Below are 72089 nucleotides of genomic sequence, written 5' to 3' on the forward strand. Positions count from 1 at the left end.
CTGTAATGAAGATTTGCCTTAGTAAACTTTTCTATCCATCATAATTGTTTGGAGTTTGTCACTTCTGTTTTAAAATCTCTCGTTATGTTTCAGAATTTTTCCACTTAATTTATATAAGTATGTTGGTAAACATGTGTGTGCAAACTTCTGGATTTTCTCTACCTCCGTTTCACATTAGATTGTTCCTCTTCTTGTCATCTGGCATTGCCTTTAGGATTCCCTTGTTCTTTCATTTTCTTTATGGCTTTTAAATCAGAATTCACTCTGTTGTCATCAATATCAGATACTCTGTCTTAATATCAGTCATTTCTGGAATGGATGAATGTAATATTGATTTTTTTCAGGTATTGTTTTCTGGCATCTTTTTGAGGATTCCGTATCCTTTTTGAAACTGTCATTCAAATTTGCATTATCTTGCTTAGCTAGTCCAGTTGTACTTATTCCCCCAAGTTCACTGTGGACATACTGAATATATTTGCTGTAAAATTTTGGTCCATTTCCTGTTTGAAATTGTATTTTTTTTCATGTACTTTAAGAATGTCTAATAGATTTTTGCTATATAGTAATGGTCCATTTGTTACCTCCATTTGGGGAGGCAGCATCCCTACACTGTGAGGCTGCGTCCTGGGCATTTGTGAGGTGGATTCTCACACCCCTTACCATTGAAGGTCACTCAGGACAGAGACCCAGGTTCTTCCCACAGTCTCCCACTCCAGACTTCAAACTCTGTGTCGTGGAGAAGCTGAGCTGCCAGAACTCACTGCTCAGGCCTCTTATCCCTCTCTCCTCTGTTTCTTGTTGATGTTCTCTGAGTCTTTCCAACATAGCCCTTCTACTCAGCCACACTGGATCTTTCAGAACATTCCTTCTCAGGGCATCTTTTCTCATCTTCTATGCTCTGACTCTTCTTCTAGTGAGACTTTTAGGATCTTCTAGTTCATTCCTTCTTGGTGAGTCTTTCTTAGCTTATTCATGTTACCTTTCCCTTGATCATTCATGTTAAATCTCTTATGCTAGACCTTTGCCTTTTCCAGGAACAAGTCTGTGATTTAACTCAATTTTCTCCAGTCTGATGGCAGGTAGGTGTATAAGAACCAGGCCTGAGCTGTTGATGCCTTAACCAAGGTGTGGAATCCACAGTTGTGGAGTTGGCCTGGTTCTAGTCTGGAGATCTGAGCATTCTGGTGGAGACACAGATATTAATTTTCTAAAATGAGAATAAAAAATATCTTTCTAGTGTTTTCGTAGAGAAACATTAGTTTTAATATTTTCACATTTAGTTGATTTATATGATTGGTATGATTTAACACAATAAAATATTTGACACTTTTGCAAAACATGCATTTTTGTCCCATTACTGTGGAGTTCTAAGCAAGCAGGAGAGCGCCACCCATTCCAGAAGCCTGGTGTCCTGGGGTAAGTGCCCCCTGCACTTTCCCTGAGTCCAACTTGTTTGGGACCCTCGCCCCTTCCAGGTGCACTGGAACAGCTAGGCGGGTCTGCCTGCATTTGCCTCTCCAAGTGCTTGGAGGACTATGGAGTTTTAAGCAAGCAGGTGAGTGCCACCGGTTCCAGAGGCCTGGCGACCTGGGGGAACTGGGTGCCAGAGTCCCAGGAGCTGAGAGCATAGAAGAGGATTTCCAACAGACCCTTAGGAAGCCTTAGACTAACACTTGAAACACTTGAAATGCAGAAATATAGGAAAATGACAAAAAGAAAGACCAAATTACAATCTCAAACCTCTATCCCATCCCAAGAAACCTTAGGAGCGCTATATATAGAAGAAAATATATGCCATACACCTCAAATATCCGACATAATAGCAATGGAAATAAACAAGCAACTCCATGAAGCTTTAAAGGAATTCAAACTAGAAATGATCTCCCAAGTAAAGGAAGAAATGATAAAAGAAATGAAAAAGATGCTGAATATATCTAAAGAAAACACAGTTAAAAATTGGAGGAACTAAACAGAAATCTTTTGGTTGAATTTCTGAAAACCAGAGGCTTCATTCCTGTACCAGTCAATCTTTTACAAAAGAAATAGATATTACACAAGGTATCCAGATGCATAAGAAATTAGAAGATTGGCTTCCAGTGATCAGCCACAGAGTCAGATGAAGAAGAGCGCAGGAGTGGGTCTGCATGCTGGAGACTGAAGGCTATGGTCCTGGGTCTGGAACTCACTGCAGTGTCCCCCAAAACTCTGTGTGAGGAGATCAATAGGTCTGTGAAGGAAGACAGAAGGGTGAGTCTGCTCCTGAAGGCTGAAGGCTGAAGATGGAAGCTGAAGAGTCTTCAATAGAAACATCCAGGCCTAAGGTGGAGACTGGAGCTGCTCTGAGCAGCAGAAACCTGTCCATCCTTCCTCACTGCCTGTTTATACCCTCCAAGCTACAGGCTGCTCTAACCTAGGGTCTGGGCACCCCCTAGGGTATAGAATTTTAGAAAAGATTGTTAAGTTTATGACTGCTTAAGTTGAAACAATCAATCAAATATTACAATAACTTTCTCCACAGAACTCTGCAGTCCTGGAGCAGAGGTCAGCCCTATCTGGGTTAGGAAGACCCTGTCTTCTAGCAGGTGCCCTACAGCCTTCCCTGTAGGTGCCCACCACAAGTAGAAGGGTAGCAACTGGCACATTCACTTGCCCTGGTGCTAGCAGGGTCAGGTGAGGCTGACTGTGCTCCTCCCTCACCCAGCCTCACCTTCTGGTGAAATCTTCACTCTTCTGTGAGGACATGCAGCAAGACACTGATGCATCCTTTTCTTGTCAATGATTTTTACTTTCACACTATGTGAATTTCTATTCATATATATTTTTAATTGCTATATCTTTCTATTTAAGTTTCTTTCATCAGTAAACAGTAAACTTGTCAGTTCTGGTTAGTTCTGGCTTGAAGTCCCCTTTGTCTGAAATTGACATAGTTTCTTTTGATTACTTTTAAGTTCAAAATGAAAGAGTAAGATTTTCCACCATTTTCCTTTCAGTCTTTGTGCTTCTTTATGTATCAGGTGAATATCTTGGAGACAACAGAAGATTAGATTTTGTTTTGATTGAATCTGTCAGTCCGTATCTGTTTATTGCAAAGTTCAGACCTTTTACATTGAATGTCACAATTGTAAAGTATTTATCGAAACTTTTAAGAGAATTAATGTTTCTTTGAGGATAACTTTGTCTTTCCTTTTGTTTAACTGCTTTTCTAGGCAGCTGTTTTCTTTCACTTGAGTTATTGAGTGATGTTGTCCTCTTTGTCTAAGAACACTTAGATATTACTGCAATGCTGGGTCAGTTAAAATGATTTTTTTTTCCTTTTTGTCAAAATAAGACTTTATTTCCCTGCCAACTTTGATGGATAACTTTGATGGATAACTTTGCAGAATATAGTAGTCTAGTTTGTCAATTGTTTTTCCTGGGAGCATGGTCGAAACACCTCATTTCTAGTTCTCCTGACATTTAAGGTTAAGAAGTCTGCTATTATCATGAGAGCCCTGTTTTATACTTTGTGCCATGTTTTCTTCTAATACTTTTTAGTATTCTCTTTGTGCTGCATTTCTCAGATTTTTTTTATAAATCTTACAATATTTGTGGAGAGTGTGTTGTCTTTTTGAGGCTACTAGGGTTTCCATAGACAACGCCTACCCTAATATTGAATACTTGCTCTGTATTTAGAAAATTTTCTTCTATGCTGTCAGCAAATTGTTATATATTTCATGTCATCTTCTGAACTTGCTCTAATTCCCATAGTTCTTGGTATTTTTTTTTGGGGGGGGGGATCACCCAGCAAAGTTTAGACTCGGCTTCTATTGTGTCTTACTGTCTTTATGGCATCATTAGGCACGTGATCTAAAACTTTAATCTTACTTCAAGTGCAAACACATTTCCCTTAGATTGATTCCACTTGTCTTTTATATTTTACACTAAATATTTTTATGTCCAGAGTTTCTGCTTCTGCTTCATGTGAAATTTTTCTTTGAAGACATGAAGAGTCATGATAAGAACCAGGTTTCCTGGAGAAAAGAGTAATACTCACTGACAACTTGTTCTTCCCATTTATCAGCCACCACTGCCTCTGAAATGGCACTGGGCACTTTCCCACGCAGCACACAGCATGACCTTCAGGACACCAGAGGTGCTACAGGACATGTGTAATGTTACCCTGAAGTGTGCTGCATCTTTGGTGGCTCTGAAGTCACTGCCTCACCATCAAATGTTTCCAGACTTGTTTCTCTCTCCAGTGTAAGAGAGGCCAGAAGAGAATGCAAAGCAAGAGTAAAGTTTATTGACAGATGAAAGGAACACAAGACCAAGAGTTGTGGGGGTCCCTGCTCTGGGTAACTCCTGCATATGGCCATTGTCCTGTACTGATGAGGGTGGAGGTAACTGTCCCTACCTTTTGGGGAAGTCCCACTTGACTGGTCTTTACTGTTGCAGGTGATTTGGGTTCAATATTGCAACAATTAGGGTGGAAATGTTACAAAAGCAAAATCCTTCATTGCCTGTTATTTACGTCCTCAAGATACTGCAGAGGCTGCTTTTCTCCTAGACTGTAAAGTGTCACTTTTCTGATCCAACATATGGGGGTTCATTTATTCCTAGAACGGGGTTTCTTCACATATCATAGACTCTTGTGAGCCATATGCAGCTGATCAGTATTGTGCTGCTGCTCTGAGATAATTCTTATAAAGGTGTTCCCCAGGTTTTGCTTCTCTCTAGATTCTCCCAGTGCTGTGCTTCTCCACACACACAGAGCCTTAAGGATACATGGCTACAGCAGTTTTAAGTTTACTAGAGATATATATAAAAAATGCAACAATCAGAGAAGAGGAGAGAACCAAGATTTATTACACCAGTGGTCTCAGAAGAGCTGTACCCTCCAAAGTCTGAGCCCTGAGTTATTGCAATAAGTTACGTATCTATCATTTATCGGGCAGGGCAGGGATCTATTGTGAGCCAGTGGGCTTTAGAGATATGGAACTGGAAACTATGTCAGGCCTGTCAGCTTGTACCTCTGGCACATCCTGTTTAGAGAAGCAAGAGGAACACTGCAGACTTTGACAGATTTGGGTTTTGAACACAAAGATCGTTCTACAATGTGTACCAAAACAAAACAAAGAGACAGAAATAACTTGAAAAACTATTTATCAAAATTTTCTTTATTTCCTTAGTACTTAAGAACTGAAGCTGGTGCTTTTGAAATGAGCTATGTTCCCAACTTAAAAAAATATTTTTTGAGACACTGTCTTACTAAGTTAACTGGAGAGGATCAAGTCTGTAATACTTTTATTACAGCCTTTCAGAGTTGTGGGATGCAGACATCAACAACCAAAGCTCACTTTAAAAATGTATACACATCCAGTCACACATTAGACATGAGAAACATTCTGAATGATGAACACAAGGCATGTATAATGGTGTTCACAACATTGCCCTGTTTAGTTTGACTTTGGAATAAATAATTAGACTCAGATTTTCTACTTGGAAAAATCTTCCTTCCCAAGGGGGGAAAAACACTGATTAAGTGTAAACTTACTACAAGTTGGCCTCACAACAAAAATAATCCAAATTAGCTGCGTCAATGACCTCTAATTAATCTTGGTCTGAAATTCCAAGTCAACTCATTTAAATTTCCAGTACGTTAAATCAACCCATTTCCACAGATTTAACACATAGTTGGAGGCAAGTGTTCGTAGTTTATTTATCTGATTTTCAGAAGTATGACTCAAGGGATGGTCCATGTTAAACAGGTAAAGAGGCTTAATGTTGCTTTGCTTAATGTTGATTGTGGGATTTATAGCCCCCGGGAAATGAGAATGCCAGGAGTGAATTTTCTAGGTAAAACCTACTCCTCTACAGTGGAAAGATCCAGAAATGTACCTTTAATGAACAATTAAGAATTTGTCTTGTAAGGGAAGCACTGGCTTCCTTGACGAGCCCTGCCTTTGCTGTTCTCTAGATGCTGGACCTTAACTTGGGGACCAGTGGCTCAGCTGGAGACCTGAAAGGCCATGGGTTTAATTGGATCATAGAGTGGCAGAGGTCAGGTGGCAGTTCTCAGCTGTCAAAGGCAAAGTGTGCGCACTTAGTATAAAAGGAACAGGAGTAAAGCAGTGATCACAATGGGCTGATACTGGTGCATTGATGGTGATGGCTCATTAGTCGTGGTGTTCACTAAAGTGACATACAGAGGAAGCCTGCTGAAGAGCCACTGGATTCACATAACCAGAAAATTCTAGAGTGAATGTATGAGAATCTACCTCAAATTATGGCAACATAGAACCATGTCACCACCTGAGTTCACTGAGGTTACAGAATCAGCTTCCTAGAGGAGAAATCCTGAAGCACTATCTAAAAGTTATCCTGCCAATTCTCCTCTCATCTTTCCTTTGAAGGGACCTACAGCCCCTTTCCAGGTGACTGCACTTGGGAGAAAGTCAGATTGTCACACATCTGAGGGGCTCCAGGACAGTGGTTCTGAACTAACCCTGAGATCTAAATCCTCATCGAGGCCCTGCAGTGAGAGTCAGGGCCTATGAAGATCTGGTGATCAGTGGGGATTTAGCCCCAGTCAGACTCAGTGTCTGAGTCCACTCTGTACTCATTTTCCCATGTCTTGAATGCATAATTGGCATAGGGGTGCTTCATCCTGGACATATTTTAACTGGGAAAGGCCAAGTGGAGTCCACAGAATTTCATGATACATCCACTGATCCCTGCCCAGGCTTTGCTGAGTCCAGTTCATGAGGAGTACTGTGCTTTCCCCCAAGGCAGTGTCTGAATTAAAGCAACAACAAAAAACTGCATCTTTTACTCTAAATTCTTCTCCTTCTCTCCCTGTTCCCAGTTAGCACAGATTCTGAAATTGTAACACAAAGGCTGGTCACAGAATGCAGGACCTGCCTCAAGTTTTTATTGCTGACTTCTACCTAGGACATCCTGCAGTATGAAAGGCTAGATCAGGAGTTCTTTCCTCTCTGCTGCCTCGGGTCACTGTTATCAGAAGGCCTCTAACAAGCGATCTGAAAATACAGCAGTCTTCCTCCCTTTTTGTGCCACTCTTTGACTCTGGCATAACTGACCAGTATGGCAGGACACTCTGTCCTTCCTTCTAAGATGCAAGTTGCAAAATGCTCCATTGTCCTCTCCTGGATACAACTGTGAGAGTCCCATCAGGGTCTGCTCAGGAGGCTGCGTCCTCTGCAGATCTCTGAGCATCGCTCTCTGCAGTGTTAGCTCCAACCCATCAGCTGCTGCAGTGGCCTCTTTCAGAGCAGATTCTTCGCCATGAGTGCAGTAGTGAGTTAACACTGCAATCAGGCCCTTCCATGTCAGAAGGGAAGTTGCACTCTGCTTAATAAACGTATCCCTACACTTATTAGCAGTACCAAAACAAACAAAAAACTACCTAAGCATTCTTTATCCTGAGCCATGTCTATCACTTAAAAGAAAACACATACTCTTACAATGGTAACAGATTCACCTGAATAATACAAGGCATTCATTTGTGACCTGACAGCAACCCCACTTGGAATGAGATAGAAGAGCAGCTGTAGGGGGATGAAGATCTATCCTGGACTCATCAGATCTGCAAGATCCCAAATGAGTGTACAGCACAAGATTAAAAAAAGAGACAAGTGGTGTGATTTTAAGGCTGCATGAGGATCAAAACCCTTTGGCAGAATTTGAGATTCTCTGGGCTTTAGCTTTCAAAAGGAGGGGCTAAAGTGGATAGCATGGGAACTGAGCAGGAACTTGGGAATCACTCCAAAGACTTCTCCAGTTACTAAATTATGCTAATATAGGAGAACTGTCTTATCTCCAGGTTGACATTCATTGTAGTACTAAGACAGCAGGAGTGAGACACCAGCAGCTGCAGTCTCTAGTTAGTGAATTGAGGTTGGAGTCAAGCATCCTTAGCTGAGGATTTATCTTATCCTTTGACATATCATGGCATCACAGGGCAGCACAGTCCCAGCTAGTACCAGTGACTCATAGAGGTTCACTTACTATGAATCCACTGCCCATCTCCAGACAGGGAGCTATGGCCTGGGACAGAATCACAAGCAAACATAAGAAGCCAATTAGTTAATTTTAAATACTTCTCAGAGCTGCTTTGTAGTGGTCTCCATCAAAGCAGAGCAGACTTGTGCCTTCCCAGAGGGATTAGATCCAGTGGAGAGAAAAGAGCACCACCTGCTGCTCAGGAGGCAGAGGGCTGCCTGGCATCAGGAAATGCAGGATGGGATGTGGATAGCTGCCAGTGAGCTGTTAGGAGCAGGGGCTGTGAGGAGGTCCGTGGTGGGCTCTGTGGTGCTTTGGGTTACAGCACAGACCTGATGAGGGTTCTCAAGCCCAGGGTCTCCGCAGCACTTCAGAGCACCGGGATGGAAGTGACAGTTCAGATTTCCTTTCCCTGTTACAGAGAAGACCTAGCTGCACGATGTATTACAATTCAGGGACCCATTCCTTAGCCAGGTTTGTGTTATCACCACTTGTACTGGGTCCAGCAGCTGACACAGCCACTGTGGCCACCACCATCCAAGGCCAGGTCGTGGCAGAGGCTACAGGGTCTCTGCAGGCCTCTGGTCTCTGCTGCTGATCTCTGTAGGTTGCTGGGCCCTGGTGCAGTGCAACACTAATAGCCCTCAGTGTTTATTGCTGAATCTTCTGAAATTGTCTTCTCTATCCACTCCACTCAGGGTTAAAGTCCCAAGCAGACTCTCAGGACCTTCAGAGACTCTACTGCCCAAGAAATGAATCCCTGGTTGTTACAGCACTGCGGAAGGGCGTCCTTATTTCACTAGGGCTGTGTTCAGCATGGGGGTGCGTTCCCTGGTGAGAACCCCCTAGACCCCCAGGCACTGTGTAAGAGGTGTGTGTAAGGGAGGGCAGTGGTTGAGCAGCCCTGGTGACCCTGAAGAAAGGGGTCCCGGACATGGGAGTCTTGGGGCGCAGGGAGGTGCAGGAAAGAGAGACCTCATCAGCACACTGCACCCACTCTGGCTGCTCTAAGCAGCAGAGGAGCAGGAGCTTCTGTGTCTGCACAGGGGAAGTGGGCAGAGCTCAGGCAGTGTTGGGAACGCGGCCTGGGAAATTCATTCTGTGGTCCTCCGGGCTAAGAATCGCGGGAAAGCAGCCTTGGCTCCAGGCCGGGTCCTACAGAGCCCGGGTTGCTCGGTCTGGGCCGCCCGCTCCGGATAGAAAGCAGAGAGGCCTGCGCACGCGCCCGGGCATCCCTGCCCTGGTGAGGAGAACAGCGGTGCAGAGGCGGCGGCGACCGGGATAAGGACGGAACAGCACCGCCTTCCCCGCAGCACAGCTGTGCCTGCCCACGCAGAGAGGTGACCGGCTGAGAACTGGGTCCTGGCGCCCGCTCCCCTAGTCAGCCTTCGCAGACCTGAGTTTCCCGCAGGAGCCTCAGCCCGGCGCAGGGCCCTCAGCGTCCCGAGTGTAGTCTGACGGTGGGCCTGTCTGCGCGTGCGCACTCCGCCCCTGCCCCGGAAGCTTGAGCCCTTTCCTGCGCAGGCTGCAGCTCCCGGCGCCTCCTCCTCCTCTTCTATTCCCCTCCTGCTGCAGGAAGTCGTCGGCTCCGCGCTGAGGCAGTGCTTACGCGGCTCTCCTGGCTCACCCCTCTCGGCCTTTGCTCCTCCCCGCTAGACCGTCGTTCTGGGAGGACAGCGAGGGAGGGGAGATCCCGGGTCCTGGGACCACAGTCCTATGTAAAAGGGGTGGTAATGAAGACGGAGCGGCCAAGACTCGGTTCCTGAGGCTCGGACTGGGCAGCAGGGTCCTTGGCCTCCCAGGCCCCGCCGCCTGGTCCCTGCAGCGAGTCCGACCTGCTGAGCGCGCCTAGGGCCAAGGGGGCCACGCACAGCCGCTCCAGCGCTGCTTCTCTGCTGCTGGACACAGGGCACCGCAGCCCTGAGGCTGCGGTGGGGTTCATGGGGCTCCTGGATTCGGGCTTCAGTCCAGGGTCTGCAGGCTGGGGCAGAAAAATCAGGATGGCGATGCCTGCTGGGGCAGATTCTCCAGATCCTGGAGGGAAAACGAGCACGGACGGCGCAGGACAGCAGCGATGAGAAGCCAGAATGGGCTGAGGTCCCTGCTGCAGGACCGCGGGCACCGCGCAGGTGCGCGGCTCATCCGCTAGGGGGACGCGCAGGTCATCCGCTAGGGGGACTGTGTGGGATTCTGACAGGAAGAAATTACCGTGCTTTGTTCTTTATATCATGAAAGTGGAAACTGCTGAACTGACACATAGATTTCTTAGCATTAGAGGCTGTCTCTGAACCTGTGACCCTAAGTGCTCCCCTGTCCATCATGCTTTGATTATAAAAGTGAATGTCCCCAAGCTCAGCGTGACTCCTGAGAGTTTTACTACATGGAGAGCCAGTTGTCCTTCCCTGAGGAGTTCTAGCTGGGATTGTGGCCGACCTGTCCTGTCCTAGGCTACTGGCATAGCTCCATGGTGCCGGCGCAGGTCCTGTGTCCCCGGAACCCACTGGATATCTCGAGACACTCTCACCATTAAGTGAGTGACCACCAGTGTTTTGGAGCAGTGAGCAGGACCATCGAGCACCGGAGGTGATGAAGCTGTTATCCTGCTGTCTTCATCCTTCAACCGGGACGATGTAGAACAGCACGGGACTCACGCTGCTGCCCAACTGTCCGCAGGTCAGGCAAACTTGCTTTTGCTGCACAAATGACCCATTTCCACATTTACTTCTAGGAACTGCCACAACGTTACCAATGTCCTGGCAATAAATCAGCAGGTCTCACCATGCAGACGCTTAGGACATAGACTGCAATCCCCACCTCTGCTGGAGATGGAAACAGTGTGTGCTCTGTCAGGACCCTGTCCCCTTCTGTCACTGACTCCAGGAATAGTGACCCATATCATCTCTCAGATACACAGTGCTGAGGCTGGAAAAGCTCTCAGTAAATTTCATTAACCTTGTTAGTCACACATATAATTGTTTAATCAGAGTCTGGAAACATTTATAATAAGTTACTATATGTACCTAAATGAGTCTCTGCCAAGACCCTGCTTTAACCATTATTGAGTCAAGGCCAAATTCTTAACTCTAACCTCATGACTACCGTAACAGTCCTCTTCATGTCTTCCTGTATGCCATGTGAAAATATGTGTTCTTTACATATGAGGTGCTTTAATACACCTTCATGTGATTTTGTACTTTGACCCTGATTTCATCCCATCACGTGGTTAAATCATGGACTCATGGACTTCTGGACTCGTAACCACAGGCTGTCCAGTAGACCAGGACCCTGCCCATCAGACATGGGGCCCACTTCAGCCTGATCTGCAGCCATACACAGAGCTTTCCTCTATATCTGGGTGAGAAATTGTGGATGACTTACTAGATGTCACCCTTTGATTCCCTCCAAAGAGTTAAGATTCTGCTACCATTTCCACTGACACTGTAAGTCAGAGACAGCAGAGAAGTAACTCTACTTTATAAATTTAAAATCACCTTTAATGGCTATCATGAAGACAATGTCATATTCCACAAGAGGAAACTTGTCAATCACCATTGATAATAATGCTGGAGAAACTTCTGCTCAGACAGCAGGAGACTGACAAGTGCAGCCTCTCGGAGTTCTGTTGCCCGTTGTTCTGATTCCTGCTGGGTGGGTACTGTGATTTGTTTGCAGTGGGGAGACCCAAACTCCAAGTGAGACATTATTTCCAACAAACATGAATGTTTCTCTGATGTCATCCTGTGGTCTAAAGAACTCACCGCTCAACTGTCAGCAGCCCCAGCTCCCAAGAGTCAAAGGCCCCCCAGGAACAACCCTTGGGAGTCACCTCAGTGGGAATAGGACCAGAGCTCAGCCTCAGCTGCAGACACTGTGTGTTCACCTTACTCAGAGCTCTGATCACTGCTCATACCCATCCCATTTAGTACCGACTTATTCAGATGGATGCCCAGCCATCCCTGATGACAATGGCCTGGTACAGGAACTGTGGAAAGGATTTAACCCCAAACAAACCTTATCAAAAGTGACCGCATGGACCAATTTTCTAATGTACTTGTAAATATGACATTTGTTTTCTTTTCTTTGTCATTAGGGAATCTTATATTTCTTGAGCTCTTCATCTGGTTAGGCATTATCCTACTATACTGAATACTGTGACCTAAAATACACTCGTCTGTACCCCCATGACCACAGTATAATCCTATGAAGGTCATTAAAATCTAGGCAAAGGTCATTGGAGAATTTTATTTTCTTTAAGCATCATACCTGTTTTTTTCTCAGTCTCCAGGGAGACAACCAGCCACCCATCTGCTCCTTGAGCTCATGTCACCCAACAACCTAAATCAAACTTACTCATTTAATTTGAGGAATACATGGAGGTATTATTATCATCAGCAAAGAATCTCACATGCTGTGAAATAATTATGATCTGCCAAAATTTCTGGCCTAATTTTTGTATAATACCATAAAAATGAAAACCATTAGGGCTGGGGATTTAGCTCAGCAGCTTAAGTGCCTGCCTGGCAAGTGTGAGGTTGTGAATTTGATCCCCGGTACCAAAAACAAACAAACAAACAAAAAACGCATTGCTGTAGCAAATCTACAAAGATCTAAAAGTTCTCTGTGCAGAGAATTTTTTCCTTCCTTTCATGATCGTGAGAAAATATTTGACCACTTTAATTTCATTGTTATTCTGTGAAATTTCTTCTACTATAATATACATATAAAATCCTCCAATTTTATATTGGTCTGTATATCACCTAAATACAGTAAAAAGTGGGCTGAAAGCAAATATTAAGACATCAAGATACTAACAATACTGTAGCTTTTTAAAAAGAAAAGGTGCTGCATTTTCTATATTTGAGGCTCAGGCAGAAGGCTGATCCTTTCCAGTTCCTGAAGAGCTGATTAAATTCATTCCCAAACACTTTCCTTAAGAGGCCAATTCAGACCTGTGCTGTGTTCTTAGCACCAGATACCACACAGCTAGGATTGACCCAGGACCTGGTTACCAGGAGCCATCCACAGGGGGAGAGGGAGCCAAGCCCCCTCTTCCAGCACCGCCTGCCCCTGAGCTCAGCCGCTTTCCCTGCCCTGGAGCGGCTCCCTGGGGCCCTGCTGCAGCTGCCCCTGTGGAATGTGACTAACTCTGCTGCTGCTTTTCTGCCCCAGTCCCTGTGTGGTGACTCCTCAGGAAGATCTTTGACCACCTACAGCATGCTGTGGTTTGTTTGGATGTCCTTACAAAGCCTCCTGCAGACAGGGAGGTGGCTGAGTCTAGCATTTGTTGTCTTGTTGTCTAGCTTTCCAGCTGGTGATGTGAGAGCTAAAAGCACCCAGGGTTGGAGCCAGAGTACAATATAAGGAAGAGAAGAGGCCTTTCCGTTTTGTGATTTGGCTCCTGGACACATGTCAGCCATGCTGCCCTGCCTTGGAGCCAGCTGAGTATGGACTCAAACCTCCGTAAAGTGTAAGCTAAACAAAACTTCCCTTCCCTATATGCGTCTCAGCAATGACAGAAAAGTAACCCAGACACAGCACTTTGTGCAGAGTCTTGAGTGTGTGGGATTACCACTTCCTCTGGGTTCCTAAGGCTGCCACTCAAGAAGATACCCATTTCCTAGCTGTGTACCTTAGTAGAATTGCTGGGAGGCCTGTGGGGTATTTATCAGCACTGCTGACCTTTTAATTTGAGTCTATTTTTATTTTGTCACCATGTTTTAATAATTATTTTATAAACTTAACCCAGAATCATGGGCTGCTCCTATCCCTGTGCTTGAGTGTGTCCATCCCTTCCCAAGTCAGATTCCCATGACCTTGACTCACAGCAGCTCAGTGTCCCTTGGTCCCAGGGCTGCCCAGCTGTCCCCACCCATTTGCCCGCTGTGCCTGGGTCTCCTCCCTGCTGCCCCTGAGTTTCCTCCACATGGGCTCAGGGGAAAGGATCCCCACTACCTGCATCTAGAGAGGGCTCTGCCCACTCCGCACAGCACCTCCTGGGCAGTCTTGACACTGGCATCCACTGCCCACGATTCTCCATCCGGAGCAGAGCGAATACCTGTGCTCACCACGGGACATTTCTAGGCTGTTTTTACGTTTCCAGAGATTGAGTAAAACTGCTGGGAGTGCTCCTGGTCATGTTTGTGCCTGAAACCTAAAATAAGCAAGTGCTGTTGAGAAATGGTGAACTTAGCTCGGGAGGCACGGGGTGCCTCTGGTTAGCCCTTCATCAGGTCAGTGTTTGCTCCAATCCCTGCCAGGCTGTGAAAGTCCTTATAGATTTCCCTTTTCTGTTTTGGCCTCATAATTGTGAAATATTTCTGGATAAGTCTGTATGTTGAAGTTTCTTAATGACTGATAATGTGGAAATATTAGGGGGACTAAATGAATAGCTTTTCATTTCAATTCAGAGAAACAGATCTGAACTAAAAAGTGTTTAGGGTCAGTTTTTTTTTTTCTATGCTGTGATGTTTTCAGTTCATCATTCTGTCAATCACTGCTACACGTTTCTTTCTCATTTGTCCTTTACTCTATAAATGACACAGTAAGAGAACACTGACCCCTGCTCCAATTCCCTGCATGTAGATACCTTTCCAGAACTCATATTTCTTCTTTTCCAGCAGGAGAGTGACCATAGTGGACTGACCTGGACCATGGCTGTGACAGAGCAAGGACAGGATCCCACCTCCCCCTGAACCCCTTCGATGCAGCTCTGGGCCCTGGGTTTCAGGCCCCGCCTGCTCTGGCTACTGCTGCCCTGGTCAGGTACAGGTGAGTGAGGAGGAGCCAGGAGGCTTGCACCCTCCTTCCCTCCCCTGCACAGAGGCCTCAGCTACGCTGCCCCTGAGGGTCTAGGCCTGGTCTGGGCTGCCCTCTCTGTCCTCTTCCCTTCCCTCTTTCCTTGTTTTTGAAGGTTAAATATTGCAATACTGCATTCATAATCTGTATAAATGCAGTGCAAGCCAAGGTGTTAAAATAACCTTTTTTCAGTAATTGTTTTTAATTGTCCTGCTTATTTTTTTGTTTTTATACTTGTTAAATTTATTTTTTTATATCACATTGTTATAGTTCACAGTAATTACAATCATTCTGGAAGATGAGTTCACATATATAAAACATCTTAACTTTTTCTCCTTCCCCTGCCCAGTTGCAAAAGGCTAATTTCCATATTCTTTCCTTCTTTCTTCTTTAACTCTTTCCTGAAAACCTTGTCCAGAGTTGACTCGGGACTCTGCGTGAATCCCCTAGGGTCACAAGCTGCCCTCCACTGGATACCCAGACTCAGATGTGTGCCCAGTGGCAAGCTCAGCCCACACTCCTGTGAGAACTTAGAGGGAGTCTTTGATTTGTTTTCAAAGATATTATTTGAAACCAAGTAATACAAGGTTAATGTATTACATAATGTTATCTTCAAAGCAGTTGCATAGATTACGAGATACAGGCATGCAACCTTGGTCAACCAATACAAGCACATACCAGTCTTATGTATTATATATATATATATATATATATATATATATATATATATGCTTTTCCCTTTTGTCATTTTTATGCTGTTTTATTTTTAAAATAAAATAATAAAAAAGCATCCTCTGGAACATCAGTTGAAAACAAAGACTGCTCTTCTAAAGGATATATATCAAATTGGGTTACTCTCATCAAATCACATTTAATAGGTGTTTATGTGCAGAAATACTCATTCAGTGAGCAGCTTAAAAAGATGCTACTTCATACTTCACTGTTTTACGTTTCACATCAGGCTGTGTAAAGAAGGAGTCACAGGGCACACAAATCTGTCTTGTCACTTCTGAGTGCATTGGGATCCACCTTTGAATTCTTTTAACAGGTCTTTCAGGATTAAGAAGACTGTAAGACAGTAAGATTAAATACCATTTCTGACATGGAAATTGGTCTGATTTAGTACAACTGCAACGCAGACAGAGATTGACTGAAATAATGTGATGCTCAATTCAAATGAAAACCACCAAATGGAAGGTAAGAGTGAAATCTCAGGCATGTGAGCAAATGGTTTCTGGTTATTTTCTTAAAATATAGGCAACAGCAATAAAATGCATAAACATACTCTGACAAAACACACAAGGCATTTGCACTATAAAACTAGCTCTGCTGTCTCCCCAGAAAACATCATTGACCAGCCACCTAAAGGAGCAATGCACACTTGAAACATGAAATTGAAAATCAGGAGAAAAAGTGCAACATTTTATATATATATATTTTTTTTGTCTTTTTCGTTTTTATCGGTACCAGGGATCGAACTCACGACCGCCTGCTTGCAAGGCAGGTGCTTATGACGCTGAGCTAAATCCCCAGCCCCCTTATATATTTTTTTAAAGCTCAGGCTTATCTAAGACCTGGAGTGCATTTTTTCCTAAAAAAAAAAGAAACTTAATACTATTAATAAGTAAATAAGATTCTCAATTTTACTACTGATTAAAAATGAAAATTCTGCAGAGATGCAGTATTGTATACTAGAAAGCATTCAGACACTAAAATGAAACAGAGAAGCAAAACACCTTTAAATATATGGAAACAGATTTTCCTACTAATTGTCTTTTAGGAGTTTTTTTCTTAGAAAATGTTCAGGAAAGAAGGATAAAATGAAATAACAATATAAAATATACAGTCAGTGTCAGATAAATCTATGGAAATGAATATTTTATTCTACAATCTAGTATTAAAAAGCAAACTCTGAAATTAATTTTGCATTGTTTTGAAATTTTAAATGATATATACTGAATTTTCACTGCACTAGGATACCTGCTCTCATTTTATAACTAAATTTTCTGAAAAATAATTAAATTGAGCACTCTGCCTATTATTCAGAGTCTTCTACATGCCGGGCAGGTTGGCCCCAATCTGCTACTCCATGCGTTTCACTTATTTGATTCCTCTAAGGACGTGGAATCAAGTTGTCTTCCTGCCTCCCTCTGTCTGTGTGGCTGGCAGAATCCTAACCATGTGGAAGACCTTTCCCTGCCAAACTCACTTGTCTTGCATCAGTATTTTAAAGGGCACATAGACTGCAGAGCATTTCTTAAATTAGTATCTCTACTCTCGGCCCTCCTAAAGTTGTCTGCTCTCCCCTCAGGCTGTTGCTTCTGGTATTTCCACATGCTTTTCCCTTTCAGCGTGGAGTTCCCACATGAGAGGTGACCTCTGCATGTCCTCCCTGCTCTTTGGTCTCCTCCTCCTTCACATGTGACTGGGCTTTAGGGCAGGTTTAGGTCCCACTCACACCGAGCTTTTCCTCAACCACACGAGGGCCTTTCAGCCTTAGAGAGGGGTGCTCAGCACAGATGCTCTGTTCTAGAGAACCTTTTGTTTTCCTTGAATGTGTCATTGGCCTTGGTTTTCTCATTTCCATGGAAACAGCAAGTTTTGTTTCTCCTGAATGTCTCAGCGGTATCCTATGTTTCTGTGATTCATCTTTTAAATTTCAAATTTCTATTTTATTCATACAGTTCTCCTTCCTCTAATTTCTTATGCTATAGACTCATCTGTAAGTATCTTTGCTGCCTTCCTGTGTTGAAATCTGTATTTATTGTATCTTTATTTTGGTTTACTGTTGTGGTTTGCTATACTTCATTTCCCTGTTAGACAAAAATGTCACTTCATTTATTTCTTATTGCTGGAAAAAATTCCTGACTCATCTTAAAAGAGGGGAGCTTTACATTTGCTCACCTTTCGGGTTACAGTCCAGTGGTCCCAATGCAGCACAGCATGGCAGAGGGGAATGGAGGAAGGGAAGTGCTCAAAGCATGGGGAACAGGAAGCAAAGAGTCAGGGAGCCATCACCTTCCTGTATCAACTTCACAATGACTGTCTCTCAGACCACCTCTGTCCACAGCAGCAAGTCAGCTGCAATGGCCCTGTAATCCTTGCACCTTTTATAAGGCCCTGCCAGTGACCACCAAGACTTTATGGAACAACCAGATATAGACTGTAATATAAGTGTAAACATGATCCAGTTCTTTTTTTGTGATAAGGTTTTGCTATTTGGTTAAGACTGGCCTTCAACTCATTTTTTAGCCCAGACTGGCCTAGAACTCATAGTGATCCTTGTGCCTCAGCCTCCTGAGTGCTGGGGTCACAGGAGTAGGACACGATGCCCAGAAGATGACCCAATTTTAAATAATGACTTTAACAATCTGTAAAATATCACGCCATGAGTTCAGATTAATGTGTGGGTAAAGGTGAAAATTTACTCCTGTATTATCACACCTACTCTAGTGTTTTACACCATAAAGTGAACGTGAGCATAGGAGAAGGCTTTAAAATATTTGTACTCCAAAGCCCTCAGAGAAAGCCGCCCCCACTGTTGAATGAGCCCACTGCCCGTCTACTGGAATCACCTGCCCTGAGCTCATGGTGCTCGCTCTTCCTCCAGTTCATGTTCTCCATTCGGACTGCATAGTGATTCTGAGCTGTTGCGTTGATTCTCATCACATTGCTCTTCTCTCCATCAAAGACTCACACAGGGCATTATTGACCTCGACATGTACTTCTTGTGGGTTTTGTTGGAGCTGTAAGTGCAGGAGAGGTTCAAAGGGGAGTAAAATGCAATGGATAAGACAATTCTCTAAAGGTTTTATTGCTTAAATATTCTCTCAAATTTCAGAACAGAAATGAGACACAGGTCTGAAACTCTCCTGTGTCTGTGATCCCTGAGAATCCTCCACCAGCATCAGCAGCTCCTGAGGCTGCTTCCCCTCTGCCATCCAGGGCCATCTCTAGTGTTCTGGGAAGGAGGCATTTTCTCTGCAGTGTTTTTTCCACATCCATCCTCACTCATTAGCTTTGAATCCAGTCTGCAGGGTGAGATGGAGCAAGGCCCTGAGAGCTGCTCATGCAGAGCTGATGAGGGCTGGGTCTGCCCTCCTCTGTCAGCACTCAGGGCCCTGGAGGAGGAAAGGACATGGGCAGGTCTTGCCCCCTGCTCTCAGCAGAGGTGGGCTCTCCTCCCTCAGCACGAGGGGAGAGGCTGCCAAGGAGCTGAGTCTGGGAAAGGCTTTGAGTGTAGGATCAGAGGTCTTTCTCTCATCTCCATCATAGGGATTCTAGTGAGCAGTATTCAAAGGTGTTAGCAATGTAATGAATCGGATAAAGAATATCTTTTACTTGTAAGAGAATGAGCATATTGTGTTACATTTTATCTGTTTTACTCTACCGCTTCAGGTTCTGATGCCCTGACCTGAATTTCATTTCATAAGAATAATTGCATACAATGTAGGATACATAAATATAATTACAAAAGCCCAAATCCAAAATGCTTGGAAACCTGAAACATTTTGAACATACTCTGCTACAGTCATCCAAATGTTTCAGATTGTGGATCACTTAAAATTTAAGTGCATTTGAGATTTGAAATTTAGTTATTGGCATTTTTAACCTATTAAAGGCAATGTGAATGTTCCAAAGCCCACAAATCTCTGAGGAGTAAAACTCTTCTGACCTTGAGCATTTTGGATTTGGGTACTTATCATGCACTCGTGCCTGTTTGGGGTTCTTTTCATGGAATATTGTTTTCTATAGTTTAATTTTTAGTCTATGAGTACATCTTTGGCTTAGATAAGATTCTTGAATGCAAGCCATTGTGGGGTTTTGTTTCTTGACCCAGTCTGCCAGTTTGTGTCTCCTGATTGGAGAGCTGGGAAAGTTACTACCGAGAAACACTCCCGAGATGTGTTTGCCATTTACTTTCATTGCTGTCCTTATCTGTGGGTGTATCATTTGCTTTTCTTGTCCTGTTGTTTTTTGATCTTGTTTATCTACTGAATTCATGAGTTTCTTCTGTACTTTTAGGGTTTCCAATTTGTTGTTTCTGCAGAGAATATCCTCGAATTTTTTCCCCAAAGCTGGGTCAGCACTCATGTGTCCTCTGAGCTGATTATTTCATCGAAATACCTTAGTTCTCATGTATTTTGAAGGATACATTTGCTTGGTAGGTTACTCTAGGTTGAAATTTATTTGTTCATAGGGCTTGAAATACTTCACTCCATGCTCTTCTGACCTTCGTGATTTCTGCTTAGAAGTCTGCTGTCATTTTAATTAGCTTAACTTTCTGTGTGATGTTTTGTTTTCTCTGGATGCCTTTAAAATTGTGGGGGTTTTGTTTTGTTTCTGGATATATGTGAATTTCATGAAGGTGTTCCTTGGTGAATTTCACCTTTCATCATGATTGTGTGGAGTTGTAGGAGGATCATATACATATGTTTTAAAATCCTTTATGTTTGGACAGCTTTCTTCCTTAATTTCTGTAGGCATGTTGGTGAACTCAAGTGTGTGATCTTCTAGATTTTTTCTAACTCTGATTGGGCTAAACTCTTCTTTTTGTAATCTTGTACTTGATGGACAGTGTTCTCTTGTTCTCTTATTTTATTTTTTGGTTTTTTGAGGTTTTTTACAAATTGTAATGCACTATTTTGTCATTAATATCAGGTACTGTGTGTTCAGGTTGGTTATTTCTGGAATAAATGAATTCTATACTGTTTTTTATTTCAGGAATTTCTGTCTGACAAACTTTGAGCATTCTATATCCTTGTTAAATCTGTCATTCAAGTTTTGGACTGTTTTGTCAACTACTCCAGTTCTTACTTACTTCCCTGAAATTCACTGTGAACATAGTGAGTATAGGGCTGTGAACTCTTGGTTGATTTCCTCTTTGAACTCAGCTACATTCTCCACCCTTCCCGGAACTTTCCACAGATGTCTGCTATGTAGTATTGTTTTCTGTTAGAGATCATTTGGTCTGCCAAGGGGGACCTGGAGGGGTTTATTTCCTAATATTCCCATTCTCTTATATATTTAGTTAGATGTATCTATATCTATATCTATATCTATATGTATATCTATATCTATATATCTATATGTATATATTTAAATTATATGGGTCTCCCTTTTTTTCTCTACCCATTTTTGGAGCAGGGTTTTCTACAGGTTAGGGACAAATAAATGAAGGATGCATGTTGTTACCTGGAGATTTTTAGTAGCATGTGGCATCCATAGGAATAATTTGCTGCTTTATATGTGTAGCTCTAGTATTCATTTTTTTCTGCCATTTACTTTGGTTTTGACTCTGTTCCTCTGTTGTGTCATAAGATTTGCTTCAATTTATAAAAACTTTCACAGATTCCATCTTACAACATTTCTACATAATAGATCTTACAGTTACTTCCCACTTCCCAGCTTGTGTGTTTTTAGAAAAGGAGCAGAACCTCACTACCAATTAAAGCAGAGCCAGTTAAAACACAAATATATATGAATGACCTTGTAATATGCACATGTGACCATAAAAGAACACAACTCCACATTACTAAATAATTGAAGTAACATAAAAATCTTAAACCAATAAGATGTCTCATGGAACAGAGATGAGCTATTGCAATGAGCCATTGCAAATGTGATTCCCAAGCAGCTCCTTTAACTAGTTCTATTGAGTGCTCACACCCAATGTCACCTATGATTGCTTTCCTGCAAAGCAGAGTTCATTCAGCCTCAGGACCTGTTTCTGCAGCTTGCATAAATTTTTACGTCTGATCTAGCCTGAGTTCTGGAGTAAGGAACTCTCTCTGCCCCAAGCCTGGCTGTGATGGCAGACTCAGCAGAGAAGTTCATTGACATCAAATTCAGCCATAGCAGTAAGAGATCAATGCATTTCTCTGTTGGTTGCCAGGGTTAGATGAGAAACAGCATACCACAGCTCCTGTTCTGTGTGTCCTGGAGTAGGGTCTTCCTTCAACAGTGAGAACACACTGCCAATGTGAGCCTCCAACTCTGGGTAACTCAGGATGAGTCTGGTGCCTGATCCACGTCCTGGATCTGTGATCTCCAGTCCCTACCTTCAGTGGGACTCACCCCAATCTGTTGTCCAACTGACAACAGTCTCCAATGATTGTTTTTTCCTCATCAACCATGGGTCTTTGTCATTCTGAAGTCACCAGGTGGCTGCTCTGAGATTGAAGTTCAGACTCCCAGGCCTTCCCACAGTGTCTTTCTGTCCCTGCCTACACTGTGCAGATATGTTCTGGGCATTTGTGAGGTGGATACTCACCCACTATCAGCACTGAAGGTCACTCAGGACAGAGCCTCAGGTTCTTCCCACTGAAGTCCCATTCCAGACTTCAGACCCCGTGTCCTGGAGAAGCTGCTGGGACCCACTACTCCTCCCGCTTGTCCTCTCTGCTCTGTGTTCTTGTGGATGTTGTCTGAGTCTCTCCGACGTGGCTCCTCTTCTGAGCCACGACGGATCTTCTAGATCTTTTTTTTTTTTTTTTTTTTTTTTTTTTTTTTTTTCTTTCAGTGGCTCGTTTCCCAGATTCTGTGATGTGACTTTTTTCTCTAGTCAGTCTTATATGGTCTTCTAGATAATTACTTTTGAGTGACTATTTCCTTGACTTCTATGCCACTAACTCTTCCTCTAGTCAGCCTTATAGCATCTCCTATTCCAGACTCTTGCCATGCACATGACCACGTCTGCTGTTTCACTGACATTTCTGCTGTTCCATGCAGAGTGGTTGAGCCAGCCCAACTTGGTAGTGGCTGAACCGAGATGTGGAATCTACAGTGGTGGACATAGCCACATAGCAACCCATGGTCCAATTATTCTTCCTGGGCCACATAAATCCATTTTCTAAAATAATAGAGAATGTCTTTTACACATTGCCTAGAAAAATATTAGTTTTACCTATGGACATACCACAGCACAAATGTCCAATCTCTTCTGATATCAGAAGCTAAGAAAGGTTAGGATTGGTTAGACTTGGGTGGGAGAAAAACATACATTTTAATACTTTACAATTAATTAGCTTATATGATTATACAGCTATGAATACTATATGCTATCAAGCAAAGAAATATTTGGCATTATTTAAAACTGTTCATTTTATGTCCCATATTAGAGCACACACTGATTGAATTCCCTCATCTTTAAAATAATAATGCCCTCCAATACCTAGGATATGATAATCTAAGTACCCTGCTTCTTGTGAATTTGACTTACAACACTAAGCAACCTGGAAAACCTTAATGTATATTAAAGTAAGCCTGTTTGTATCTGAATAGCTGCTCCAGAGACAAAACTATGCTACATATTAATTATGGAAAATGACCAATAGTTTAGAAACTCTGTTTTATTGTTTTTTTAAAGTTTTTTTTTCTTTTTAGAGTAAAAATAAATAAAAGTAAACCATCATCTCCTACTTTAGCTCTGCTCATCTCCTGTCCAAACTCATCAAGCTGGCTGACCTGGAGTCTTTTCCGTCTGGTCAGAGAGCTACCACCATGCCTGTCATGCTCTCAGCAATGACAATGTGATCTTCTTATTCACCTCCAGGGAAGATCCAAGGGAAGATATCAAGGTCAACAGTCATTGCCCAGGTGGGAGAAGGGGCTGTGCTTCCCTGTCACCTCAGCCCACCCATGGATGCTCAAAACATGGAGATCAGATGGTACTGGGTCCAGCAATCACTACTGGTGCACGAGTGCAGGAATTCTCAGGACCACATGGAGCAGCAGAGTTTCGAGTACCAAGGGAGGACAGAGCTCCTGAGAGAGAACATCAGCCAAGGCCAGGTCACCCTGAGGATACATCTCATCCTCCCTGGGGATGAAGGACAGTACAGCTGTGTCTTTGTAAGATCCAGGCAGCTCAGCCAAGCACAGTTTGAGCTGACTGTCACAGGTGATCACTGAAAATGCTGAACTTGCATTTTTTACCCAACCTGTATGTGTAGAAAATGTGGCTACTTCTGTACAAACCCCATAATGGAATGCCAGATTGTAGACTTCAAGTTCACCTAATTTGCCTTTATAGAGTGATTTTTGAAGAGTTTTTATTGCCAATATTGTTGCTGAACGGTGAGTTTGATCCTGGAACTTAGTGAGTTCTAACTCCAAGAGTCTCAGCACACAGCTCCAGCTGGTGATTTCCTTCTTCCCTACTGGACCCAGAATGAGGTGCACAGTGACAAGGAGGACCTGGGCAGCCCACTGTCAGACCCTGAGTTTCCACATCTCATTTCCTTCCATCCTGGATGAGCTCCTTCCTATCACAAGTGCTCCTGCCCCCTCTTCCTATGTCACCTGTGGATTCAGATCTCTGCAGAAGCCTGTGCTATTCCCTCCCCATCCTTCCCAGACATGGACAGCATGGAAAATCCTGTCCTGAGGAGATGTAAGGGAAAGGGAAGCTTTGTAGTTCATACATGAACTGAGCCAAGATCAGCTCACTCTACCAGTGTGACAGGGACATCTGCTGAATTCAAGAATGGTCCCTTTTTTGTCTCTCTTCAATGGGCCTCAGCTAACCATCATTAGGAACAAAATACTGACCTTTGCAATTCAAGAAGAGCTTGTTCTCCAGTTCCACAAACTTGAGTGTGTCTCTTTCGTTTCCTGACTGCAAAAATATCTGAAAGTCAGAAGCGGCTGGGAGAATAATTTATGAATCAGTGCAGTTTTGGTCAGGAGAAAGAGTTCTTTGTCTCACAGTTAATGAGTAAATGCAGTGGATCATATAATGCTTGCACATTTTAAGAATTTCCAGAAAAGAGACCTACTGGCAAGTTTTATAGAAACAAATCTTGTATTCAGCTTCTTCCATCTAGAACCTTCATTACTCTCTCCACACAATCTCCATGGTCCTAGGGCTGAGGTCAGCCCTGTCTGAGTTGGGAAGATCCCATCCTCCAGCAGGTGCCCTAGAGTCTACTTGCGGGTGCCCGCTGCATGCAGAGGAGCAGTACCTGCCAGATATGCATGCCCTGGTGCTTGCAGGGCTGGGTAAGCCTGACTGTGCTCCTCCCTACACCAGCCTCATGTTCTGGTGAGATCTTCACTCTGCTGTGGGGACATTGGGGATACCTTGGCACATTCATTCCTAGAGGCTCTGCACATATTATCTAGAATTTTTGCAACTGTTTCCAGTAAACCATTGCTTATGTTAACACACAGATAATATTCATGGCTTTGAGTCTGACATCAGCTCCTCCACTGTGTCCTGGAGCATGCCTTCATCCCTCTGCAGCAGCCTGACTTGTCCTGGCCCAAGGGTTCTGTTTTTTCACAGAGGATTCCGCACTGCATGGGAAGAAGCTTGCCCTGTGTTTCACTTAATTCCCACATACTCAGAAGCACATACTTCCCACCAAGAAGCTTCTGGCTCAATACCAGCTATGCTGCCTGCTCTGGAGTTTGTTCTGACACCAGCAGAGTTTCCCTGACCTCCTGCTAGGATCTCTGCTTTGGTGTCATGATTCCAACAGGAGAGTTTTTCAGAGGCATCGCCTCTCCAAATTATACTAAGGAGTAAGGCAGGGGTACTTGTGGCTTCAACTTTGCAGCATCAAACCAAAACACAAATTTAAACTAAGATTAAGTCAGTGCCATACTTCTTTATTTTCACTGCTTACATCCACCAGAGACCAAGAGCTTTAATCCTACTAAGTGCTTTATGAGACCAGAATAAACTCACCATGTCCAAGAGCTTTGTTTTTTATCTCATGCTCTGTGAGTATTAAGATGCAGTGAAACATTGGTTTACTTGCATAATTTGCTGCAGGAACATGCTTGTAATCCAGAGCATTTGTATGTCAAAACAAATTGCTGCTTAAAACAGCTCAGAAACTTTTATCCATAACTCAAAAATATTCAGATAAAATGATTCCAATGCTGTAATGTAATTGAAAATAATAATGAAAATACATGATACAAAGATAACTGAAGGAATAAACCCCCTTGTCCTTGAACCCCTTCATGGCTATGGGAGGAGATGAGAGAGAAGGGACACTGTGTTATCTAACTTTCACTGTGACTAAGGGAACCACTGTTACCTAAGAGTTTAGTGGACATTTTTATATTTATTCAGCATTACATAGAAGCCTGGCACTTGCTTTTGCTTCCTTTGTAGCACTCTGTGGAAATGTGACATTGAATTGTCATTAAACAGATCCTTTGCTCACTGCTAGAGCCTTATTCTGGTGCTGTTTTTCTACAGAATTTTGCATTGTTTCCCACATTTTAAACATCTGCTTAATCTTATTTGAAGTCAGGGATTCTTCTGCCTTTTTTCTTCCTCTGCAGAAAATATCTCCACAACCTCTTGCTATTGGGGGGCTGGGCAGGAGCATTGGCTTAGGTTTGGTCATGTGACTTTCAGCATCAGTGAGCTCTCTTATTGCCAGAACTCCCTTGATAATCAAGTTAAAAGGCCAGGGATTTAGTTCAGTGGCATAAGAGCCTGCCTGACAGGCATAAGTTCATGAGTTCAGTCCTCCATACAAAAAACCAAGAATCATCATGTTAAAGCTTAATAGATATGTTTGATTCTCTTGTGAACATCTGCAAAAGTTTCTTGCAATCCCAGGTTTTTCTGTACTTTGAATTTGTGCCTCTGTAGATAAATACTATAATTGCAAATGTAAATTTTTACTGTGTTCTTGATATGAAAAAATAAATAGTAAGCAATAACAAATGTTTTCTGCACAATTCAAATGCTTTTACATAGAAAGATTGGCACATAAACTCACTGGTGTCTTGTTTCTGTATTCTCCATGAAATGGTCTCTGTTTTGAATGATGTAGGAATCATTTGATTTTTATTTTTCCTAATCTCTTATGATGCATTAGAAAAATTGGGGCCTAGGCATATCCAGTCTTCCCCCAAGTGAGTACATCTCAATGGTCACCTGAACCCCGGTTCTGATGGTTCAGAGCTGAATCCCATGACCCCTCTCTGAGGAGCCTGTGCCTTCTCAGTTGCGTAGCTGCTGGCCCTGGTTCTTTAGTGTGCTCCAAATTCCTGGAGGAGTGAAGTGTGGCCCAGGTATGGAACCTGTTCCTACTGGAGACACAGTCTCTGCAGGAGCCCAGAGCCCTGTCCTTGCCCCTCTCCTCATTGTCTCCCCTTCAAGGAGATGCTGTGCTGCCCTTAGCAGGGCTGTTCTCTGGAGCTCAGCTCTGCAGCTTCAAGGGAATACATGACAAAGGGCACCTAAACCTCTGTGCTGATTGCTCAGATCTGAACCCCGTGACCCCTCTTTGAGGAGCCTGTGCCTTCTCAGCTATGTGGCTGCTGGCCCTGGTTCTTTAGTCCACCCTGTCCTCCTGGAGGAGTGAAGTGGGTCCCAGTTCAGGAACCTGTTCCCACTGGAGATGCAGTCTGTGCAGGACCCCAGAGCCCCATCCCTGCTCCTCTCTTCATTGGCTCCCCTTCAAAGAAACGTTGTGGTGCCCTTAGCAGGCCTGCTCTTCTCTGGAGCTCAGCTCTGCAGCTTCACCACTTGCTCCTGGTTCCATTTTCCTGTCCCCACCTCCTCACCCTGGACCAGTGCTGTAGACAGACACAGCCGTGGGGCCAGTGAGGAGTCCATGCTGCTGTGTACTGCCATGCTGCATGATGAGCCTCATCTTGACCCAGGGCCTCTTTGAAAAGCAAGAAGCAAAGGGCCGGGGGTGGTAGAGTGGTTGGACACTGTGGGGTCTCCACATAACTCATTCTGAAGTTCTGCTCCCATGGATGAGGCCTTCTTGTCCACTTTGAGGATGAGTCCAAGCCAGCCCTTGGGAGGTTTGCCCAGTGGATGGGGTGGGCTGTCTTCCCCCTCGCGGGGTAATTGGCTAAAGGATTCTCACAGACAGCTCCAGTGCATTGTTTCCATCACCATCTGTTATGGTCCTGTTCGGATGCCCACCTCCCCAAGCCTTCATGCGATCACGGAAGTGGCTAAATCTAGGATTTGTGATTGATTCTTTGTCTAGAGCTGGGATTGGCAATATGAGTGCTGCACCCGCTCAGGGGCAGGGAGCTGGCATACAATGTAAGGGAGGGAGGGGGTGCACATTTCCCCTCTTTTGCCCTTTCACTCTTGTTGCTTGTGGCCACCGTGAACAACTGCCCCTCACCGACTCCTAACCCTAACCCTTGGAGCCAGCGGAATATGGACCGAAACCTCCAAAACTGTGACAAACAATTCTTTCCTTCCTTCATTTTGGACATCAGATATTTTGTCTCAGCAATGACAGAAAAGTAACCAAGACAGCAACTAAACCCAGGGGTAAGTAGAAAGTGCACTGGGCCTGTGTGGTGCTTAGCTGGAAGGTGTGTGCACAGATAGGGCATGGATTTTAACAATCACCCAATTACCGTGCTCCAGTTGGGTGATCTTCTAAAAGTTTAAACTGAGTGGATACTGAATAAAATGGAACACTTTTCATCTCACCACGCACGTCACACATGCTCCAGACTCATGAATTGCCTGTGCTCGTGGACTGAACCATGGTGACAGGACCGTTTCCATGTCACTGGTTCTTGAGGAGAGTTCTGCTGCAGATCAAGAAGGGCTCAGTGAAAGTTGTGAGATCCACTGTGTTTTACACAGAAAACCATGAGATGCTGTGTGCTCTCCAGCTCTCAGACTCTAGCTGGAAAGGCATAGTACTTCACCTCCCACCTTGGGAGTCAGCAGATAGAGGGATGAATAATACCCACAATGGGGTGGAAGAAAAGGAAATGAAAGATATGGAACTTCTTAGTACTGGATATTTTGCTAAGTGCTGGTATAGTTAATTTCATTTATTTAAATCATTATATGGGGAAATATTTTATGGCCAACATTTCTGTATCTTTGTTTTCACAAACAGAGTTGAGATTCATAGAGATTAATTAGTCAGCACCAGCTGACTGGCCTATCTGACTGGCCCATATGACATGGTTGTAAACTCAAACAGAAGCATTATTGTCCCTCTCGTGATTCCTCCAACCTCAGGTGCACGTCCTCATATCCACATTCAGCCTGCGCACACTGGGAGCATCACACTGACCTGCTCATTCTCAGGGTGGTACCCAGACCCTGAGCTCCAGTGGAGGAAACCACAGGGACGGCCCCTGTCACTTGATTCTGTGATATGTCTATACTAGAAGATGGCCTGATCCACATGGAAAGCTCTGTCACAGTGCAGGAAAGCTCAAGAGCAGCTGTGTCCTGTTGGTCAGGAACCCTGTCCTCAGAGAGGAGAAGGAGGCGCGTCTTTCAGTGGCAGGTGAGTTCCCTCAGAGCCCTCACTCTGAGATGTCAGTGCTGAGGAGGGAGGGGGACCAGCAATGACCCTGATGGGAAGACTGGGAGAATGGTCCAGGTCACTCACTTGCAACTTTATTTGGAAGTTATTAAATAAACTTGTTTTGATATTTTTTATTTTCATATCTTCATGTCGTAAAATAAATTTCTCTTCATAATAAGTGATGTCATGGATAAGTATACATGTAAATGTAGCAGAGCATTTTGTGGACTGTGTTGAATTTCATTCCAAACCTGTCAAATGCCATTTCCCAAGGGATACTCTTGCATAACAATGGAGAATTTATTCTTCCTCTTGTCACACTGAGTTGAAATCCAGCATTACCTCCTGCTGCCCTTGTGACCCTGGACAAGGGTGGCAGCTGCCTGTCCTGCCCTCTGTTACACAGGAAGGACCCTGCTGTCCCTGTCACTAGACTCTCTTGAGGAGTCACTGACACCAGGCCTCTGAGGTCAGAGCAGCACTGCTCCCCACAGTCTGCGCTGGCCTGTGTCCACAGCCATACTCATAGGAATCCAGGGCGGTTCCAGAGCTTCCTGAGCCTCCTGGATTGTTTTCCTGGGACATAGAGAATCCACACAGCCCTGGCCCTCGCTGGTCCTTCCCTGTGCATCTGTTCTCTCTGCAGCCTCAGCTTTTGCCCCTGTCTCCTTTTCTCCCCACCTCTTGCCCTACCCCACCACGCGCAGCCCTGCTGACCAAGGTACTGCCTGCTGGGCTCCTTCTGTCTGCTCACAGGAGGAGTTTCCGGCTGTCCTGCTCACTGAGACCTTTCCAGGAACCTTGCCCAGCTCTGCCTGGGCTGAGCACCTCTCTGTGCTACCCTATGTTTTTCTGTGTCCTCAAGTGGAGTATAAACAGTTGTAGACATTGCTTTCTTTTTTTTTTTTTAATTTTATTTAAGAGGAAAAAGAGAAAAACACAAAACAAAACAAAGCAGTGTAAGGGAACACATAATACAGAACTACAAAGAAAAAAAACATAACAGTAAGAAATCACCTGTTAATAGATTACATATTATCATCTTGGAAATAGTTGCTCAAATCACAGCATCAAAGAATACAAAGTGGACATTCAGAGAGACTGCAAACAGCTGTGTTCAATGATCCAAAAACATTAATATAGTCAGCTATTTAACACCCCTAAACACACTTGCTGTTATATCCGTTAGAGCTCTTTTTTTTCCCCCTCTCTTTTTTACAACAAAATTTACACATTTTGGATTTTATTACTCCTTAGTTCTTATTACTTTTTTGGGGGGGGAGAGAATACAGTCAAATATGGCAAAACAAAGCTGTCAGTCAAAACCAAGGGCAGACATAGCACATGATGTAGAACAGAGTACAAGGTTATCAACAATGGTTATCAACGTTGTCTCTTGTTTCCTTAAAAAGAATTGTCTATCTCATTAGATATTATAAAGTTGGACAAAACAGTAGAGAACAAGACCAATAAAACTTAGGCATTGTAAACATTACAGGACTTACAAAGGAGACAATAGTCAAACCAGAATGGGCATCTTAGTGAATCTTATTGCCTTCAAAGTAGTTGCCTATACCCTCAAACTTGATACTATCATACAGACTGGAACAGAGTCTAATCAGTCAAAACAAGATAGTGGGAGTACTACAGGACTTCAAAACAAGTTAATAGAAAATCAAAAAGAGTTACTATTATATATCCTAATTTTTTAAATTTTTCTCCTTAATTAAAACAAACATAAGAAAGAACTAAATAATTTGTTTTAAGGAATAAGGGAGAGATTGAGTTAAAACAGGACATAACAATATAACAATACAGGTCAAAGCATGATTGTTTCAGCAACCTCGTGCTTCATCACCAAATAACCCGATTTAATAGTAGTTACCATAGTGTCTGTCTTTTTCCTTGAAATATTTGGATAAAACTTCATATACTATAGCTTCAAATATTTCCATATCAAGAAGCCCAGAATAAAGCCTTTCTAATTAATAAGTGAAAATTTTATAAGGCTTCAAGGCCACATAATGGGGAATCATGATTACCACATATTTTTATATATTTGAATCATTACTTACATTAGGGAAACTATTCGGTATTCATACATGCGATATTGATTTATTTCACTTATGAGTATGGTCTCAAGCTTTGCCCATTTATTTATAAATATCTCAATGTGATCCTTCTTTATAGCTGAATAATACTCCAATGTATAGAAATACCACAACTTTTTTATCCATTCCTCAGTTGATGACACTTGGGTTGTTTCCAAGATCTGGCGATTAAAATTGTGCTGCTATAAACATAGGTGCACATATATCACTGTGGTATGATGCTTTCAGTTCTTCTGGGAATATGCCTAGAAGGAAATAGCTGGAATAAATGGGATTTCCAATCCCAACTTTTTGAGAAATCTCCAGACAGACCTCCACAAAGGCTGTATCAGTCTACACTCCCACCAGCAGTGCAGGAGAGTTCCTTTTTCCCCACAGCCTCTCCAGCATTTGTTGTTGGTTTTCTTGATCCTGGCCATTCTTTCAGGAGTGAGATGGTATCTCACTGTGGTTTTAATTTGCATTTCTCTAATGACCAATGATGATGAGCATTTTTTCATGTATTTATTTGCCATTTGCATTTCTTCATCTGAGAATTGCGTATTCATCTCAGATGCCCATTTTTGGATTGGATCTTTGAATTTTGGAGGTCTGAGTTTTTTTTAATTCTTTATATGTTTTAGACAAGAGTCCCTTGTCTGAGAGAGAGTTCACTAAAATCTTTTCCCAGTTTGTGGGTTTTCTTGTCACTATGCTGGAGATTTCTTTTGACATGCAGAAACTTTTTAATAAGAAGTGGTCCCAGTTATTGATTCTGGGAAGTACTTCCCGTGCGGTTTGAGTCCTGTTCATGAATTCTCTACCTACTCCTATGTCTCCAAGGTTTCTACCCAATTTGTCTTCCAATAGATTTAGTGTTTCTGTTTTAATATTCAGATCTTTGACCCATTTAGATTTTAATTTAGTACATGGTGATAGACATGGGTCTAGCTTTAGTTTTCGGCAAATGGAGAGCCAGTTTTTCCAGCACCATTTATTAAAGAGACTGTCATTCTTCCAGTGAACCTGCTTGGCTCCTTTATCAAAGATAAGGTGGGAGTGTGTTTGTAGTTGTAGTTGTATCTTCTAATCTATTCCATTGATCTTCAGCTCTGCTTTGATTCCAATACCATGTTGATTTTACTACTGTTGCTTTGTAGTATAACTTCAAGTCAGGGATTGTGATGCCTCCTGCTTTGTCTTTGCTGCTTAGAATTGCCTTTGCGATTCTAGGTCTCTTCTGGTTCCAGATGAAATTTAGGAGTGATTTCTCTAGATCGATAAGGTATGTTGATGGTATTTCTATTGGGATTGCATTGAATCTGTACAACAGTTTTGGGAGAATGGCCATCTTCACAATGTTTGTTCTTCCTATCCATGAGCAAGGGATGTCTTTCCATTTTCTGAGATCATCTTCAATTTCTTTTTTCAGTGTATTATAATTTTCACTGTATAAGTCTTTCACTTCTTTCGTAAGAGTAATTCCTAAATATTTCATTTTTTTGGTTGCTAATGTGAATGGTCCAGTTTCTCTTATTTCCCTCTCTGTGATTTTGTTGTTTGTGTATAGGAATGCTATTGATTTCTGAGTATTGATTTTGTATCCAGCCACATTACTGAATTTATTTATTGTATCTAAGAGTCTTTCAATGGAGTTTAGGGGGTCTTCTATGTAGAGTATCATGTCATCTGCAAACAATGATAACTTAACTTCTTCTTTTCCTATCTTTACCCCTTTTATTTCTCTTTCTTGCCTAATTGCTCTGGCTAGTACTTCCAGTACTATATTAAATAGGAGTGGTGATAAAGGACATCCTTGTCTTGTGCCTGATTTTAAAGTAAAGGCTTTCAATTTTTGGCCATTTAGTATGATGTTGGCTGTTGGTTTGTCATAAATGGCCTTTATTATATTGAGGTAAAGACCATCTATTCCAATTTTCTGTAAAGTTTTTCTCATGAATAAATGTTGTACCTTATCGAAGGCTTTTTCTGCATCTATAGAAATGATGATGTGATTCTTATTTTTGGCTTTATTGATATGGTGGATTACATCTATTGATTTGCGTATGTTGAACCATCCTTGCATTCCTGGGATGAATCCCACTTGGTCATGGTGTATAATCTTCTTGATGATTTGCTGGATCCTATTTGCCAATATTTTATTGAGGATTTTTGCATCTGTGTTCATTAGGGAGATCAGTCTATAGTTCTCTTTTTTAGTTGGGTCTTTCTCAGGTTTTGGTACTAGAGTAATAATTGCTTCCAGGAATGACTTAGGAAGGATTGCTTCCCTTTCAATTTCATTGAATAGTTTGATGAGTGTCGGCACTAGGTCTTCTTTGTATTTCTTGTAGAATTCTGCAGTGAATCTATCTGGGCCTGGGCTCTTCTTGGTGGGTAAGGACTTAATTACATTTTCAATTTCATTAACAGAGATTGGGTTATTCAACATTTTTACATCCTCTTGATCTAGCTTTGGCACTTCATATGCTTCTAAGATTCTGTCTATTTCTTCTGTGTTATCAAACTTTTGAGAGTAGAGGTTTTTGAAATAGGTGCTGATGATCTTCTGTATTTCTATTGGGTCTGTAGTGATTTCTCATTTTTCATTTCTTATTGCATGAATTTGAGCTTTTTCTTCCCTTTTTTAAATTAAGGTTGGCTAGGGGCTTATCGATTTTATTTATTCTTTCAAAGAACCAACTCTTTGATTCGTTGATTCTTTGGATTATTTTCTTAGTCTCTATTGCATTGATTTCTGCTCTGATTTTTATAATTTCGTCTCTTCTTTTGGCTTTGGGCTTGACTTGCTCTTCTTTTTCTAGCTGTTTGAGGTGTAGCGTCAAGGTATTTATTTGTATTCGTTCTGTTTTCCTGATGTGGGAACTCAGTGCAATAAATTTTCCTCTCAGAACGGCTTTCATTGCATCCCACAGATTCCGGTAAGTTGTATCTGCATTTTCATTTTCTTTTAGATATTGTTTAATTTCTTCTTTAATTTCTTCTGTGACCCACTGATTACTCAAGAGTGTGTTATTCAGTTTTCATGTGTTTGCGGGATTTTTGCAGTATCTTTTAACATTAATTTCTAATTTCAGAGCACTATGATCCGATAACATGCAAGGGATGATTTCAGCTTTTTGCACTTGTTTAAATATGTTCTGTGAGCTAATATATGTTCTATTTTAGAAAATGATCCATGTACTGCTGAGAAGAATGTGTATTCTGATGTTGTTGGGTGGAACATTCTGTATATGTCTATCAAACCCATTTGTTCACAGGTATGTTTCAGTTCTGTTATTTCTTTGCTCATTTTCTGTCTGGTTGATCTGTCCCTTGGTGTCAATGGCGTATTAAGGTCTCCTGTTACAATTGTGTTACTGATAATTTGAGTTTTCATTTCTGTTAATAATTGTTTTATATAACTGGGTGCTCTGGAGTTTGGTGCGTATATATTTAAGATAGTTATCTCTTCCTCTTGGAGTTTTCCCCTTATGAGTATGTAGTGACCTTCTTTGTCCTTTATGGTCATTGTTGGTTTAAAGTTCACGTTGTCTGCAAACAGGATGGCTACTCCTGCCTTTTTTTGGATTCCTGCTGCATGAAGAATTGTTTTCCATCCTTTGACTTTCAGTCTGTGAGTATCCTTCTGGGTTAGATGGGTTTCCTGTAAACAGCATATGTTTGGATTTTGTTTCTTGATCCATTCTGCTAGTTTGTTTCTTTTGATTGGTGCATTGAGACCATTTACATTAATGGTTATTACTGTTAAATGCTGGTTAATTGTAGGAATGTTATCTCTCTGCTGTTGCATCTTAATCTTTCTGTTCTGTTTAATTATTTGCTTTGCTTAGTGGTTTTTTCCTTTGTGTATCTAAATTGTCTTTCAATATTTTTTGCAGGGTTGGTTTGGTGTTCATGAAGTTCTTCAGCTGTTCTTTGTCATGGAAGTATCATATTTCACCATCTATTTTGAATGATAGTTTTGCAGGATATATCAGTCTAGTTTGGAAATCATTTTGCTTTAGGATCTGGAATACTTCACTCCATGCTCTTCTTGACTTTATTGTTTGTGATGAGAAGTCTGCTCTGATTCTGATAGGTTTTCCTTTATGAGTGATCTGTCTTTTCTCTCTGACAGCTTTTAATAATCTATTCTTGTGTTGGATTTCTGGTATGGTGATTATTATATGTCTGGGTGTAGTTTTATTTTGGTTATGACTATTTGGAGTTCTATATGCTTCACTGATCCTGATGTCAGTTTCTGATCTCATGCTTGGGAAATTTTCAGCTATTACTTCTCTAAATATCCTTTTGTTATTCTTTATGTTGTCTCCTTCTTTTTCATTAATCCCTATCATTCTTATGTTATTCTTCTTTGCATCGTCTTGCAGTTGTTGAATCGTTGTTTCCTGATTCCTTGTTATTTTTAAAAGATCTTTCCTTTCCTGTTCACTAGCTGCGATCCTGTCTTCAAGGTCTGAAATTCTATCTTCACTTTCATTAAGGCGGTTTTTACAACTTTCAGTGGAGTTTTTTTATTTCCTGTATATCTCTGTGCATCTGCATTATGTATTCTGTTTGTTTTTTATATTGCTCATCTAGGGATTCTATCTTTTTGTTTAGTTCCTCCAATTTTTTATCTGTGGTTTCTTTAGATATATTTAGAATCTCTTTCATTTCTTTTATCATTTCTTCTTTTATCTGGGAGATTATTTCGAGTTTGAATTTCTTTAAAGCTTCCTGGAGTTGCTTGTCAATTTCAGTAGCTATTGTGTCTGATATATGAGGTGGATGGGATATATTTTCTTCTAAATACATTCCTCCTAGGGTTTCTTGAGATGGGCTGGAGGTTTGAGGTTGTAATTTGGTCTTTCATTTTGTCATTTTCCTATATTTCTGTGTTTCAAGTGTTATTTGAAAGCTTCCTCAGGATCTGTTGAAAATCCCCTTCTATGTTTGCAGCTACTGAGACTCTGGCACCACACTACCCCAAGCCATTGGGCCTGCAGAACCAATGGCCCTCCTCTGCCTACTCAGAACTCCGCAGTTCCAGACAAGCTGGACCTCAGGGACACTGTGCGCCCACCTGCCCCTTGGAAGCTCCACAGCTCTTCAATCGCCGCCGGGTTAGGGTATTCACCACAGGCTGCGGTGCCTCAGGAGCCTGTGATCCCTCCCTGCTTGCAGAGATATCCACAGTCCTCCAGACACACAGAGAGGCTGATACAGGCACCCCAGATCCACCCAGCTCCTCCTCTGCACACAGATGGCTAGGTGTGGCAGCAAAACAGGCTGGGCTGGTGGGGGGGGAGGATAGTGTGGGCCTGCCCACCCGTCTGGAGCTCAGCAGTTCTCCAAGTGCAACAGGCATGGGGAGGCAGATGTAGAGGCCTCAAACTCACCTCTCCCCTTCACTGCACCTGGAAGCCTGGAGGGACCCAAACAGTCTGGGCCGAGATATCCACAGACCTCCTGACACACGGAGAGGAGGATGCAGGCACCCCAGATCCACCCAGCTCCTCCTCTGCACACCGATTGCTAGGCGCGGCAGCAAAACAGGCTGGGCTTCGGGGGATAGTGTGGGCCCGCCCACCCGTCGGAAGCTCAGCAGACCTCCAAGTGCAGCCGGGATGGGGAGGCAGATGTAGTGGCCTCTAACCCACTGCTCCACTTCACTGCACCCGGAACCCTGGGGGGTCCGGAACAGTCTGAGATTTGGGCAGAGTGTGCTGAGCACTCACCACAGGCCGAGGTGCCTCAGGAACCTGCGATCCCTCCCTGCTTGCAGAGATATTCACAGTCCTCCAGACAAAGGAAGGGGCTGATGCAGGCACTCCAGATCTGCCCAGCTCCTCCTCTGCACACCGATGGCTAGGCCCAGCAGCCTCGCTTCTCCCTGTCCTCCAAGGAGTTTTTTTAAGCAAAGTCATTCAGAGATGACAGCTGAGAGCCACCACAGGAAGTGGGGAAGTGGGTCCTTCTTTCCTGAAGAGGGATCAGGATGCAGATCCTAGTGTCTCCCACTCATTAACAAAGGACAGAGTAGAACTGGGCCATCACCATCCATTTCCTTTGCCGTCAAGTCACAGCCTGGCAGAGGGCTCAGTCATCTCCGCATCTGGCACCCAAGGCATCGTGACACACCTGCTAGATATTGCTTTCTACTTCCCGTATATTCCCACTAGTTTGTAAATTAATTAATGTGGAATATATATTGCCAAATTGATATAGAAATTAATGTCTGAAAGAATTACTAAAGGAATACTTTGTTTTTATTTTGCTATCTCACAAACATGAAAGGTTACTAAATGAAGAACTTTTGAAGTTAGAAATTTAAAGAGAAAATTATGTATTAGAGGAGTTCATTTATACTGACAACCTTAGAAAAACAAAATTTGAGGTCATACACTAGAACAAAAACTATAGAGTCTCATGCTAATAAAATTTTAAGAATATATTTGAAAATATGATAGTTGGCACTAATAAATATAAATATCATTAATCTTAATACCACAAGACTCCTGAAATCTATATGGTAGAGTATGAGATAGATTTTTAAAAAATGGATCTTCATAATTGTATAATTTGAACCAATTTTCCTTCAGTACTTCCAAAGCAGTTATCCAATTAGCTGATTTACATGCAAGCATAATTTTAAAATTATTCAATGAAGATTGTTCTTGAATGAGAATGTCCTTCTTTCTTTTCTAATCTCACATCATTATATAGATAAACACTGGCATCTTAGGCTCTTTCAAATTTATAACACTGACTGCTTTAACTTTCAGAAGAATCCTTGCTGTGAGCTGCAGTTGTCTCTCAGGTGTGGACCTTGACTCTCCATGGTTTATCATCTGACCCCACATCCCTGCTTTGCTGGCAGAGTGTCTCCTCCTGTGTCCTCAGCCTAGCTCTGGGCTCACAGCTGTGCATAGGAGGAAATAACTGGACAGAGAGGAGCAGGGTGGGTCATCTTGGAGAGTGAGGGGAAGAGTCTCCTGCACTGAGTGTCCTTGTGTGTATTAACACTGTTTCCCGTCACATATATAAACACGGTCTGGATGGTAGATGCATGAGTCTGCTGCACTGGTTTCCATACCCAGTGTGTTCCTGGATCTCCCAAATTCTTCAGGCCCTCCTGGGTCTCACACATCAGGGAAGCAGGGACACAGGAGCCTTCAGAACCTGAGCTCCTGAGAGCTACAGTGGGCTGAGGCCCAGCGTCTCTGCCCTGCTTTCTCTCTGGAGAATCCATCTGAGGACTGGAGCCCAGCACCAGGTCAGCCAGTGTCTAGCTGGGTCTTAGCAGCTGCTTCCTGTTTTCCAGAGGCCTTGTTCCCCCGGGTCAGCACCTGGACAGTGGCACTGGCCGTGCTTCTGGTGCTCCTGGCTGTGGGCTTCATTATCACTCTTCTCTAGAGATCTAGAAGAGACCAAGGTAAAGGGGAAATGGTGAGGGTTTGCTCATTTGTGGAGGAATTGTTGGATGATAGTTATATGTAACACAAGAGTGAACATACAAGATCTTGTTCATTTAACATTCAGTGGAAGAACACAGAGGAAAAAGAATTTTAGAATTGCATTTTCTTGGGTCTCATCAGGAGTATTTCAGTGTTTTCCTGATCCAGCTTGTACTTGATTATTTCTGGACTGACCCTGCTTCCCTGCAGGGCCCAGGTGATCCTCATCCTGGGGGCCTCCAAGTCCACCGCAGACCTACAAGCACTGATACCTCACTGTCACAAGCCATGGAGCTCTGGGCCTACAGCAGTGCCAGGCCAAGAGATCTTCATCACTGCTTCCCGCGGTGACTCAGCCTCTGACTTTGGCAGGCCGATATGCAAATATCAGTTAAAGAGCATGGTGTTTCTTATTCATATATTTTTCCTACAAATTTAAATTCTGTCATTTTGTGTGTGTGCGTACATGCGTGTATGCATGCGTGCGTGCGTGTGTGTGTGTGTGTGTGTGTGTGTGTATGTGTGTTTGTATCATGGTGCAAATGTCATATGACACAGAAGTTTTATAAATCTAGTGCCTTACAGTTAATCTATATTTGACATTGTTGATGGAAAACCACTATCAAATTTAAAGCCAGACTCTGCCCTGAGGAGTCTAGAAGGCAGCTTTACTGACTTTTTTTTTAAATTGGTACCAGGGATCCAACTCAGGACTGCTTGCTTGTAAGGCCAGCACTTATGCTGCTGAGCTAAATCCCCAGCTTTACTGACTTTAATGCCACTGGACTGAGCACTGAAACCGAATCCAAACAGTGGCTCAGAGTCCTCTTAGCTTCATCTTAATTACAATTCGTAAGGAGGGATCATGAGGATGATGGCAAATTATTGCCTGTTTGAGTACACAGATTGTGTCATCTGTTGTCAAGCAAGCTAATTCTAGGTAGATTTCCTTAAAAGGAATTGTCATAAAACAGGAGCATCAGGGAAAGGAGGAAAAGAGGTTTGGGTAGAGCAGGGAAGTTAAACATGTCCTTGACTAGGTCTGTCTGTCCCAAACAGGAAGCCCTTGAAGCAGATTGGTAACCATATATGTTTCTCTGGGAAGGGACAAACCCAGCCCTTGTAGGAGGGCACAGTCAAGCTGACCTAGTGAGCTACCAGGAAGAGCGGCTGGATGCAGACAGCAGAGGCTGACTGAATGTCGCAAGCTGACTCTGACTGCAGCACGAGCACAGTCAGAGAGCATTAACTGATGCTCTATAAAATATCTACAAGGTTGTTATTTTACTACTGTGCTCAGACCAGAAATATAGTACAGCAGGCCCAGTGCCTGCCTAGGAATCCCCAGGTCATGAGTTCAACTCCAGGTATCAAAGATAAATAAATGAGTAAAAAACTGAATAAATAAATAAATATTACTATGCTCTTACAACACATCATGGTGACCTGACTCTCATGCTCAGCTGGCTCCTCTGGGGACGCTGTGTCCAGGTGAGCAGCTGTGGCCAGGAGCCACCCATTAGAGCTGCTGTGGACACAGCCAGATACCCCCTGACTTCAGGAGAAAGGAGAGCAGTGAGGGGTCCTGAGGGAGACCACAAGGTTCACCCCGAAGCACAAGCCCTACCAGAAAAGTGACTCCTGCAGAAGATGAGCAGGCTAAATACTACCCCGATGTCACACTCATGTAGATCAGGTCACTGCCCTTCCCCTTGGGAGCCTCTGCCTGTTCCCACTTGAGCAGCTTCCAGGGAGGAGAGAGAAGTGAGCAGACCTGGACGGAAGTGTGAGGAGGCTGCACAGATGATCTCTGGAATCCATTTGTGAAACCGGCCGTGGGAGATGAAGCTGAGATCTAATCAAATTGCTCCCCACTTAGACCCAGTGCCCAAGTGATCCCTCTATTAACTGATGCTGATGAGTGCATCCCTAGGAGGAGGGCAGTCAGGCTCAGCCAGAAGTTTAGTATGTCAGCCTTTTTACAAACTGTGTATTACTCCAATTAGATGATCTAGGAAATACGCTAGATTATTATTTAGCTAGTGTACTTGTAAAACACCTATTTTCGGGTTATTTTCTTTCAGTTGTTGCCAGGACAATAAAGAGATTAGTTACTTATGATGATGGAGTGTCAAGGACCTAGAAACCCCAAGTGACCCTAGTTCTGTGCCAAGCAGCTGTCATCTGGCGGATGAATAAGCAAGGGGTTCAGATTAATTAGGGCCAACACTGTTGCACTGTGTCGAGTTTGAAATATTTTAACGTGGTATCAGAAATCTGCCTGAGTACTGGAGATACCAGGAGATATGCATTACATGTTAGTCCAGAGAAAGCCTGAAAGGCTGAGGTCTTGACTGGATTGCCCAACACACATCCTTCGTGGACCCAAGGTAGGTGAGAGCAGCTCCCTTCCTCCTTTGTGCCTGACTCATAACCTTGCTCATTACTCCACATTCTTCTTCCCTTTGCTGGGCCGCCCCCTAAAAGCATGGTGATGGCTGAGAATCCTCAAACCTATTTTACAAACACCCTGTGAGTGTCCTGAGAGGAATATGTGGGTCAGTATTTACTGCTCACTTACATTCCCACATGAAGACAGAACCTAGAGTCTGCGTTTATATTAATTTTGAGTAGAGGGAGGTTTCACATTATAATTATTAATTATTAATATTTATATTAATTTTGAGTAGAGGGAGGTTTCACATTATAATCACATGGTTAAGGCTTCATCAGGACCACACCTTGGAGTCCACTGACTTGTGAGTTAGAGTTAACTAGGGAGCCGTGACTGCAGGAGATTCAGAACACTAACTGAGGTGGTGGAGGAGGAGAGAAAATGTCCCAGTGCTCTGGTGAGGCTGGAGCCAAGCCCTGGCAGGATCCAGGCTGGGGCAGGAGAGGGAGCAGGTGGGGAGGAGGTAGAGGGTGTGTCCTGCTCTGACTGTGCATCTGCAGACGTTGCCCCTTCCTGACACGGAGTCCACAGTGTCCTCAGCACCACGTCTGGGCTCCTATTCATTCTCCTGTGGTAATGATCTCTAGCACATCACAGGCCCTATTTATAATGGAACGAGGTCTTATGTGACATTGCGCCAAGGAAATGGTTGTATGCTTCATTTCCTTTTTAATGTGTTGCTTTGACTTTGGGTTTTATATACACAAACTATTTAACTTTGTATTTCTATTGACTCATTAGGCCAATTTTTACATGCCCTTTTTTCCCAGTGGAAAGTTTAAATATATATTCTTTGCTTTATTATATTATGGAAAAAAATCTGTTACATGACTGAAAAGAAAGCACAAGTACATTACTTATAAAAAGAAATATCACTAGCTACTCAGTGATTCTTAATGATTTTTATGAGCCAGTAATTGCAATTAGCACTTAAGTGACTGTGACAGACAATGAAGTAGTGTTTTTAGATAATTTGTTGTAGAAAGAAATACTCTGGATCTAGGTATAAGATGCCTTAAGTGGTTATATGTAGATAAAGGAAAATGTGAAATGCTTTTTCTTCTCTCTGATTTTTACTAGTGTTTAAACCTATTTTTCTGCTAAGAAATATTATTTTTAATGAACAGACAGCACAAAGAAAACTCCCTCTCCAGGATGCTGAGGACCCTTTCTGCTCTGTGTCTCACTGTGCTCCCAGCCCTGGGCTGTAATGAGGAATGCAGAGGTCCCCCTGGAAGAATAGAGTCTGCACTTGGCTCCTCCTGAGGTCCCTGTGCACAGGCAACTCCTAGCTAGAGCAGGATCTTGGTAAATGTTTGCCATGTAGAAAGGAAATATTTGTGTTGTCTCAGGAATGTCCTGAGGATGTAAACTCTACTAGCGGAGTAAAAAGTTAGCTGTAACAAGCTGCTTGTGTTAGTTGTAGGACTCAAATAGTACCAGCCTTAAGGGCTGTGTGATTTAACAGAGTCAGGGGCTTCCCCTGTGGAAATCAAGGACATCTGGCCCTTACTGTCCCTCTGCTTCATATTCCAGAAAGCTGAGTAAATGTTCCCAAATGTTTTACAAATTATGTGACAACAAAGACTATGTCTGGGTGTTTCAAAAATGTATAAACCATTGACTCTCTCTCTCTCTCTCTCTCTCTCTCTCTCTCTCTCTCTCTCTCTCTCTCTTTTCTTTTAGAGAGAATCACTAACAAACTTGGTAAGTTTTGTTTTCTTTCCTATGAAAATTCAGGGAAAGAAAATGAAAATTCAGTCTGTGTGTCATCAAAATATTTATACCTGTGTTATTGTTTGCAGAACAAAGAATACTTTCTGCAAAGAAAAGTGAGTACAGTCTTGATTCTTACTGTTGACACCCCACACCCAGTTCCCTACAGCATCCTTGCCCCCTCACTTTGCTGACTTTACTGTCTCCATTTGATTGCAGTTCTGCAGTAAGCTGGGAGATTTGCAGGTAATTGTGAAGGAAAGGATTTGAAGTGGCCTCATGTTTGCCACCTCAGCTCTGTGGGACTCTACTATGAAAGGAAAGGTTTTGCCCAATAATTTGTAAGACGCCTGTGAATCAGGAAGACGGCTTCCTGCTGGACCTGTGCACCTGGGGTTATGTGAGCACCAGTGTGCTGATGGGGGAGAGGATGTGAGAGAAAACTCTTGCATGAATAAATAGTAGGTGCTGCTTTACCTTAACACATGTCTGACATACCAAGTTTTACAAAGGAACATTTTACTTTGGCTCTTGGTTCTGGAGGTTTCAGGTTCGGGTCAGCTGGTGCTGCTGGTTTTCCTCCCATGTCGGGTCAGAGCAGGAGCCCAGCAGAACCACTCACCATGCAGTCAAGCAGAAAAGGAGAGAAGGGCACTGAGGTTTCCTGGGTGGATGGTGCTGGTGACCAGGACCCTGAGCCTTGTTGTTAGAAACCCATCCCTTCCCAGTAGTACCAGGATGCAAATGGGGCACCAGAGGATCCTGGATCCATACACAGTACCTCAAAGAAAGAGCCGGGGTGCAGAATAGCCTCAGGGCCAGATCTGTGGGGCTTTTTCTTCACTGCACACTCCAGGGCATTTCCCCTGAAGAGGAAAGAGGTCAGCAGGGACTGGTGCGGGGTGAATTTCTCCACTGCATGTTACACTGCTTTTCTACTCTCTTTACAGAGAACCTTGATGAGTGGTGGGGACTCTTCATTCTCTCTGATGCTTCCCATCTCACTTCTCCCCATTATCCCTAATCAAGGTCCAGCCTGTACCCAGCCCCCTACTCAGGCCGCCCTGGCCTCTGCCTGCCCCTCTCTGACCCCTCCTCCCCACTGAGCAGGGGCTCCCTCCCTGCCCCGGGGTCCTCTCCTGAGCATCCTGACCCCTTTGCTCTGTGCTGCTGTCCCTGACTTTCTGGTCCCTCTGGGGTCGTTTTCCTCTCTCCATGTGGACGCAGTGCCCCTGTGTGAGGGCCTAGGAAGCTCTATGAGCATCAGACTCTGGTGACCCCATTCCCGGATGGGCAGCCACGCCTCCCCCATTCTCAGTCACCATGTCCTGGGAACCTCTGAGAGGACAACTAAGATCAGGGGCAGAGCTGAAGGGTTTTAGAGACGTTTCCCTGGCAGGAAAGATCTCCAGGTCTGCAGGTGGAATTGGCTCAAGGTCTGGCCTGTGGAAAGGACTCCTGGGTCCCTGTGCTGTGCTTCTCACCCCTCTTTGGACAAAGCCCATGGAATGGGAAGCTCATTTCTTATTACCTACAGGTAATAAATCTTTCCCTTTTATTGCAGAAGATATAATTCTGGATGAAGACACTGCTCACCCTCAACTGCTGGTGTCAGATGGTGGAAAATCTGCTGTGTGTTTGCCTGGAAAGCAAGATGTTCCTGAAAGTGCTGGAAGATTTATATTTCTCCGAGTTGTGCTGGGTTGGAACAGCTTTTCTAGTGGTCAGCACTACTGGGAGGTGGACATAGGAGAGAGTGAAACGTGGACGAAAGGAGTGTGCTCAAAGGAGGTCAGCAGGGAAACTCATTTCCATGATGTTTATCCTGAGAATGGCTTCTGGAGCATTAACAGGTTTTATGAGGCTTACCTGGCTCTTTCTCAACCCCGTTCTTATTTTAATGTCATAGCTCCTCCTGTGGTAGTGGGTTTTTTTTTTTTTTTTGCAGTATGAGGAAGGATTCATCTCTTTTATGATGTGAAACAATTTACTGTACTCCATACTTTCACGGACAAGTTCACTGGACCTCTGAGGCTGTGTTTTTTTTTTTCCTGGCACTGCCTATCCAGGAAATAATTCTTGCCTTTCCATCCTCCCCAGGTCCAACACCAGACGAGCATTGCCTCCCTAGCACATACCTTCAGGGCCTTCTCCAGGGTTCTTCCTCATGGAGCACCCAGAATCCCCACCATGAGCCTGCAGGAAAGTGGGGACGTTCTCGGCCTAGGGCAGTGACCACTTCACAGCCACTCACCCCTACAGCCCAGCTTCCCATTATTAGGCTTCCTGTCATCGCTCTCAGCTTGTAGAAATGTAGCTTTTTCCTGTTCTCCCTGATCTGAGCCTGAGATTCTGAAGAGTTGGCTGCTTTCCTGAATAGATCACTGCAATGCATTTCTCACCATGCTTTAGAACAGGAAAACAGTGATTTTATATTTCACCACAGCCCTGGGCTCTTGACTGGTAAAGTCAAATGTGCTTATTTGGATGACTGATAAAATCAGTTTACTGAGATCCGTACTGTGTGGGATAGCAATGGCCTGAGTAAGATAAAGCCTCATCAAGGAAGTTATTAGCAAAGACATTTATGTATGACAAACACCACACATAGCCAGAAGTCCCCTTCCAATTTCTGATCCTGTTTTAATTTTGAAAATTCTAGATTAGCCATGATGATATGTACAAGATATATTAAAAGATGACTTGATGATTGGATATGTACAAATTGTGAAATGTTTACCACAATCATACTAAGATAACCATTACCTCCATGGTGGATACTAATTCTCTGGAATGTGTCCATCTGCTAATTCAAACTTTGTACTCTTGGCCTGTGTTTGCTTATTAGCCTCCCACCAATATTCTGGTAACCAGTGTTTTACTCTCATCTTCTGTGGACTTCACATATTTTGTAAGATATATTTCACATGTACATGGGTTTATTTAATAAATAAATAAACCTGATTCACAGGAAACCTGAATCACAGTTCAAGGACATACCCTCTCTTTTGAGGTAAAAGGTCACATGAACAGGGAATACCGACTAGAATCCATGCGCCTGGTCTCCAGGGCCCATCATTTTAAACAACATGTCTTACATGCTGTCAACGTTCAACCTGAGAAAATTATACACAAAATTCCTGGAAGGATAGAACAAACCGGAATCTCACCATTGTCAGTGGGGGCATGAAAGGCTACAAACACCATGAGAAAGTATTAGAAGATTCTCATAAACACACAGTCTTCTTATGACCAGCATCTCCACCTTTGGTTTGAGCTGTGGAGAAATGGAACATGAATAGAGAAGCTCTCATAAAAATATCATAACAGCTTCTTTGTGATTTTCTAAACAGCAAAAAATTACTCCATTCTCACTGAGAGAATTTGTGAATAAACTTTAGTACATTTTTACAGCTGAATATAATGTAAAAGTAAAATAAAATTGTTATTGCATTAAAAATGCAATTATCAGAACTGTGCTGAGAAAATGTACTGAATGCCAAAGATTCCACCCCTCTGGTTTCCCCATGTCAGGAATTCTTCACCAGATATGAGCAGTCTACGTTTTCCAAAAAAGGACAGGATTATTGCCTTGGGGACAGAGTGACTGACAGAGGACAGGAAAGAGTTCCCGGAGTGTAGAAAATGTTCTGCTTTCTCACATTGTGTTTGACAGATGTGTGCAGGGGTCACAGCTTCCTTAACTGTTGGGAGCCGTGGCACTGTCAAGTCATCAGACGCGGTGATTGCGAGGCCTGTGGGAAAGTACAAAAGCCTGAGCTGGATTACCCCTCTCATCGAGCCCGCCTGTGTGGCACCTGTTTCTTATTACCCCACTAAGTTCCCGCCTCACAGGGTAGTCTGCCTAGCTATTAATCCTATATATAGCCAGTGCCTCCACCTTCGGGAGAGAGACTGAAGCACGCAAGGAGCCGCGGGGAGCGGACCGGTAGAGGCTTCGGGAGAGACTGAAGCACAAAAGGAGCCGCGGGGAGCGGACCGGTAGAGGCTTCGGGGCAGACTGTATAAGGAGAGAATAAAGAAAAGCCTGACCACCGCCAGACCTTGTCGTGTGTCTTTCCTGCCGGCCGGGAGCGACATCGACACTTAACTGAAAGATAAAGGTTGATGACATCTGCCTGCATCTCCCAAGGGTCTTTACCTTTTGTTACTCATGTCTTGCTGATGCCGTTACAACACCTTCACAGAATAAGGGCTGTGACTGACATAGCACAGCAGGTAAAAGAGTGCATGGCAGATCCAAGGTGAGGAAAAATGGCAACTTTCAAGGCAGGTGAGCATGAGGTAGGACAGAACTCTGGTCAACCAATAAGATTATGAGTATAATTACTTAGATAAAATTTATTAAATCGGGATCAATTGGGGAGATAAGTCACTTAGCAAGTGGGGATGAATACAGAAGAGGTCTTTGCTGGCAGGAGATTGGTTAGTGATTCTGGCTTCCTCAAGATGATAGATACCTATTTAGTATATCAATCCCTAATGTTTAGACTTAGGGTCAGGTTGCATTTATTTTGTGTGGTTTTTTTTTTTTTTTTTTTTTTTTTTTTTTTCTTGAGGAGATGTCTGAATCCTCCAACCAAGATATCTGGTCTTCTTCACTGACTCTTTTGAAATCCCTCTCTATAATATTTCTAATATTAGAGAAATAGCTGCCTATAGCAGAAAAAGTAAGCACATGGAATGCACAGCCTCACAAGTAAATGATTTCAAACAACCTGCGACTGTTAGAAGCTCCCAGCTAACCATCAGCTTGGATGTTCAACTCCTGGCTTCCAGCACAGAAGCTTCAGCCTTGCCCCACCTGGTTCCAGTGCCTGACAGGGTCCCATGCCAGGTCAGGAGGCCCTGGGACCTGCATGATTTGCTCTCAGTCAAGACCAACGATGGCTGGGCCACCATGTGGAAGCCAGGAGGGTCATAACCCTGCATATCCCACCTCCAGTCCAAAGGTTCTTTCCTTAGTAAGGGACAGCAGAGTGGACCTATAACAGAACAACCTGATTAAAGAAAAGAGCAGCACCTAGGATGAGAGCTTTGCTTCAAGACTGAAGTGAGGATTGCCCAAAAAGAGCTCACAGCATTATATTGGGAGGATGCATGCATACCTGTGTTTATAGGAGCACAATGTATAATAGCTGGGCGTGGGAAACAGCAGGTATGTCCCACAACTGAAGAATGGGAAAGGAAAATGTGGTATTTAAATGCAAATGATTGCCACACCTTGATAGTTAATTACTGTCTTGACCTGAGTAAGAAATGAGCAACCAACTGATTGATTAGCTGTGGGTGTGGCTGGAGAATTTACTAAAGATACAAGACCCACCCTGACCCATAAGCTGGTAGCCTGAAAGGAGTAAGAGGGAAATGAGGAAGGAAGGCTTCCTCCTATTTATTCAGAGGAGCTCCAGCCTTCACCCCCACCTGAGTTTTCACTTCCTGGCTTCCAGCGTAGACCCTTCAGTCTTGCAATGCAGACCTTTAGGTTTCCTGATGTGGGCTCACAATGAGCTTCCTGTCTGTGACTTTGGCTGCACCTTTCAGATCTCCAGCATGAAGACAGAGCTTTTGTAATTTTTCATTTTTGCTTCTGCAGGCAGCCATTGTAGGCCTACTTGTAAATGCCTCATATTATAAGTCATGTTAGATCTGGTTCTCTAGCGAGTATTGACTGATAGGTAAATGGATGCAACTTGAGTACATAGTGTTATGTGGAATCTGTTAGTCACACAAGCACAAATTTCATATATTATATATGTCATATATACATATATATATATATATATATGTGAGAAAGAAGTAAAAGTGAAATAGGAAATAGGGAAAAGTTCAACTACTTTCTGAATTATATATCCTATTTATGTAAAAATATTTTAATATATGTAATAATTTGTTTCATTTACACAGTCTGTTGGTCTTAGTTTTTTGAAAGTAAAGTTTGGTGTCATTTGTTTCTTTTTTCTGTAAGTTTCTTTTTATGTCTTATACTCCAACTACTTTGAAGATAATGATACCATGGTGCATTTGCTATTGCTATTGCTTTATTTGATTTTAAAATTTTTATTTTTTGTAAGGTAGAATAAAAAGAGTAACAAAGAAAAACTTTAAGGACATGCTTAGGAGGGAAAGCCAAGGATGTAGCCAAGTGATAATGTGATGAGGAGATGAGATTGCATGAAAGAGGCCATGTGCTCTTCAACAAGACCAGGAAACCCGACTGAAAGCAGCTTTGGGGTTCTGGGGCCATTGGCAGCACAGGCCACAGTGCGATGGTCCTGAAGGCAGAAAGGTTTCTCTGGAGAGGCCCCAACTCCTTGCTGGGATGGGCCCTGACTGCTTCAATCTCATTGTGTGCTTCTGTGCCAGAACTCCTGAGCCACCCTGGTGACATAAGCAACACAAGGGAGCCCAGTGTGGCATGGCCACCACTCCAGAAGGAACGGTGTGCACAACTGGTTGCATATTTACACAAGAACTACAGGTGCCCAGCATCCAGATACTGTGGAGGCATGGCTGGTTATGCCTTCATTTTAAAACTTGTCTGTATCCGATTATGGGGCCCAACTACTACTGCCCTATGGAGAGAGTTCCTCCTTGAGCAGCCTTCAGAACTGTGGGCTCAGGGCCATCAAGTTTAACCAAGCACAGGCTGTCCCTGAAATGTCAAACTGATAGACCACTCATTTGCCCCACTTCCACCCATGAGAGCTGCTTTCAGTCAGTCTCTGGGCAGTAGGAGCCCAAGCACAGCTGTCAATTGTCTGGAAGGCAGAATATGGAGTCAGGCAGGCTGACTCTCAGGGTAAAGACTTACTGACTCTATATGCAATCCTTCTGAAACATTTTGGATGAGTTGGAAACCACACATCTGTTGGCTGCTCTCAGAATTGCTGGACAAACTCGTAAAGGAAGTCACCAGCTCTTTACAGGCAGAAACAATCTAAAGTCTTCTAGTGTGAAGACGAGTTAACACAGGTAAGCAAGGAGCACACATTTCAAACTCCAAGCTCACACATACATGCAGAATGTCAAGGTTTCCAGTTGTGTCTGAAGGAGAATCTGTTCTCTTTAGCCTTAGTGCTGAGTTCCAGAAACACAAACACAGGCCCTAAGGATTCGAATTGCTGCATGATAGTGTGACTCAGTGCTCAGCCTGGAAGGGGAGCTCAAGAGAAATTGAAGAGAATGGAAGTCAAAGAGTGAAATTCCTTACATTGGGGTGGCAACATTTGGAAGGAACCAGATAAGGCTGGGGAAACTGAGCTCCTAAATCCTGGTGGGACTTTCCTGCCAGAAGAAGTGGTTTCCCAACTCTCAGGGGCACAGGCAACACCATGCTCACCACCTGCGGTAGGCTTGTCTCCTGTTTCTGAGGAAACTCACTTGTGTTACCTATGGAATAGGAAATGATGGTCCCTCCTGCAGTTACCAACGAACAAACACTGACAACACACAGGCTCCACCCTCGCCACCTTCTTTTACTCTAAGTCTGAAACCAGGTTGAAACGTCAGCAGGCTCCTCAAGGTTAGTTGCAAGATGACCCATGAGGTCACTGTGCTCCCAAAGAACTTCGTGAGTTTTCTAAGTCTGAGAAGCTGAGGTGTGAAAAACATGTATAGTGGAGGATTTTAAATTTGTGGAATAATGGCAGAAGAAATATACTTCTGGGTTTTAGATCAGGCTGATTTTCTTGGTATGGGATCTTTAAGTAGAGATTCTGAATTTAATATTTCAGCTCATGGAGCAAAGAAAACTGTATTACTATTTTATTTTCCTGGTTGGCAGAAGTATGGTTCAAAGATGGCCCAGTGTGAGTGAGCTAGAAAGGCCAATATTCCCAGTTTATTGTTGACTCTCAAAACCTCAAGGAAATGGGATTCTGGAGTGAATTTCCTGGGTAAGATGTTTTCCTTGGCATTGAGAGGACCACAAAATGTGCTCTGCACTAATAACCAAGAAATAGTTTTTCGAGGGAAGTGTTAGCATTCAGGAAGAGCCCTGCCATTGCTCTTCTCTGTGAACCCTACCTTACGATGGAGATTTGCACAGTCGAGGACCCCAAATGTGATGGGTTTAACTGGATCACAGATTGATGGGGCCGAGTGCCATGCTCAAATGTAAAAGCCAGCTCTGCACACACCATAATAAGGAGCAGAAGTAAAGCAATGACCAAAATGATCTGACACTCAGAGACCTATTGCCCTTCGTGATTAGCTATGGTGTACCAAAGCCACATGGAGAAGAATCCCATTAAAGTCTTACTGGTGTCACATAACAAGCAAACTTTTATTGCAAATGAGCAAAAATTAACCTGAGATAATAGGGACAGAGACTCATGACCTTTCCTGAGTTCACTTAGAATAAAGACTTAGATTTCCTTAAAAGGGCAAAGTTCTGTGTCCCCCTGAGGAAGAGGAATCCTGGCGAGCTACCAAAAAGCTTATCCTGTCAGTGTGTCATTCTTCCCCTAAATGGACCTTGGGTCCTCTTTCTCATGACTATCTTTAGAGAAAGAAATGATTGGATATTTGGGGAAATACTGGAAACTGGTTCTGAACTAACATTGATTCCTGTAGATCAAAAAAACACACTGTGGCCTTGCAGCAAGATTTACCCTGTGAAGACCTGCTGATCAGTGAGGTTTTGGCCACGGTCTGACTCATGGTCCCTGAACCCATCCTGCAGTCGTTTCCCGGTTGTGGAACAGACAATTGAAACATGTGCAGTTTGTACCTGCTAGAATCTCCACATTGTTTCCATAACCCATAAAGTGAGGTCTACTCTTCACAGTGTGGAAAACATCAAGAGGAAGCCATAGACTTAGACAAAACATTCACTGATTTCTCCCAGTTTTTGCTGAGTCCATTGGTGGTGGGTACTGTGACTTCTCCTGAGGTTATAGTTGAATTAAAGCAAAAAAAAAAAAAAAAAAACTGAATATATATTTTTGATTTCTTCTCCTTCTTTGCCTCTTCTACCTGGTCCCAGTTGTTACAGATCTTGAAGACTGTAGCCCAAGGTTGGTAACAATATACGGGGCCTGCCCCAGGTTTCAGTACCTGACTTCTACTGGAAGCAGACTTCAGTATAAGCTGTATGATCAAGAAGGCTGTCTTCAGTTCTGCCCAACTCTGTGTTATCAGAAGACCTCCAAGGAAAGATCAGAAAATACAGTGGTGTCCTCTTCCCTTCTTGTGCTGTGTCTGTGACTCATAATTGGCTTAACTGGATGCTTTCTCTTTCCTCTTGAAATACGAGTAATGAAATAATCCATTCTACTCTCTGTAAGTGTTATTCAGGGACTGTTCAGGGTACTGCATCCTCTACAGATCTGTAGATACTGTGATCTGCAGTGTTAGCTACAAAACTATCAGCTGCTTCAGCAGCCTCTTTAAGAACAGGTTCTTCCAGGAAGCCAAGCCCATCCCCATGAACCAGCCAGCAGAGGTTGTGCCACCTGGGACTGAACCAGGAACCCAAGCCCACCCCGACCCCATGAGTCAGCAGAAGTCAGATGACCAGAGGAGAACCCTAAAGCCACAGCGCCCCTCCCCACCTGAAAGGGATCATGCGGCTTCGAGGAACTTAGGCTGAGATGACAGCAACTGGAGGAAAGAAACAATGCCCATATTGTTTGATTGACTTTGAAGACCTAAAGATGGTAGTGTGAGCAATTAGAGGAAAGCAGTACCAATATAGTAACTATTGTGAATTTCACACTTCTTGTTTATGAGATCCAATACTGTCCTCATTGTTTTGTTTAGTCTCATTTTGCTATTTTGCTTTATACCCTATAAAATAAAATACAATAAAACATGAATAAATTCTTTCTTATCAGGAGTGCAACAGTGAGTTAACACTGCAAACAGGTCCTGCCATGTCAGAAGGAGAATTGCATTTTACTTAATAAATACATCCCTATATTTATCAACAGTCTCAAAAACAGCTGCCAAAACTTTCTTTATCCTGAGCCATGTCTACCATATAAAAGGGAACATGTACTCTGATGATGACGAGTCCCCTGAATACAACTGGGTATTCGTTTGTGTCCTGGCATTAGTCCCACTGGACGTGGGATGGGGGAGCAGGTTTCGGTGAGGATGAAGATGACTGGGCCTCTGGCTCAGGAGAGCAATTAGATCCAGTGAAGAGGAAAGGGCACCACCAGCTGCTCAGGAGGCAGAGAGGATTTCCTGGCATCAGGAAATGTAGGGCCCTGTACTGAAGATGGGGTGTGGGTAGCAGCCAGTGAGCTACCAGTTAAGAGCAGGGGCTGTAAGAATGCCCGTGTGGGGCTTTGTAGAGCTCTGGGGTCTGAAAGCTGCAGCCACTCAAGGCCTGACAAGAGTTTCCAAGTCCAAGGTCTCTGCATAACTTCTGACCACCTGGATGTAAGTGGCATCTCAGCATTTTCTTTCCTTTCTACAGAAAAAATTTTGCTGCAAAATGGTATTATAATACAGAGACCCATCCTCTAGCCAGTATTTTTGTTTTCCCAATTTGTACTGAGGCCAGGTTGTGTAAGAAAACAACAGTCTCTTTTTCTTTAAACATTCCTCATTAAATGTGCCCAAATTAACCAAAAGGCATGACAGTGTGTAGCCCTCTGCAATACTCTCTGTGGCTCCCATGTTCAGCAAAATGCTTAAAACACCGATTGTCAAAATTGTGGACTCACTACTCTTGAAATCAAGAGATTTTCATACAACACAAGCATAATATCACTCTGAAAATTACCATCCTTAAAATCAAAACATAATAGATTATGATAATAGTACAATGAAAATATAAGAACCAATATCTTCGTGGGAACAATTTTCTAGATAAAGTCCTGAGTCATTTGCACAGATACAAGTCTAATACAGAGGAGAGAGTAGTAAAATGTAGCACACACCCCAAACTGAGCCATTTAAATACTACCTTGAAAACTGTAAATGTAAACCTGCCTGGTACTGGATTCACTCTGAGTAATCAAGCTGGACTTTCTGTGGGCTCCAATACAATCACACAGGGAGTTGCTCTAAAGGAGGGGCAGGTCAGCTCACTATAAGTCACAATTGCAAAGTCAGAATTCAAAATTTAGAATTATAAAACCAATTTCTCCTCTCTGGGCATACAATAGAGAGCCCTTTACAAAATCTGTAGTCCTTAACTATAATACCTGTCTTGTGAAACAAAGAAAAGGATGCAGGGAAAGAAACAGAATTCACCATCAGAAATCATGTGTATAGACACAAGGGAAAGGCATGGAAGACGGCAGTGTACATCAAGACTGAGGCAGTCTGAAAACTCAGGCCCTATCCAGAAAATATCTTTTCAATAGTGCAACATTCAGTGCTCCTCTCATCCAGCAGATCAATCAGGCCCAAGATCCTGGAGTGCACATGCCAAACCAAGCCACAGAAGCATAACTTCAAGAATCTAAGAGATTGGACCTGCTGAGAACCTGGTCAACTCCACTGATAAGCCAGGCCCACTGTAGTCCCAAGCTTTCCTGTTGCAGGAATCTGTCTATGACAGCAAAACTGACCCTGGTTTAACTCCACCCTTCCAGTGGGTATCCTGACACATGCTCAAGGCTGATAGCTCAAGCTGACCTCCTGTAGGTATGTAGTCTGCACATAAAGCCAGCTTATTGTCACACACAGCAACCTTCAGGTTCAATTCAGTCAGATTTTAGTACCAGATGCTCTCACAAATATCCCTACAAGAGAGACAGGCCAATCCTGAGGAATCTGCAATTCCTACTTAGGAACGGGAAGCCTTTTGAAATATCAGGAGTCATAACTAGGAAAGAGAAAGGAAACATTTCTCGAGAGACAAAGGAAAAGAGGCAGAGACAGAAAAAAGAAGTCAGGTATAGAGGGAGTGAGGTGGGGGAGAGAGACAGGCAGAGACAGAGAGAATAAAAGTTAGAGGCATTAGAGTCACTTAGGTGGGCACAGCTGTACAGCCAGGATGACCGGGGCAGGGACTATGCCAGAAGCAACAGTTCAGCCGGCTGCTTGTCATCTAGGACAAAGACCTGTGTTGATCATTACCACTGTCTGCCCTTTTCCTGGACAACTTCAAACGGCAAGGTCCCCTCAGCCTTGACAAAATGCTGCCAGTTAGCCTGGAGTTCTTCTATGGATTCCAGTGGAAATCAGGAGTCATAAAAATGCAGCTCTCTTAACAGTCCTGATGTCACCAGATGCTTGGCACTGGGAATGCTGGGTCCAACAGCTGATGTAGCTGGCTGCTGGTCACTGCCACCGTGGCTACCACCATTCAAGCCCAGCTCTGGGCAGAGGCCACAAGCCATCTCTGTTCGGCCCTGGTCCTTGCTGCTGATCTCTGCAGGCTGCTGGGCTCTAGAGCTGCTCAGTGCTAACAGCCCTTAGTGTTTGGTTGGGAACCACAAACCCTAATGATGATAGAATCTGTGCAAGGCCGAGAGTGGACGTGGTTGAGACAAAGAAAAGGAAAAGCTGCCCGCTGTGCCACTGGCTCCTGGTGGAGACCCAGAGCCTACAAAGGGCTTGGAAGAATCTCATCAGCCTGTGACTGGAGACTATTTAAAGATAAAACACTCTTAACCTTGTGTGTCTCCATACGAACAGGCTGCTGAGGAGGCAGCTGTGATAGAAGATGTGCTTGGGCCTTGTTGCTTGCTGGTGATGGTTAGAAATGGTCCTGATAATCAAAATAAGCTCATCCCTAATCCCAGGTGTTTGATTCAAGCTGGTTAAGGAATTAAAGCAGAATATAACAAAGGGGCTCAGAGACCATTTCATCACAGGCATTCTAGATTCACTTGTGGGAAAACATCATGTCACCTGCGTGGTGTTAGACATCTTACTCGTGCTTGTCCCTGAGCTGATACCTTTATTTCAGGATGCAGTTATAGGCACTGGCAGCAGATTTTGCTAAAGGAAACAGGAGATAGAACAAACATAACAACAGAGGTGTTTTCAGTAAAGGGGACCTTTACAGAAATGACACAATAAATACTGTGCACTAATGAATCCTATGGAGAGAGACTTTCTTTCCTGCATCTCCAGAAATTTTAGAGGCTGACACAGTGCATCCACGATGACCTCTTCTGGGTGGTGGTGACAAAGGTGGTGACAGCAGTGTGAGAACTGTGCTGAGAGGAGTGAGGTGGCCCTGATGGGACAGAGGCAGAGCCATGCAGCAGGGAAGCAGCTTCTCCCTCTCTGCTTTCCTTGACCAGGGGCGATGAGAGAGCGAAAAGCTGTAGACCATCTTTGCAAGAGGCTGAGTGGGAGAAATCCCTAAAATAAGATCTCATTAAAAGACTCCCTAAAGATTTCCATGTAACTGTGACGTTCACCATCACTACGCTTATTGTGTGCTAACTATAGTGCTGCCCTCCGTGTGTACAGGCTTCTAGACTTAAACCTGGATGGTTCCCGGTGATAAACTTTTTCTTCTAGACTCAGATATTTGCCTTTCTACTAAGCCCCAGCTCTGGCGTATTAAGCACATCACACAGTCCTTAGTCCTCCAGGATGGATAGTGGAGTTCTATCCCTTAGAACTGCACTAAATAATCAGAAAGGGGGAACAGCACAGTTGCCCCAACAAGCACAATCAGACCTGGTCACTTTCACTTTAATTTTTTGAACTAGCACGAAGATAGTAAATATACTGCTGTACTTCATTGGCAGCCAGCTCTGTTTCCATCTCCCCGGACTCCCAAGTGCTGTGGAAGGACACCAGACAGGTGTGGGAAGATCCCTTGCCCCCAGTAACATGGGATTTCAATGCTTGATAGATTGTGTCAAATTGAGAAGTTTAGAAATTTAACTAAGTGACTCAGCAGGGGGCCAGGGACTTCACTTTGTCAGCATCCTGAGCCTGTGTAAAAGGAGAGCTTGGAGATGATGTGGGTGCTCCACCTGCCCTTGGGACAGAGTGGTAGCCTACTTCCAATATAAGGAAGGAAAAGCAGCTTGCTGTCCCCCGTTTTGCTCTTGCTTCCTTTGTATCTTCTGCCAACTTGAACTGTTGCCCCTCATCATACTAGCTTCCTTGGAGCCAGCTGATTATAACCATAAACCTCCATAAACTGTGAGCTAACTAAAACGTTCCTTCTTTAATTCTGGGCATTGGGTGTTTGTCACAGCAATGAAGAAAAAGTAACCAGGACAGGGATGAAGGTATGCTTGTGTGCTAAGAGGAAACTGTTGGACAGTGTATCTGCCTCCAGGAATGTGTGGCCATGGAGAGAGGAAAACAAGGAGACCGGAGACCGTGGTGGCAGCTGTGGTCAGCAAGACACCAGTCAGACCACTGGTGGGCACACTCACCCACGTGACCTTGCAGGAGACCCTGACTTCACACCATGGCTCACTGCTCCAGAGATGAGCCTGGGCTCAAGTAACAAGGAGAAAACTGAAGATGATCCTGGAAGCTAGGCCACTGGTGTCACCACAGGGGCATGCACACACCTCTGAAAATGTGTTCACTGCTCTGATGGGTGTCGTAACTTGCACCATTTCTATACAACCTGTGAGGGGAGGATAGTCCTGGGCATGCATTCCTAATCTGCTCCTGCTCAGAGATATTTCTGGGGCCATCTTTCTTTCTGAAATATATCATACTTACTTTAAATTTTTAAAAAATCAATTAATCAAACAAAAATAAGGGAGAATAAAGGGTCAGAACTCTCCTAAAATATATTTAGATTTTGACCCATATTTTTTAAATTTTCTAAACTTTACCCCTGACTGATTTGCTGCCAGCTGTGATAAACTGGGAACAAGAATCTGACCATTCTCTGAAGCCCTTGCACCTTGTAACTTGGCATAACTTCTAAAGAGGTGTTTGGTATCACTTTTGTCTTGCTGCGCATGTAAGGGAAGATATATAAAGTGAGAGTTAATATTGAGTTTAGCTTGTTCTTGTAGATGTATAAAAATATAAGGAAGGGCCTGTCAGAATAGTAAATGTACAATTTTTGCTTTCTATAAAATGGAAAACAAAGACCCCTCAGATGGGACAGATGGCTCTGGTTGGGGGGATTGAGAAGTTGGAGACTGGGGAGAAATGCTAGGGGAAGGATTAGAGATGCTAAGGGAAGGATCAGAGATCCTAAGGGAAGGATTAGAGATCCTAGGGGAGGGAAGAGGAGAGGACAGCGCAGTGGGTCTCAGTCTTTGGCTGGAAGGGCTGCAGAATTTGGTGTGTGAGACACAGGGGAGAAGCTGTAAAGAGAGGAGCCACCTCCTAAGTGTGGGGAGGAGGAGAGATCCTGGTGGAGCAGAGCGAGCCAGAAGCATTTGGGCCACCACAGAAGACAGAGTGAGAGAAAGGCACATCCTTCAAGTGAAAAAGGCCTAAAGATGAAGGGTTTCTGCCAACTTGTTGCCACTGTGGCAAAAGCATAAATGAAAGATCAGCTTTTTGGGTTTTGTAGCCTTTTAGAGGCCAAGAGCTCCAAGGCTATGAACCAGGCAACCCAGAGGTGTGTTTTTTGGGGGGGACAGGAAGTGGTCCCAATGACCGAATTGTAAGTGAGCTGAGAGAACAAATTCTCCTTGGGAAGAGTTGTAGCTCTCCCAAGGAACATGGAAGCTGTGCTGGGTCACACATAACAAAAAGGCCCTCATCTATTTGTAAGTGTGACACAGAATGTTTCCCTGCATATGTTCTCCTTGGCCTGGTCACTGAAGAGTGTGGGGCGGGGTCCCAGCGAACAAAAATGTCATCCTTGCCTCAAGCCATGCAGCCTCAGGATCATAAAAACTGGTATCCGTGTTCCCGGATGGCAGGATGGGTTTGCCCAGGAAGGGAAACAAAAACCTGGAACAGCAACTCACCAGTGTGGAGTAACAAAGTTCGCTGTTAGACACAGATTAGCAGCTGCAATTAAACAGTCCCAGAGGAAGAAAAGGCCCCGAGTTCTCAGGCAGGGGGACTCAAACTGAGAGGGATTTCCAGGAGCCACTCACTCTGCCTTTCCCGGTCTGGGAAAAAAAACTGATAGGATTTTCAGCACAATGAGAAGAGAGAAAATATAAAGTAAAAGTGGCTTTATTCTGTGGAGAGAATCCTGTGACCAATGGGGGCTTCCTCTGCAGGACATGTGGTGGTGGGGGCATACATATAGCTTTGGTCTGGGGTGGTGCCTCAAGGGGGCATCACTGATGCACAAGCAGCTGATTGGAATTTATTCTGCACCACAGGTAAAATTGCCTAGGTGCAGGGAAAGTGATCTCAAGGTAAACATCCTTTGATCCCTCCTCTCACTGTTGTAGTGTCCTATCTAGGGCAAAATCCTTTCAGGCAGGCCAAGGGCAAAAAGACCATTGGCCCTGAGGGGTGAGGGCATGTTTTATAGAGGTGATAAGATAGGGGTGGGAGGCATTGCCCAGGGGGTACACAGTTCTGGGTCTCTGAGTAGGGGGTGTAATGCCCCTTTATGATAGATAGGGAAGTGTTGAGTATAGGGTGCGCTCGCAGGCACCACGTGTCTCTTGTGATTTTTGGGGTAATCAGCTCTCTGCAGGGTGAGCTGTGTGGGGGAGGCTGCAGGACAAAGCTACTGGTTTCCTGTTGTCCACTGCACTCCCCGCGGTGTGAAGAGCAGATCTTCTTGGGGTGTTTTTCTGTCTCCTACTTGGGCAGAAGTCTAGTTCTGAGTCCTGACAACCCTGTCTGCTGTGCTATAGAGAGGGGCTAGTGGTGTAGTTTCTCAAGGCTTCTTCAGCTTGATTGAGGGCTGTGTGGGCAACACACAGGAAGATGGCTGGGGGCACTGGCCTGACTGGAGGTTGCTTGGTGCTGTGGTGTGCAGGGTCTCGTGTGGATCAGCGTGGGCTTCCTGTGGAATAGCAATGGAGTGGATCATCGGGAGGAGTTGTCTGGCTGCCATGGGTCAGCCTTGTCTTCTAAATGAAATTTGTTATAAATCTCATTAGACAAGGCCCAACAAACAATAGTACGGAGATTGAGACCAGGGGCCCAAGAAGGGTGAGCAACCTGGACTTCCCCCCATTTGGAAGATGTTTCCCCCTCATCCTGAGGAAAGATGCTTATCAGATTAGGAGATATCTAATTTTTAAATGTTTGGCATGTTTGTGAAGTCATTTGCCAGTCTTGGGCAGGTGTGAATCCTTAGGGCTGGTGAGTGGGGTCAGGAGCAGGATGAGGGACCCCATGGTGAGGGACCAAGTGGCAGGCTGAACAGTGTGTAGTGATCTGTCTGACAGCTGTCCTCCAGGAGGGGGGCGAGATGAGGGGTTTGTAGCCTCTATGAAAGCTGTGCTGGAGGAAAGAAACATTATGTTGAGTTGGAGGTGGAGAGGAGATAGCTCCCTTGGTCAAGGAACCATCTCTCAGAAGTGGGCTGTGGCTGTAGTGCTATCTGTTCTGTGGTAGAACTGCGGTGAAGCCTACAGAGGAGCAGTATTGGCCCTGAGAGCCAGTGGAGACTTGTGGGAGGCAACCATCCTCTTTGCTGTCTGATCTGCAAAGGAGTTTCCTGGTGTTATACGGGATGTGAGTGTTTGATATCCCTTGCAGTGAGTACCCCTGCCTGTGTGGGCAGGAACACTGCCCCAGGAGTGTCTTTATCAGGTTGGAATTGACCACAGAGGATCCTCTCATGTGAGAAATCCCCTTTCTGTCCTGATTGCTGCATGGTTGTGGAGGATGTTGAGAGCATAGTCTGAGTCTGTGTAAGTGTTAATTGCTGTCCCCTTTTCCAGAGTGAGAGCTTGGGTCAGGGCTGAGTTCAGCCTGCTGTGAGGTGGACCTGATGGGAGAGCTTGAGCTCTGATTTCTGTGTTGGTTGTGACTATTGTGTCTTCTGTTTTCATTGTCCATGTGGTGGAGGCCTTGAGGGAGCTGTGGTCTCTGAGCCAAGTGTGCTGTGGCTTAGGTACAGGGAGGTCTGAAATGTGGGGCAAACTTGGTGTGTAACTGCAGGAGGGAGGGGCAGTCATGTTCCCAGGAGGGCTTGAGTTTCTATCTGCTGTTTGCAGTGAAATTAGGGCAAGTGGTGGGTTGGAGGGAGGGCCTGGGGTTAAGGCAATGGTGAGGGTCTCACAGAAGTGAGGATGGAGTTGTATGAGTCAAGGGGCAAGTGGGGGACACATGAGGAGCTGAGGAGAGCTCAGATGTAGAGAAGGGAGTATAAGGTTATCAGAGCATGGGGGGGGGGTGATTTTTAGGGTTTCTAAGGGCGTGAGTAGAGTGGCCAGGAGGGCCATACTCTGATGGTGGGCACCATCATATCTGTTATTATAGACCTTGAACCCCTGGGAGATCACTCCTCTTTGGGGGAGTTTAAGGGTCAGTCTTGACTATTTGGATTTTTTTTCCAAATGTCAGGGCCTGATAAAATGTATTTTGAGAATTAATTGTCCCTCTGGGCTTTCTGACTTGAGGGCAGTATACTTTGTCAGGGTGTTGTCAGCTGGCATATAAACATAGCTGGATTTTTATCTTTTACTGGGGAAAGAGTACCAGGAATCAAACTCACAACTTCACTCTAGCTAGGCAGGTGCTTGTGCCACTGAGCTAAATCCTGGGTGCTGGATTGTTATCTCTATTCTGGGTGTCAAGGTTTGTGTCTGGTTGTCCACTTCAAGCCTCCCACAGTCACACAATCACCTGAATCCAGCATTTATAACTGGTTCATTGTCTAGCACTTCCATTGGTGATATGAGGGCCACATCTGCCTCAGGACAGGTTGTCAGTGTACAGTATCAGGGAGGGAAGGAGGTATGTTCTTCCCTTTTTCCCTTTTGCTCTTATTGCTTGTGGCCACCATGAATAGTTGCCTCTCAACCACGCCACCCCGCCTTAGAGCCAGCTGAAAATGCACTGAGACCTCCATAAACTGTAAGCTACGTAAAACTTTCCTTCTTTAATTTTGGCCATCCGGGATTTGGTCTCAGCAAGGACAGAAAAATAACCAAGACACTGAGCAGTTTTAAGTCAGTCATCAACTGATTTCCAGGCTGGTGTTTTGAGTCCCTCAGCAAGGCGAACAGCACGTATTTGTGTTTCCTTTCTGAGGCACAAGGAGGGATCAGTGGTGGTAGGGAAATGAGAAGGAGTTGGCAGGGGTGCAGGAAGTGCAGAGGAAGGGGAGCCTGTGAGGAATAAAAAATGCCTGGACATATGGGACCTCAGACCACTTACCAAGCCTATGACAAAACTTGTCAAAATCCTGGAGAACGAAAAAGTCATACATGTGTCTTATTCAGTGCCCACTTGGGCTGGTTGTCCAGCTCATAGGCTGGGTAAGCTGTATCGCAGAAGTCAGGCATTTTGGCTTCAGGTCAGGAGTAAAATGGGGAGGCTTGAGACCTTCCAGAGTGCAGGTGATCGGGGAGGTGAGAAGAGTGCAAGGGTTACCCAGGAGGACTCCAGATCACAGTCCAATGAAGGTAACTCAAGAAAAAGAGGGGACGTTTCCTGTCAGTTTCTGGAGGGTGAGGACAGTGGATGGGGTGACCAAAACAGACGTCTCTGAGATTGGGTGACCATCAGGGATCCTGGCTCCTGGCTGGGGGTGAGTGTGACAAGCCTTTGGTTTTCTGCAGAACGACTCTGACTGAGTCTCGAGAGTCAGTAAGGGGGAGAAGGGAAACAAGACACTACCGAGGGGAGGGAGTAATGTCACTTACCCAACCTGAAGGAGGATCACAACCAGCAGCAAGTTCAGGCCAGGGGACACCCAGAGGTCTGATGCTGATACTGGACTCAGTGTGCCCAAGTGGGTTTTAAGGAGGCGAGGTTGGACCCTTGGGGCGGGAAACCTTGATACTTTCCTTGCACAAGGCACTAGATGGCAGGCTAAACCAGGGCATGACTGAGATTACTGAGGCAGGCCAAGTCAAAAGCAAAGTGCAATGACTATTAAAGACTGGGTATTGTTAGGCCGAGGGTGAATTGGCCTCAAGCCATGGGTGAGGGCATGTTTTCTAGGGGTGACAAGAGAGGGGTAGGAGGCACTGCTGAGGGGGGTAAATAGTTGATCTAAGCCTAGGTGATAGACAGGGTAATGCTCCGTACAGGCAGTGCTGGCAGGCACCCTGTGTCTTTTGTGGTTTTGGGGGAATCATCTCTCTGCAGGTTGAGCTGTGGGGGAGACTGCAAGCTGGTGGAGCTGCACGGGGAAGCTACTGGCTTCCTGTTGCCCACTGCACTCCCCCAGGTGTGAATAATAGATCTTGGGGAGCTTTATCCCTCCTAGTTGGGTGGGGGTCTAGATCAGAGCCCTGACAGTGGTTAATCCTTGTGCTGCTCAGTTTCATTCATGTAGTGATGAAGAGATCCATTTCTATGCCCCAGTCCCTTTTCTGTGAAATCCACACTTGTTTGAATGATTCTGCAGAAGGTGTTACTCCCCTTTGGGCCTCTGCAGGGGAAAAGGGGGAAACAATGCCTATGGGTCAACATAACTTGATTGATTGGGAACCTAGGGGACCCCTACTAGGTAAGGCTAACAGTGTTTCTGATCTGTATGAGGCATTTTGGAAGTGGGTTACCAAGACAGCCTCTCAGCCTCTCCCTGCAGGGACCTCACCTGGGAGGTTGCAGGATTTATGGCACCAGTTCAGCAGGATTTGATTCATGGTGAGCCTGGGTCTCTACAGACTACTGATTGGAAACTTGGCATGTTTCCATGTTGTGGGGGAAAACTGATGGATTATAGTAGGCACCCCACTAAGGATACAATTACACAGGGGCTGCACAGAATGGCAAACAAAGAACTTAAATATATATTTACAATTCTAATGTTCTCCATTATGGAACTATGGTCTCGAATGAACCTTCCCTTAAATGTACAAGTTGTATCATAAGTCACTTCATTCAAGCAGGGAAAGTTATTTGTTGGGGAAAATGAAGTCTTTCAACTCTGACACCCCACTGAAGGCAGCTGCACTGCATCCTGCTCTCCTGCTCCCTGGCCAGCTGAAGTCCCCAGATGTGCAGAGCTAGAAACTGTGGCCTTGGAGTAACTGCCTTTATTCTGCCTTCCTTTTCTCCTAGGAGCCCTATATACATCTCTCTCACATCCTGCTTGGTGCTTAGACTTGGCAGTGCCGAACTCCACTAAGCCCAGTAGCTAACAAAAGTGTGGTTCCCCCTACTTCTCCTCAGTTCCTCTGCCTCTGATGAACTAAGACTGCTGTAACAGTTGATGAAAGTTTAGTGATCTGGGGGACATGTGACAGAAGCATGGATGTCAGTTAATCTAATTGAGCCTTGGTCTCACACTTGGATGCTGCGTCTTCTATGGTCCTCATCAGATCCTCTTGTACATGGAACTAGCAGCAGGACTGGCCTGATCACTGCTGGGCAATCTGTCTAGCACTGCTGATCTCGATCGCTGTCTCCTTTGTTGCTCTTGCTCACTCTCTCTAGACAGCTAACATTGTAGATGATTCAACAAAAACAGAAGAGGAGGCTTGGCCAAGCATCAATCACAAACAGACCAGCTGGAGACATGGTTCAGCGATTGGGAGATCAGATTAAAAGTCTGCAGTTACAACAAGGCCTTCAGTGTCACTACAATGTTCCTTGATTTTACATAGCTCCCCTACTCTATCAAAGGCCTGCTCACCCCTAACAATATGTTAGAAAACATATTCAGGGGGTCATGCATCAATATATAACCCAGCATGGATGATTTAGAAAAAGAAGCGGTGTCTATGTCTTCTGTGTGATGTAAGTAAGCAGTAGAGAATGCAAGGCTTTTGTAAACACCACATGGCATGGAATTTATTGTGCCTGGGTTCAGGTAAAGAACATAGGATTTCTTCCCCAAAGAGAAGCGTGTTCCTTTTATAAAGATGGAGAGAAGGCAGGGACAGTAGGCAGGAAGATATGTGGTTAAATTTTCCTGGCCATCTTGTGTCTTGGTGGGCAGAGTCCTTTGAAAGGCCCCTTGCAAATTCCTGAGTGCCCACAGACTGTCCTTCCCTTATCTTATCTCCCTTGTCTCACCTCCTTTCTCGAGTTTGCCAGTGACTGCCTCGGTGCTGAGCTGAGTTCCTTGCAGAGAGTGGAGCGTCTGTGATGAGCAGGCCAGAGGCTGTGCGCTCAATAAACTTAAAATTTGGATGAATAAACACAGGACTGGGGGAGATTTTCTGAAGCCTTCAACCAGTTTAATCCTATTAGATACAGGGTAAGAGCCCTGCCAGACTCCCCAGGCAGAGTGGGAGGGAAAAAGGAGGAGTGGGAAGCCGAGGCCAGGGCAGGCAGTCAGGGAGGGAGAGCAGCCAAGGCTCTGGGATCTCCAGCTTGGGCTGCAAGACGGGGTCCCCAGGCTCCCAGGCCCTGTCGCCTTGTCCCTGCAGGGAGTCTGTCCTGCTGAGAGTGCCCAGGGCCTGGGAGGCCATGCACAGCTGCTACAGTGCTGCTTCTCTGCTGCTGGACATAGTGCACCGCATCCTCAGGGTGGGGTTCATGGGGCTCCTGGCTTCGGGGTTCAGTCCAGGGTCTTCAGGCTGGGGAAGGAACATCAGGATGTGATTCCTGTTGGGGCAGATCCCTCAGATCCTGTGGGGAAACTGAACGGAGGACCACAAGCCTGAAAAGCCAGGACAGGCTGAGGTCCCTGCTGCGGGACCACGGGCACCGCCGAAGTGCGCGGCTCATCCGCTAGAGGGCGCGCGGGTCAGCCCAGAGGACACATTGTAATTAAGAGTTCTGCATGGGATTCTGACGGGAAGAAGTTATCATCCTTTATGGTTTATATCATGAAAGAGGAAACTGCTGCACAGACCTTTAGGCCTCCAAGCAATAGCGTTTCTGAACCTGTGGCCCTTAGTGCTCGCCTTTGCAACATGCTTTGATGATAAAAATGGATGTCCCCAAGCTCAGCATGACTCATGAGAGAGTTTCAGTACATGGAGAGCTAGGTGTCCTTCCCTAAGGAGTTCCAGCTACAACTGTGCCTGACACGCCCTGTCCTAGGCTATTGGCATAGCACCGTAGTGCCCAAGAAGGTCCTGTGTCCCCTGAACTCACTGTGTGCTTAGGGACACTCTTAGGATTGAGAGCCTAGCAGAGTTTTTGGAGTAGGTGGCATGGCAATTAAGTACCAGAAATGGTAAAGCATGGTGTCATCTTGCTCATCTTCATCCCTGAACCAGGACGTTATAGATCAACCTGAGACTCAAAGATCAGCCCAGCTGCCCACAGTTCCAGCAAATGTGCTATTTCCAGGCAAATGGCCCGTTTCCACCTTTATTTCAAGATATTGTCACAATGTCATCCATGACATGATTATAAACTCACAGGTCTCACCGTGTAGATACACAGGACATAAACCACAATCCCCACCTCTGCTGGACCAGGACACAGTGCTATGTTGTCAGAACCCCGTCCTCTTCCATCACGGAGTCCAGGAGCAGTGAGGCATTCTATCTCCCAGATACACAGTGCTGAGCTCCAAAAAGCTCTCAGAGGAAACTTTACTTCCCTTGTCACTTGCACATATTTTTAAAATTAATTAAGACTCTAAAAACATACTTAACATAAAGATAATAACTGTACCGCTAAATGAATCTGTATCAAGACCCAGTATTTACCCTAATCCTAACTGAAGTCCTAATACTTAACCCTAACCTTACTGTAACCATAACAATCCTCCCCTTCACGTTTCCCTGTATGTCATGTGTAAATATATATTTTCACATATGAGATATGTTAATGCCTTTGTATTTAACCCGGATTCCACCCCATCACATGGTTAAGTCATGGACCCATGAACTTCTGGACCTGTAACCATGGACTGTCCACAGACTAGGGCCCTGGCCATCAGACCTGGGGCCCACTTCAGCCTAAACTGCAGTCATCCCAATGGCCTTCTCCCATATTGGAGTTACAGGCCATGGGTGACTTGTTGATGTCACCCTGATTCCCTTCAGGAAGTGAAGATTGATCCTGGGCTGCCATTTCCACTGACTCTGCGGGTCAGAGACAGGAGACAAATAACTCTACATAATAGATGTAAAATCACACTTAAAGGCAGTAAGGAAGACAATATCATATTCCACATAAGGAAAATAGTCACCTTTGATAAAAGCAATGCTTTGGAAACTTCTAATCAGACAGCAGGAGTCTGTGCAGCCTCTCCAAGTTCTGCTGACCTTTGTTCTCTTATTGCTGGAATAAATACTTCGGATTTTTGTGGTGGGGAGATTCAAACCTGAGTCATTATTTCCACCAAAGATGGTGAGTCCTGAGGCCCACACACCCCTGAGTTTCTCTGATGTCATTCTGAGGTCCACAGAACTCAACACTCCACTGTCAGCAGCCTCAGTCCCCAGGAGCCAAAGGCCCCCAGGAAGGGCCCTTGGGAGTCACCCATGTGGGGACAGCACTGGAGCTCAGCCTCAGCTGCAGACACTGTGTGTTCTTGATTCCAATGATACGGAAAAGTAGAAACTCCTCATCAGGTATTATTTCCAATTTTGTGTTTTGTGTTTCAATTTGGTTATACCACAGAGCTATGATCATGGCTCACACCCATCCCATTCAGTAGCTGACTTGCTGAGGTGGATATCGGGCCATCCCCGATGACAATGGTGTGGTGCAGGAACTCTTGATGTAATTTTACCACAAATACTCTAACCTAAACGACTGCATGGCCTGATTTTCTAATGGAATGGTTTATTTGACATTGTTTCTTTCTTTGTTATTAGGGAATCTTGTATTTCTTGAGCCCTCTGTCTGCTTAGGCATTATACCATTGTATTGCATGCTGTCTCTTAAAATATCCTCATCTATGCCCCATGGCCATAGCAAAATCCTATGAATGTTATTAAATCTGGGCTAATCCAGAAGTCAGCAGAGGTTTATTTTCTGAAGTTTTCCCTCAGTCTCTGGAGAGAGAACCACCCACCCATCCACTCCTCAAGCTTGTATCAGCCTCTACCATGACTCAAATTTACTACATGGAGGTGTTATTATCATAAACAAAATATCCTACACACTGTGAAATAATGATCTGCTAAAATTTCAAATCTGTTTTTAGGCAGTGCCATAAAAATTAAAATCATTGTGGCAGAAAATCTAAAAAGAGTAACTGTATTAGGGTTTGTTTTCCTCCCCCCTAATGCCCCTAAGAAAATATTACTTTCACCACTTACAACAGCTTCATTCTTATTCTGTGAAATTTCAACCATGTACATCACCTAAATATACCAAAAACAGGGCCCAAAGCCAATAATAGGACATAGGAGTGCTGCTAATATTACAGCTTCTTTTAAAGAAAAAAAAAAAAAAATGCTGTCTTTTCTTTATTTTGAAGCTTGGGCAAGAGGATATCAGTTTGGGGTCTTGAAGAGCTGAGTCCACACCCAGGCTCTCTCCTTGTCAGGCCACCTCAGATCTGCCTATGTCCCTAGCACTGGACACCACCCAGGACGTGGTTCCCAGGAGCCACTCACAGGGGGACAGGAGCTGAACCCCCTCCTCCAGCACAGGCTGCCCCTGAGCTCAGCTGCTGTCCCTGTCCTGGAGCAGCTCCCTGGGGTCCTGCTGCAGCTGCCCCTGTGGAATGTGAGTAACTCTGCCGCTGCTCTCCTGCCCCAGCGTTCCTGCGTGGTGACTCCTCCTCGGGAAGCTCTTTGACCATGCATAGCGCTTTGTGCACAGAGCCTTGAGTGTGCGGGATCAGCACCTCCTCTGTGTCTTTAAGGCCTTGAGAGAAGAAAGTGGTTCCCTAGCTGCGTTCCTTAACAGAATTGCTGGCAGATCTGTCAGTTTTTTACTCATGTTGGTTATTATTTATTTCAGTTTCTAAAATGCGGAGTGAGAGGACACTGACCCCTACCCCAACCCCCACAACTAAGCATTTTGCCCAGTGCTCAATTTCTCCTTTTCCAGCAGGAGAGTGACCACAGGGCACCGCCCAGGACCACAGCTGTGACAGAGGCAGGACAGGGTCTCACCTGCCCCTGAGCCCCCTAGGATGCAGCCCTGGGCCCTGCGCTTCAGGCCCCTCCTGCTCTGCCTGCTGCTACCCTGGCCAGGCGCAGGTGAGTGAGGAGGAGAGGGGCGGGCTGGACCCTTCCGCCCTTCCCTGAACGGAGGGCTCAGCCTGCACTGCCCCTGAGGTCTGGGCCGGTCCTGGGCCGCCCTCTCTGTGCTCTTACTTTAGCTCTCTCCTTGCTTTTCAGCTGCAGGTCCTCTGCACACTTATTATTAATGCAGTACAAATTAAGATGCTCGAATAATCTTTTTTTGAGGCATTCATCTCAGTTTTGCACCTCACTTTTTTTGTCTTTTTAAATTTATTTGTTTATTTTTACATGGTTATGGTACATTAAAAACAAAATCATTCTGGAACATTTCCACAGGTACATAACATCTTAATTCTCTTCTTTTTCAAATTTCCATGACCAGTTGGGAAGCCCTAACCCATAGTTTTCCATTTTTTTCTTTGAAGTCTTTTCTGAAAACCTTGTCTAAAGTTGACCCTGGATGCTGTGTGAATCTCCCTGAGGCCCCGTGCTGCCTCCTGGGGACCAGGAGTGGGACCAGAGTCCAGGGCCAAACTCTGCCCACACCGCTGGGGTACATTTGACAGAGTCTTCAATGTGTTTTACATTTTGATTCTGAAGATTTTATTTCCTACTTCAATTTCTGTTTTATTTCACACCAGGCTGTGTAAGGAAGGAGTCAAAGGGCACACAAATCTGTCATTGTCATTTCTGAACCCACTGGGATCCATTTTCAATTCTTTTAACAGCTGCTAGAGGTTTAAAAGGAGTATAAATTGCTAAGGTTAAATAGCATTTCTGACGTGAAAACTGCTCTGGTTTAGGTCACCTGCATTGCAGACAGGGTCTGAGTGAAATAAATCAGGTGCTCAGTTCAAATAAGAGCACTGAAGTGAAAGTGAAACATCAGGACAGCGGAACACGGTCTGCAGTTATTCTAAGGAAATAGGCGCTGCTGAGAGATGAAATGCATGAACATGTTCTGAGAAAACATACAAGACAATCAGCGTTATAAAATTAACGAGGTTGTCTTCCTAGAAAGCATCATTTGCTAACCCACCAGGAAGTTATTGCACTTGAAAAAGGAATTTGGAAAACAAGACAAAAAGCTTATTAACTTACATCTTTTTTTTTAAAGCTCAGTTATGGTTAGAGCTTTAAACTCAACAAAAATAGAAAGTCAATATTTTCCGTGAGTAAATAAAAATAGTGCATATTATGAGTCATTAAAAACGGGAATAACGCATGGATCCAGTACTGTCCAATGGAAAGCATTCTAACTTTAAAAAGAAACACAGAAAAACAAAAGTACCTTTAAATTTGTGGAAACAGATTTCCCTCGTAATTTCATTGTAGAAGTTTTTCCTTAGAAAACATTCAGGAAAAAATGATAACATGAAATAAAAACATAAAATATATACTGAGAATGTAAGAAAAATCCATGGAAATGATCATTTTTTTTTCTTACAACTCCTATTAAAAAGCTAAGTATGCTGACTTACTTTTGCAAGGTATTCAAATTGTAAATGATCTCTAGTGAATTTTCCCCGACCTGAGATATTTGGTCTCCTTTTATGAATGAGTACCCTAGAGAACATTTCTGGTTGCACACTGTGCCTACAGTCCAGATTCATCTCCACGCCCGCAGGTTGGTCCCAGCAGACCCACTGCTCCAGGGATTTTACTCACTTTATTACTCCTAGGGATGCAGAATCCAGTTCATCTTCCCGCCTCCCTGTGTCCACATGGCCTGCAGAACCCTAGCTATGTGGAAGGCCTTACACTGCCAGACTGACTTTTCTCTTCATCAATATTCTAGAAAAACAAAGAGTACTTAAAGATTTATTTTAGAATTAGAATTTATGCTGCCTAATGAAACTTTATGAAATTCCGTGCTATCTCTTCCGGGTTTTGTTTCTGGTATTCTCCTATTCCTAACAGGTTTTTTCTGGTTCAGAATGAACTTCCCAGCTGAGTGGTGACGTCTTGATTTCGCTACCTGCTCTCTTCTCCCTTCCTCTCTGCACGTTGCTCAGGGCAGGGTTAGGTTGCACTCACACTAAGCCTACTCTAACCATGGGATAGCCATCTGCGGTGACACAGGGGAGCTCACTCAAGCCCTCTGTCTGGGGAACTTTTCATTTTGTCTTGATTTTCTCATTCCATGGTGGCAGAAAGGTTCATTTCTCCTGAATGTCTCAGTGCTGTATTGTGTGTCTGTGGTATATGTCTCACATACTCAAAATTTGTATTTTGTTCATAGAGTTCTCCATTCCTACCTTGTTATCCTATGTGCCAACCTGGAATTTTCCTTTTCTGCATTCCTGTGTAGAAATTTGCATTCTCTGTACCTTTATCTTGGTTCACTGTTGGGTTTTGCTGTCTTACATTTCCCTGTAAGTCAAAAAAGTTCACTGTGTAAGTCGCTTTCTCATTACTGGTACAAAATACCCGACTGAAGTTTTATTTGCTCACATTTCGAGCCACAGTCCAGTGGTCCCATGCAGCACAGCCTGGCAGAAGAGAGTGGGAAGGGAGGTGCTCAAGGCATGGGGAACAGGAAGCAGAGAGTCCAAAAAGGAACCCGGGAGCCATCACCTTCCTGGGTTACCCTTATAGTGACTGTCTCTCAGACCACCTCTGCCTCCTCACAGTGAGTCAGCTGCAATGGCCCTGTGATCCCTGCTCCTTCCATAAGGCCCTGCCTATGATGGAGGGAGGCATTATGGGGACATCTAGATATAAACTGTCACATAACTACAAAGGTGATCCAATGTGAAGCCTTCCCTGCAGCAGTGTGTGAAGCACTATGTCTTAAATTTCAGATGACAGTGCATAAAGCTGAATATTTATTCTGAATCATGAATACAATAGCATTTTCATTCCATAATGTGAAGTGTGCACAGGAGGATTTAAACTGTCTCACAGCTCACAGGGAAGGCCCCTCTCACTGCTAAGTTAGCCCGGTGTGGACCTCCTGGGATCACAGCCCCGTGTTAGTGCTGCTCACTCTCCCTCCCACACGTCCTTCACTGTTCACACTCAAGAGCAAGGAATTTGTAGTTGCTGCATGGAAGAGCTCATTTCTGTTCCTCCATCAGATATTCCTACAGGGACTCTCCGATGTCACATAATTGTTCCTGTGAGTTTTGTCAGAGATTTCAGAGCTGATAGCTTCAAAGGGAATGCAAATGCAGTGGCTAAAGAGAATGATCTAGGGGATTTCAGTATTAAATACTGGCTCAAGATATAGAATGCTGGAAAGACCTAGGCCTTAAACTCTGTGT

General features: G+C 44.2%; 1 long non-coding RNA gene across 2 annotated transcripts; it reads left to right on the top strand.

Annotated features, from left to right (window-relative positions):
• The first annotated feature begins 8775 nt into the window (after positions 1–8775).
• On the top strand, positions 8776–23526 carry LOC106025726 (uncharacterized). Of its 2 annotated transcripts, none has more exons than XR_010046434.1 (5): positions 8776–10674; positions 13302–13468; positions 14622–14769; positions 15845–15993; positions 23223–23488. It is a non-coding gene; the product is annotated as an uncharacterized LOC106025726 (long non-coding RNA). The 2 variants fall into 2 exon arrangements; XR_010046435.1 differs by having other exon boundaries at positions 8777–10674; positions 23351–23526.
• Positions 23527–72089: the final 48563 nt, after the last annotated feature.

The sequence above is a fragment of the Cavia porcellus genome, unplaced genomic scaffold (assembly GCF_034190915.1).
Source record: "Cavia porcellus strain 051 isolate PalLab524CR breed Dunkin Hartley unplaced genomic scaffold, mCavPor4.1 scaffold_2, whole genome shotgun sequence".
Lineage (NCBI taxonomy): Eukaryota > Metazoa > Chordata > Mammalia > Rodentia > Caviidae > Cavia > Cavia porcellus.